The following is a 67,368-nucleotide window of genomic DNA, read 5'->3' as shown; positions in this document are numbered from 1 at the left end:
CTTTTACACTGTAAGTTCAACAGCTTGACAATAAATTAATAATCACAATAATTAAATATGAATTGTTATTGTGTGTCTTCTCTGAGGTTTCTCAGGATATAAAATAGTAAATATTCTCATTCCAACAGCAATGACTTGGGTTTGTGATAGAAGATGGAGAGTGAGTGAGTTTTGTTTAATGACAATTGGAAGGTTATTCCAGTTATATCCTGGCGTGTCATGTTATTGTGGCAGGAACGCCCTAACTGATGCAGGTCTCTAATGTTCACTACTTAGGTGATGGTGGCAGGAACGCCCTAACTGATGCAGGTCTCTAATGTTCACTACTTAGGTGATGGTGGCAGGACCGCCCTAACTGATGCAGGTCTCTAATGTTCACTACTTAGGTGATGGTGGCAGGACCACCTAACTGATGCAGGTCTCAATGTTCACTACTTAGGTGATGGTGGCAGGACCGCCCTAACTGATGCAGGTCTCTAATGTTCACTACTTAGGTGATGGTGGCAGGACCGCCCTAACTGATGCAGGTCTCTAATGTTCACTACTTAGGTGATGGTGGCAGGACCGCCTACTTAACTGATGCAGGTCTCTAATGTTCACTACTTAGGTGATGGTGGCAGGACCGCCCCTGACTGATGCAGGTCTCTACACTACTTATGGTGGCAGGGGCCGCCCTAACTGATGATGGGTGATGGTGGCAGGACCGCCCTAACTGATGCAGGTCTCTAATGTTCACTACTTAGGTGATGGTGGCAGGACTGCCCTAACTGATGCAGGTCTCTAATGTTCACTACTTAGGTGATGGTGGCAGGACCGCCCTAACTGATGGAGGTCTCTAATGTTCACTACTTAGGTGATGGTGGCAGGGCCGCCCTAACTGATGCAGGTCTCTAATGTTCACTACTTAGGTGATGGTGGCAGGGCCGCCCTAAGTGATGCAGGTCTCTAATGTTCACTACTTAGGTGATGGTGGCAGGACCGCCCTGACTGATGCAGGTCTCTAATGTTGCAGGTCTCTAATGTTCACTACTTAGGTGATGGTGGCAGGACCGCCCTAACCTGATGCAGGTCTCTAATGTTCACTACTTAGGTGATGGTGGCAGGATCGCCCTAACTGATGCAGGTCTCCAATGTTCACTACTAAGGTGATGGTGTGTGACAAACCTAGAAACCTAATCAATGAAAACACGGATTTGAGCGAGTGAGTGAGTATAGTTTTACGCCGCTTTCGGCAATATTTCAGCAATATCACAGTGGGTGACACCAGAAATGCGCTTCACACATTGTACCCATGTGGGGAATCAAACCTAGTTCTTTTGTATGACAAGGGAGCGCTTTAACCACAAGGCTACCCCGCAGTGTTTGCAATACTTTAAATTGCCAGTTGGCCGTCAGGGCCTGCTGCGCCTGCAGGCTTTAATAGCTACAGGCCCTGAATGAAATCTGCAGGCCCATTTTGTTAAAGTCAAACCAATGAAAACAAAATAGACTACACTGTACACTTTCACACTGTTTCTACAAAATCAATTAGCTAATCCTATGGCCCAGAGAGACCATTTTTATTTGTTAACGACTGGTGTTGACATTCCTATGCGCAAAGCGCTGAAATACCAAGAAGTGAAACTGTAACTGTTATCGTAACATGAAAGATCATGGATGATTCCCAAACGTTAATAAAGAAAAAACATAACGAAAAATTCCAGTTGAAAAATAAGACCGTTAATTTGTTGAAGGCCACAAGGACCTGCAAATACTAGTATTTGAAACTGCTGGCCCAAAACAATAACAACCGGCGCTGTGCCTCCGGGCCGGCGGGTATTTCGAACGCTGCTACCCTGCTGCCCCTAACACTGATTTGAACCCACCATTACAGGTTTCTGGTATTTTGACATGTCTTCCTCAATCACCGATATAGTTTAGACACATAATGGATAATTATCAGGGAAAATCGAGGATTTGAACCCTGACTTTCACCAATACTGATGAGATGACTTTATATTTGAATTTTAACTTAAAACCATATACATGCGTTAACATAATTATGTCAGATCTGCAGGTGTTTTCTTTAACACCATATCACCAGCTAACTATCAACATTGACACTGACGTTAAAATTCTTTGACAAGTTGAGAATTGGAAAATAATGATGTTTACAAGTTCATGACAAATAAACAGGTAAAAATCACTTTTCATGGACATAATGTATCAGTATGTATTTACATGAAGGAACCTTATGTATTCCCAGCATAATAATTGTACAATCAAAAATTAAAGAGGGCTCTCTGTATAGCATAACAAAGTTCGTGGGAGACCGGCTTCCGTTGTCAGCGTGGTCGGATCTGTTGACAGCTGCTCTCGCTGTTTGGACATGTATGGCTACCTACGGTTTCATTTCTATCTTTCAAAATTAAATATACCAATAATATTATGAAGGTAAGTTTTGAACACAGTTAGTTAAAAATATTGGCTTATTTTACCATATTTTCTGTATTCTGTTTGGCTAAGTGGAATTTCACGGACTTCACCCCCTCGTGGCAAGTCTCAGTTTTGTGTTTTGGCGAATACTTCGTTGGTCGTTAATATGGATACATGTAGTGATATGAGGGGCATGGGGATGATGATTTCCTAAATACTTTGAGGAAATATCTGCTGATGCATAATTTGCCGTAAGATATAACGGGTGAGTGAGTTGAGTTTTACGCCGCACTCAGCAATATTCCAGCTATATGGTGGCGGAAAGATATAACACAATGGTGTCAAAAAAACGTAGACACCATGACATGTCTCAGAATGACTGTCTGCTTGATATCCCAGTCAAGCCTGTAGCTTTATTTTCGCCAGTTGATCCTAGACTTACTCTTAAAAAAAATGAGTCCACCCTCTTTGGCTCGTGACTTTCAGAAGACATTAGGAGATGCCGAGTTTGTGTCAAAACTAAAAAAAGGGGGGCTTAATGATCCACTGCAAATCAACTGATCAGCTGAAGGGTGCAATGGCCTTATCATCCATTTGTGACATTCGCGTCAGGGGCAGTGTCCCGAAAAGTCAAAGCCAAAGCAAGGAGTCATTTATAATGTTGACTTTGATGTGAGCATTGAGGAAATTATTGAAAAACGTAAGGATCAAAAGGTCGAAGAAGCTTAGCGTTTACTGCTGGGAAGGAAAAAGAATTACCACTTCTATTTTGCTTACATTTGCAACCCCTCATCTTCCTGAACGGGTCAAAATGTACTTTCAGTATTTCCGGTTACGTCTTTTTGTTTCCCCAGCTGTGAGATGCTACAATTGTCACCAATTTGGCCATGTTTCATCTCAATGTAGAAGTAAGAATCCTGTTTGCACCAAATGTAGTGAAGATGATAAGGTTGACGATTGTAAGGCTGATGGTGTTTCAAAATGTCGTAATTGCGGAGGTAATCACAGTGCTGCCTGTAAAGGTTGTCAGGAATATAAGGAAAGCCGTATATGTCCAAAGAATTAGAGTTGAAAAGAAGGTGTCTTATGCCGAGGCCGCTAGAATAGTCAAGGTTAATCCTTCACCCACCTATGCATCCTAGTGTTGGTTAAAATCTCATAATTGATGATTGGTCCATTACAACCGATCAATCATCTAAAATAACTGGTTAGCGTTATTTATCAAATGTTCCTGTTGTCTTTGTAAAAAATAAAGAAAACACATGTAGTAATTTATTTTTTTTGCAAATTAAACGAAATCCATTTGCAACTTTTGCATATTTAAAAGTATTAGTATGTTAGGAACACAGATTTCCTGGATTCTTTAAGATAAATTCAATCAGGACTTGGAACGAGCTTGTTGTGCTTATGAAATGTAAATTTAATGACACAGACAAAAGCAACCTTGTGAAAAATATTGTTGATGCAAACAAGTGTTCCAAGATTGGTTGCGTTCGATTATGAAAAATCATGTTCGATTGCTTGGTCGTTTAGTCACTGCGACCAATTTCGATTATTACAATTTATCGGACCACCACTACTGCATCCGCTGTGACAAGCCATGTTTCCCCTTCAGTAAACAAGACGTTCGTCGATGTGTCTACAAATACCCTGAATCCACATTTTGTACCAAATTCACTTGTTCTTGCAAGTGTTTTGCTCATAGTTCAAATGTAGAGCTCAATCAAGCTTTTCGGCACCTACTGAAACTATTCCTGTGGCTCCAGCTGCTATTCTTGGTAGTTCCTCTGAAAAGTCCCTGACTTTTTTGTTCAAAGTCATTGTCGGTTGTTTCAATACAACTATCAAAGAAGAGCAAACAAAACGGATGGTTTCTGATGCAAGAACCCATTTGTTTCTCGATGTGTCAAGAGATATCTTGCATGATTTGCATGATGACAACGAATAATGGATAGAGCTCGCGTTTTCCTCAGTATCTTGCATTGGAACTCTTAAAAGTCTTGTTGCACAAGGAGACAATCTAAAACACTTTTTATCAAACATTTCACAAATGCCAGACATTATTTGCTTTCAGGAAACATTTCTGTCGCCTGAAAGCAATTTTAAACTCAATGGTTATACCAGTTTGCGAAAGGATAGAATAACAAGTTATCCTAATGTAAACAATGCTCGAAGGATAGGATGCGTTATTTTATCAAATCTGGTGTATATGTTAAATAACACATATTACCGAGAAAAGCCATTGAAACTTATGCCGTAGAATATATTATGGTGACAAAAGAAAAATCATAGTAATTAATATATACAACACTGGAAAAACTAGTGTCAGTGATTATTTGAAAATTGTTGAGTTATCAAATGGTCCCTATTTAATTTGTGGTGATTTCAACAGTCATAGTGAATTGTGGGGCAGTGATAAATCAGATTTAAACGGATCAATTGTTGAAGCATTTTTGGATGGTGCTGATCTGGTTATCATTATTAACGGTAAAAATACTAGAATGGATCATAGAAGACGGACATTTTCTCCTTTAGATCTATCTATGGTTTCCTCTTCATTGGCAAATATGTGCAGCTGGGATGTTCCAAGAAAATGCACTTGGTAACGATCATTTCCCTGTGTTTGTAGAAATCCAGGTGAGTCCAATGCGGCCATTGACAAAATCATATACCCAGGTGGAATTTTGAAAAGGCCAACTAAACTGAATTTCCTCTCTGTTTGACCCGGCATCGATTCCCCACATCGGTACAATGTGTTAAGCCTATTTCTGGTGTCCCCCGCCGTGATATTGCTGGAATATTGCTAAAAGCGGCGTAAAACCAAACTCACTCACTCACTCACTCACTCTGTGTAATGAGCATATCTTGACTTGATCAATAATGATATGGATATCTCCAATGATAATATCACTTAACAGATTGTTGAAATTACACAGGCATCTATTGGGATGTCTTCTGCAAATGGGGCGGTGGGGTAGCCTAGTGGTTAAAGCGTTCGCTCGTCACGCCGAAGACCCGGGTTCGATTCCCCACATGGGTACAATTTGTGAAGCCCATTTCTGGTGTCCCCCGCCGTGATATTGCTGGAATATTGCTAAAAACGGCGTAAAACCATACTCAGTCAGTCAGTCAGTCTTCTGCAAATAAACATCCAGCTTTAGCCCCCAACCCCTGGTGGAATCAGGAATGTGAAAAGGCCAACAGAACTAGAAAAAAGGCTTACAATAAAGTATGTCACACATCACTTCCTTGTTATTTGGCTGATTTTCGAAAGAAGCGTGCAGAGTTCCATCGCATTGTTAGGAATACCAAACGCTCAAGTTGGAGTTCGTTCATCTCTACAATGAATAGGTTTACTCCATTAAAGTCCATTTGGTCTAGGATGAAAATGATGAGTGGCACAAATCACAGGTCTCCTATTCCTGCTATGGGCAGATCTGGTAACATAGTGACGAATAGTGAAAAGCCCACCGGCTGGTAGAACAGTTTAAGAGTGAAAGTCGTTCTGAAAACTTCCTTTAAAGGTCACATGCAACCAAAACATCAAACATAATTAAAACACAATTATCACTTATTCATGACATATAATATACATTGCTGGTTATGAAAAAACATATAAACATTATAAGCGTACAATAGCAAATCAAAAGTGCAATATTGTGTACTTGGGTTTACTTCCCAAAAAACGAAGCAGGCGGGATACCGAACCCAGTCAGAGCGGGTGGGTGTGCACTCAAGTGTAACGGCTGGTTCATTTGCAGATGCCCTCACGGCTCATTGTGTGTGTATATATAGAGATGTTGGGTTTTGTAAATACATGCTTATTTTTTGTGTATAACATTTTGCAATCAACAGACATCATAACATGTCATGTGTACAAGTATCACACCTGCCTGTCTGTGTAATTACATAATGTGACAGAGACCGAACTCGGGCCATAAATCAATACGTTTTGTTTATGGTGTATAGCCTGATTTGTGTTAAGTTCAAATTGCATGTGGTCAGTGATCGCAGTTGTGTATTGAATATGGTCATTAGCAGACAGGCAGGCAGACACATAGGTGTCAATAAAACAGACATTGAGTTTTGTCTGTGACAACGACATATGTATATCACAGTTAGAAATTCTGTCAACGCTAAATAATGACATTGCTTTTAAGTATCGAACTGAGAAAGTGACTCGGTAAGAAGAACGTGTGGTGAAATAGACAAATGAAATTATATAAACAGTTTATTTACTGTCATAACATATAAAAAAGCTCGCGCCTGTGAGATATCAACAAAACATTAGGAAAATAGCTCACACCAAAGCCTTCACCGAGGATTCACCAGACAGCCCGCTTCCAAGTTGCGCGAACCTATTTCACTGCGCACGTGCTATGAGCGCAGCCCAGCTGTTGAAACCAGTTTTCCCCCGAAAAGTCTGGGGAAAATTAGTGAATCGTTTGAACTCCGATTTCGCGCGTTTTTTTTCATCGCTTTATTTTTCAACTTTATAAGTTGAATTTGCATTTTTGATGATTTGTTTCGGTAAGTCCATACCGAAAGGTATCAGAATCTGCAAAGTTGTGTTTTACGTTGCATGTGACCTTTAAGGATTTCAAGATGTGAAGGAAACCTACGAAGCTGAGTTTATGCCAGATATTTCTCTGGCATCGGCTGATGTTTCTTCAGATTTGAATACACCAATTACACATGATTAGCTCTAAGGGACAATCTCTAAAGCCCACAATTCTTCTCCCGGAGCAGATCATTTGTGCAATGAGTTGTTTAAGCACATGCCTGATTCTGCTCTTGAAATTATTCGTGAGCTGTTTGAATAAGTGCTGGCATGCTGGATCTGCTCCCAAGGTTTGGAGACATGTCATAATCATACCCGTACTAAAGCCAAGTAAAGACCTCTCTTTACCGGCATCGTATAGGCCAATTTCTCCTACGTCTAATTTTTGCAAACTTATGGAAAGAATAGACTTATTATCTTGAGAAAAACAAGGTTTTATCCAGAATTCAAGCAGGGTTTTGAAAATGTCGGTCATCCACTGACCAGAATGTAAGATTACAAACAGAAGCTCAAAAAGCAATTGGCAACCAGGGGTATATGTTGTGTGTATTTACTGATATTAAACAGGCATATGATATGATATGATCTGGCGAAGGGTTTGCTTTTTTAAATTGCAAAAGATTGGAATAAAAGGTAACATGTTTTGATGGATTAAATCATTTCTCTCTGAAAGGATCATTCAGGTTCTGGTATGCACATCATAGAAAATGGTACTCCACAAGGAAGTGTAATTAGTCCAGGTTTGTTTAATATCACGATAAACAACTTTTTCATCGACCTACGTGTTAATGTTGATGCTGCTCAGTTTACAGATGACGGTTCGTTGGGGAGACGATTTGGTAACTTTCAGTTTGTTACAGAATCAATTAACAATGTTTAGAGTTGATGAATATTTCGTGTTCAAAATGGGGTTTCAAAATATCTCATTCTAAATCAGTAGCTATGATGATCACTGGCCGGAAAATTCCTTCAAAGATTGAACTATCCATTGAGAACCATAAGGTAGATGTTGTATCAGAATTCAAATTCCTGGGAGTGTATATTGATCAGAGACTTACATGGTCAAAAAATATATCATGTCTTTGTAGCCGTTGTTACAATGTCCTTAAGCTTTTGAAGTAAGTGTCCAAAACACAATGGGGAGCTGATAAATCTACCATCTTATTGCTGTATATCTTGTCGAGAATTGACTATGGCTGCCAAGTCTACATGTCTGCTTCTAAAAGTCACCTCATCAAACTGGATCGCATTCAATCTAGAGCTCTTAGAATTTGCACTGGAGCTTTTGTAACTACTGCAGCCTCGGCTCTTCAGGTTGAGTGTTCTGCCCTTGTTTCTCAGACGCCAAAATATATCCCTGAAATACTTTGTGAAAATGAAGACTATGGATAGCTATCACATCGGTGACGGATATACTTAATGACTGTGTGGAGTATGTCATGTGTGACTGGTCTCACGGCAAGATTGCGTTTGGTTTAAACATTCTGAAATTAGCAGCTCAACATGGAGTTGTGCACTTGAATCCAGTAAATCCATCTTCTCCTTCTAAAACTGCTCCCTGGCTTCTTAAGCCAGAACTATGCTATGAACTCAGTTCCATCGTTCAGAAGGATATGAACCCAAATGTGGTGAGAGCGATTTCTGAGGATTTTATTCGGGAACGATATGCAGATTTTACTGCATCAGGCAAATATGAAACAAACTAAGCATATATCGTCCAAATATATGTATTGGTTCTAAATCTTTTTAACGTTTCTTTTTCAGTTTGATTTTCTGCTTTTTATTGAACGAGCTTTTTATTCCAAAACAAAAATTGCTTGCGTGATGTTTTAATACATATCATAAAGCAGAAGATCCTGTCATTTCATCAAAATATTTCAGATAGCGAATAAATGTTTGTTGCATGGTAAACGTAAACATTTGTAGTAGGCCTACTTATATGTATGGTAGTTCAACTTCAATTAATGTGTTGGGCGCAAATAGACCTTACTTCTCGTCAAACAAGTCAAAACATTGATTACACACAACAGTCTCGTTTCCTGCTGAATCATTTTGCGACCTCATCAAACAGGGGCAGCCTGTGACGTCTTAGTTAAGGTCATGCTGCCTACACCTCGCCATAAAATATAGAAATACGATCGTATTAAAGTTTAAAATTAAAATTAACTTGTAAATATCATTTTCTTATGAAACAAGGAATTGGAATTCAGTGTAACCATAGTATGTGGTGTCTCTTGTTACTTTCACACGAGAGATTCGGATCGGCTGAAAAATAGGTCATTGTCTAAATAGGTTAATGAGACTCATTTTTCGGTTTGTCCACCCAGGGTTGTTTGGTTTGTTGTTTAACGCCGCACTCAGCAATATTCCGGGTATGTGGCCTCTGTCTTTAAATAATGGAACCTGCGACGGACAATCCAGTGATCAACAGCATGAGCATCAATCTACACAACTGGGATACGATGGCATGTGTCAACCAAGTCAGCGAGCCTGACCACTGCGTTTTACAACAAGCATGAGTTTACGAAGACCAATTCTATGAGAAGTGTCCCAAACGTCTTCGGTCTCCCGAACTAATATGCGATCTATATAAACATTGTTGTACATATTTTTCAACAGAATCCCCCTTCACTTCCCCTTGTTCCACCGTCTCCCCTGCATATTTAACCCGTCTGAAAACCATTGTTTGTCACGTGAGACTAAAAACTCCTCCACAGCAGTGATGACCTGGGGAAGAGGCTGGATGAGGGAGGATCTTGAAGCCACAGTCCTGTGCAGCACTCACTGCCACTTTGGCCGTGTGAACTGGAGCATTGTCGTGTAGGAGCCAGACACCTCGGCGTTTTTCTCTGATCTGGTCACGCAACCTACGCAATTCATCAGCGTAATATGTAGCATTTATAACCCTTCTTTAAACAGTCTATCATGATAACGCCTTGAGAGTCACAGAAAACGGAGGCCATGACTTTGCCACTGGAAGACGTTCTATTAAACACCTCTCGTAACCCGGATCGTCACGGGTCCGAATAGCAGGGTAATGTTTCGAACTAACAATTGAGTCACAGAACGGCAATACGTTAGGCATCTGTTGAAGGTTCCCTTAACGCCCCAGTTAGCATTTAATCCATGAAGGGGGTTGGGCCCTATAACTCAGTTACGACACACCTAGCGTTTAAGGCTGCTATATCAGGGAGTCTACATGTCAACGATCTCATCATGACCATAGTCACGGAGTACCCAGTTATCGATGGAGTTGTCTCCCGTAGCTTATGACAGGAGCATAGGTTCCTGAGTGACAAAAGACTATAAAATATTACTATAAATACTCCAATTTGTGTAGGGGCGGTGGGGTAACCTAGTGGTTAAAGCGTTCGCCCGTCACGCCAAAGGCCCTGGTTCGATTCCCCACATGGGTACAATGTGTGAAGCCCTTCTGTGGTGCCCCCTGCCGTGATGTTGCTGGAATATTGCTAAAAGTGGCGTAAAACCATACTCACTCGCCCACTCACTCCAGGTTGTGTAGGTGCTATGCTTTTAATGCGTTCAAATGTACAGCTAGCAAGCATGCTGGTGTGCGACCTTGACCGTGGTAGTTTCCTCGGCCCTGTGTGAAAACAAATAATTATTATTGTTACAGACATTATTTCAAGTCGACGAGGGTGACCCCGGGTAGCTTTGTACACGGACTACGGAGAGCTTCACTAGGACATGTAAGCCATGATGTAGGGCCGGGGTACTGCCCCATGTGACGAGGAGCAAAAAACGCCATTGAAAAAATGACATATGTGTTCATCCTTGACTTCTAACACTGTTGACGTCGGTATTTACTCTTGTAGTACAGACTTACATGCCTAACGCTCACTACAGTGCTGTAGTACAGACTTACATGCCTAACGCTCACTGCAGTGCTGTAGTCCAGACTTACATGCATAACGCTCACTGCAGTGCTGTAGTACAGACTTACATGATTAACGCTCACTGCAGTGCTGTATTACAGACTTACATGCATAACGCTCACTGCAGTGCTGTAGTACAGACTTACATGTCTAACGCTCACTGCAGTGCTGTAGTACAGACTTACATGTCTAACGCTCACTGCAGTGCTGTAGTACAGACTTACATGATTAACGCTCACTGCAGTGCTGTATTACAGACTTACATGATTAACGCTCACTGCAGTGCTGTAGTACAGACTTACATGCCTAACGCTCACTGCAGTGCTGTAGTACAGACTTACATGATTAACGCTCACTGCAGTGCTGTAGTACAGACTTACATGATTAACGCTCACTGCAGTGCTGTAGTACAGACTTACATGATTAACGCTCACTGCAGTGCTGTAGTCCAGACTTACATGATTAACGCTCACTGCAGTGCTGTAGTACAGACTTACATGCCTAACGCTCACTGCAGTGCTGTAGTACAGACTTACATGATTAACGCTCACTGCAGTGCTGTAGTACAGACTTACATGATTAACGCTCACTGCAGTGCTGTAGTACAGACTTACATGATTAACGCTCACTGCAGTGCTGTAGTACAGACTTACATGCCTAACGCTCACTGCAGTGCTGTAGTACACGCTTACATGTCCAACGCTCACTGCAGTGTTGTAGTACAGTCTGACATGATTAACGCTCACTGTAGTGCTGTAGTACAGACTTACATGTCTAACGCTCACTGCAATACTGTAGTACAGTCTGACATGTCTAACGCTCACTGCAGTGCTGTATTACAGAATTACATGTCTAACGCTCACTGCAGTGCTGTAGTACAGTCTGACATGTCTAACGCTCACTGCAGTGCTGTATTACAGAATTACATGTCTAACGCTCACTGCAATACTGTAGTACAGTCTGACATGTCTAACGCTCACTGCAGTGCTGTATTACAGAATTACATGTCTAACGCTCACTGCAGTGCTGTAGTACAGTCTGACATGTCTAACGCTCACTGCAGTGCTGTATTACAGACGTACATGTCTAACGCTCACTGCAGTGCTGTAGTACTGACTTACATGACCAACACTCACTGCAGTGCTGTGGCACATACTTACATGACCAACGCTCACTGCAGTGCAGTAGTACAGACTTAAATGCCTAAAGCACACTGATGGCGTCATTCTATACCCAAGTTTAGTAGTTAAGACTTACGCGCACAACCTAACACTCATTTCACAAGAATTGGCGTATGTCATCCCGTTAGTTTCACAGTCCGGTGCGTAGTGCAATGGACAAATTCTCTGACACATGTCAACAGCGCCAACCGCTGAAAAATAACGGAATTAGTTCATAAAGGATTTTGTTAAAGGCTGACCAATAGTTTCCATTTGCATCTGGGCTCATCTCGCTTTTGTGACTAATATATTGATATTGTTTTCAGCATTGAAAACTCGGGGTGAGCAAGTTTTACAGACACACAGAGAGACAGGCACTGTTCGTAAGGTTGATATCAGACTTGTACTTTCGGATTTCATTGGTTGGAACAAAAGAACAAAATTGACACAAAACTACAAATTATACAGTAAAATTACGAGAAAGCACAATATAATGTACTCACTTGCGAAAGCAGAGCACAGATCACAAAGGTTCGTAACATCATGCCACTTGTGTGTGAAATGAACAACTGGCGTTAAGTATATCTGTTGTCACCTGTTTATCTACAACAGGACTGACAAGTTTATCATATTTGCATTCCTTAAGGGGCGGCAACCAATTGCATCATATTCCAGACAATTGTAGTAGTGTGAGTGAGTGAGTGAGTGAGTTATTATTAAACGTCACATCGGCAATATTTCAGCCATATCGTGACGAGAACATTTGACATTGAAATAGAATATACATGTATATAGATATTATAAAAACCTGCCGACGAAGGACAGTAAAACAACTAGAATATCAGATATATATATGTAAAACTAGTAATTAAATCTAAAACATGTTAACTATAGGGGACAACACAATATAAAAATAGGCAATAGATCACCAACAACTGAAGGTATATCACCATACTAGGGTCCATGGGGACTTACAGTACCTTTGCTACCTGCATGGACCCTAGCTGGATTTACATCATCCCTTCAGCAGCAGCAAAAGGAGCATCTACGTTGTTTAACCGCAGTGAGTTCCACGGGAGACCAAATAAGCTGTGCAGGGCCGTGTAGGTCCAATCAGAGGTTCGACCTGATTTCTAGCTTTGCCAGCATCACTCCTGTGCTCGTCGGCAGGGGCAGCAGTAGTAGTTGCGGTGGTAGTAGTACGGCGTAACGAGCAAACACTGTAACAAGACTGACTGACTGAATTTGGTTTTACGCCGCTTTTAGCAATATTCCAGCAACATCCCGGCGGGGCACACCGGAAATGGGCTTCACAAATTGTACCCATGTGGGGATTCGAACCCGGGTCTTCGGCGTGACGAGCCAACGCTTTAACCACTGGGCTACCCCACCGCCCCTGTAACCACAAGACTATCCCACTGTCCCAGTTATATCCGTCTTAGTTATATCAGGGAGTCCATAATGTGAACGGGCACGATGCGACCAGAGATACCCATATGTACAGAGTTGTCTCCCGTAACTGTGACAGGATCCTCCTTGTGATACGTTTTACCTTACATGGATCAGGGCTTGGCTGAGAAGAATGACTATAAACACGACGATTGCTGTACATACTATGCTTTAATGCGTTCAAATGTACAGCTAACAAGCACCCTGGTGTGCGACCTTGACCGTGGCAGTTTCATCGGATCCGTGTGAAAACAAACAATCGTTTTTTTGTGATCGTAAGCATATTTGATGCAGCAGTATTGGGCGTTGACCAATGATTGGCATCCCTTAGGCCTTTTCAAAAAAAATGTGATTGTGGGTTCGGATCCTGTAGGTTCGGATCACAGATTCGATCTGGTGTCTAGGTTTGTCAGCACCAAACCTGAACTCGTGAGTTTGACCAAAGCTGTAAACGTCTAGGACCCGTTAACAAATTTTTAAAGGTCTTTCTTCCCACATCAAGTTCACACGCGTGCGCCGTGATGTTTTGATAGTACTGTTCCAAACAAACATATTGTGTAAAGCGTCCCATGATGTGGAGCTCGACTGTTGCTCAAAGTGGAGTAAAACAAGCAAAAAGAACATTGCAAGATTATCTGGGTGTTCTTGTTCAAATTGAAACACTGTTGACCTATAGGCCTATAAACAGAGGTTAAATTCATAGCAATAATAATATATAACATATATATGTTAACTTTTTTAAAATATACATTGTGCGTAGTTAACATCATAGTATTGATTTGATGATGAGTGCTCTCTGAACCCTGTGTTGTGTGTGGCAACGTGTAGGGTCACTGTAAAAACAGACTGGCCCCCGGCCTCTGTTATGTTGTCAGCCTGGTTTACTGGGTATTCTGCGCTGGCGCTACACTGCCTCCTCTGCTAGGAGGGAGCCGCCAGGAGACCAGGCCCCGATTTCTCGAAACAAACTTAAGTCTGTTTTCAGACTTAAGTCTGAGTTTTTTACTCAAATTTGAGAAAACTCAGCAAAATGCATTTCTCAAACAAAACTGAGTTCGATTTTGGACTCAAACTGAGTTGACAATTTGAGTTTGGTAGGGAGGTGACTTAAGTTTTTTTGGTGATCACAAAATGGCGCTGATAAATAGACGTAGACGCCGTAGCGTGAAACGTAAATCCACTTTGAGTAGATCATTAGTTGACAGACAGAACCCTCTCGAGGTTATGTCACAAGAGGAGCTCTTTCTGCGGTTCCGTTTCCGTGCTGAGAGTATTTTATTTATTGTTTCACTTGTTTGCGGGAAACTCGAACGGTGTTCAAACCGAAGCAACCCACTACCTGTCTTAACGCAAGTTCTAGTCACTCTGCGTTTCTTGGCCACTGGGTCTTTTTATTCATTAATCGCCGATACGTATGCGACCATCTCCACCTCATCTGTATTTCGGTCAGTCAGGGATGTATGCTCTTGTCTCATTGAACATCTCCGGCATTTCATACGTATGCCAAGCGGACAAGATGCCGACATGACCAAGAAACAGTTCTTTCAAATTGCAGGTGAGTGTATTTGATTGCTTTTACCTTCCTTTCGTAGCAAAGCTCATTCTAGGTCAAATAAAGGGGGGCTACTCTCAATCTTGTCATTTCTAGTTTCGATGAACCGATATGTAATCATGCATAAATGAAGAGACTCGTATTAAAAATTCCCGTAAGACCCACTGACATAACGATATTGCCAATGTCGGAAAAAATAAACTTTAGAGACATATCCCATACGATATGATAAAAATATATTTTTATAAACTTGAAAAGAACCAGAAATATTCCTTGATGTACTTTTAAAAAAACACCCAAAACTTAATGATACAATAATGTCTATATAATAATTGTATAATATATGAATTTATCAAAAAAATGTGAATTATGGAAAATGTACTTTTCAGGATTCCCCAATGTTCTGGGATGTGTGGATGGAACATTCATCCGTTTAATGGCACCATCTGAGAATGAAGCAGACTATTTGAACAGGAAAGGCTTTCATTCACTCAATGTTCAGGTAATATGTTTATGTTTACTAATCACCACTTTTCTCATGTACAATGCATGAAATTACTTTCAGCATTAAAAAAACCATATTTCATTAGCTATGCTGTTACCACCAAAATGTAGATTATCACCATATCACCATATCAATTCTTCTTAAGTCAAATTTGAATTTTGCCCTATTCCTCACCACATTGGTAGAATGTGTGAAGCTCAATTCTGTTGTCCCCTGCCATGATATTGCTCGAATATTGCTAAAAAGCGCTGGCATAAAACTAAACTCCGTCACTTTTATGCTCAAATGTAAATCCAAAACAGTCAAGACCAATGACCTACTGATTTCAAATAATAATTTGTTATATTAAGCTGACATAGTATTTCAATCACTTTTCAGATGATATGTGATGCGAGATACAAATTCATCAACTGTGTTGCAAAGTGGCCAGGGAGTGTCCATGATAGTCGCATCTTCAGAGACAGCAGAATCAGCATTATGTTTGAAAATGGTATAACTTCATAGAGCAACTGTAATAACATAACTTCCACTGTATAAACAAACAAAATACCAAATGACACTGTTTGAAGAACACAGTTTATTTAATAATTCTTGAAGAGTTTTTTTCAAACAAAATATTAATTGTGGTTCTGTTCTTCTTAATTAATAGTAGGTACATTTTATATATGAACATAGCTTTTTACTGAAGATGAGGTACAATATTAGGTACATCATATGAAGTAGTAAGGTGTCTGACTTGGGATGCCATGACACATTGATACATCAATGCATCGATACTTTTTCTAAGGCAATACAATTATCGATACATTGACAATTGTATTGATATTTATGTTTAAAAATATTGGTTTAAATATTATAAATATTTACATTTATCAATTGTATCATGTTTCTTGATGTTATGAGGGTTATAAAAGATTATATTTCATGCACATAGATGGGAAATTAGAACTTTTTATCTCTAAGAATCAAACATGTTGATCTTTTCATGGACAATTTTTCAACATTAATGTTCAAAATGTTACTAAATTTAAGCAATATTGCCGCGAAAATGGGTATTGTATTGTGTATTGAATCATGACATGGGTATCAGGTTACATATCGATTCATGAAACTTATGTATCATGACATCCCTATGTAAGACATCGTTTCCATTTACTTACTATATTTAACAAAAAGAAGACCTGTCAGACACTTGGTATGTTTTATATGATAAAATGGTAGAAGCTTAGTTATGTTTCCTAATAGTGTTGGGCATTGGTTAGAATCTCTTAACTGATGATTGGTTCATTACAACCAATCAATCATCGAAAATTTTTTGGTTAGCATCATTATTCAAATTTTCCTGGATACGTTTGTTGATGCACAAAAAATAGAGTAGAAAACGTGTAGTTCTTATACATTTTTTAACTAATTGCACAAAATGCATTTGCAAATGTCACATCTTAAAAGTATGACTTGTATGTTAGGAACATAATTTTTCTTGAGCTTTTATAATAAATTCAGTCATGACTTGAAACGAGCTGGAAGTGCTTATGAAATGTAACAGACACAACCAACCTTGTAAAAAAAATAATGTTAATGCAAACAAATGTTCCAAAATTGTTAATGTTCGATTATGAGAAAACATCGATTGCTTGGTCATTTAGTCATTGCGACCAATATTTGATTATTTCAATTACTCGGACCACCACTATTTTTACTTAATTTTATTCTTCCAGCTCTAAATACTAAGCTTTACTCTCAGTCTTACCTACAGTAATAATAACACTGCATGCTCACAACACTCTTTGCTCCAGCCCTCGGCCATTTCAATTTTTACACTGATAGGCTAAGCTGGCCACAGTTTAACTACAATGTTAAAGATTGTAAACTCACTTGCTCTCTCTTACTTCAGAAGGAAATATTAATAGCCGTAGAATATCTTTTTTTTATTTTCATATATTTCATGTTTGCAAATTTACATAGGAATGTCAACAGAACCATCCACACAGATTGTGATTTGTTATATGTTATAGGTACCTACAAGGGATTACTGTTGGGAGACTCAGGATATCCATGCAAGTCCTACTTGATGACACCATTCCTAACCACATCATCCCATGCTGAAGAGAAATATAACAGAAGTCACAGTAGAACCAGAGTTTTGATTGAGCAGAGTTTTGGAATTTTGAAAAGGAGATTTTCTTGTTTACATAGTGGATTAAGGACAACACCTCAAAATGCCTGCAAAATAGTAACTGCTTGTGTCATTCTACATAATATTGGCATTGATAGAAAAGATATAATAGATGTTGAACAGGTTGATATTGAGACCAATCAAAATGTCAGTGTCCATATAGCTGATGACTGGACTGGTAACAATGTTCGAAAACACTTGTGTCAGCAGTGTTTTAGTTAGATATTCCATTACAGCTTAAACAATATATCTCATGAGAACATTCTGTGTTTAACATATTTTGTCAAGTAATGAATAGAAATGTACATTATCAGAAAATAACTTAAGACAGATTATCTCCCTTGCTTAACAATTACGTGTCTGAATATTAGTCATTTTTTAGCAAGATAACTACATCAAAACATCATTCTATGCAGTAAAGAGAAAATTTCATCCATAAAGTTGTATGTTTCATTTTTGGCACCCCTAACAATTATTCTTCACTAATACGGTTCTGTTTTCTTAGTATTTCCATTTCTAATTTCAGCTTTTCCCGTTCTAATTTAATCAATGCTACCTTTGCCCTGAAAAATTCTGCTTCTTCTTTTAATTTAACAATTTCACATTTAAATTTGGATTCCTCTGCCTGTAGGGTTAGTATTTCCTGCTGTTGCAGCTTTAGCTTCTTTTTTGGCGGAAGATTGGAATTGTTAGTGGCATTTGCTGTTGCAGTTGTAGTTGTAGCTGTAGCTGTAGATGTAGTTGCAATAGGAGTAGCAGTAGTAGTAGTGGTAACAGTGGTTGATTTTGGAGTACCAGCGGTGATAGTTGGGATCTGCAGTATTCCGTCCTCCATGACAAGGAAATTTATTGCACTTTGAAGAACTGTAATATAAATAATTGTCAACAGTTATTATTGTAAAGAATTGCTATAGAATAACATATCAGTTATGCCAGATTATAATCATATAAATCACAATATAAATTTAGAAATGAGACAATAAGTCAAATATATATTTTTTTATGTAAATAGTCATCTGTTTCTCAGATAATACAGTAGTTATTGGGAGATGAATAGTCCCATTTTATTATTATTGCAATGTCTGATTGGTCAGTATGTCATGGTTAAAGAGACAATTATCTTTTAGTACATTAACATGTAATGGTACGATAAAAATGTGTCCCACATTTGACAGTTTATTTTAATGGATAAAGTATAAGAATGGTATATAAGTGTGGACAAACCATGCTCATTAGTATCAGTGAAGTCCATGGACACACTTGGTTCTTCCTCCGAAACACAAGGAATTACATCAAAATCTGAAAATACATTCATGAGGAAAGTGAAACAGTATTTTTGAATGCACTTATCTGAGGTGTGCTGTGCTATTCATTGTCAGCGTTATGGGCATACCTTATGTGGAGTTTGGAGCTACATATAAATGAACATTATTATTACTACTATTAATATTATGATTAAATGACATTTGCAGTAGGAAAATGTGATGAAGCTAAATTGCTAAATAAAGCATTGTTAATGTTTTATGTTTCCAAATAACACCTTGTTAATATACAAACTGGCTTATATTTTTACAGTTTTTTGTGCTGCTAAAGTATGAAAAAAACTTTGGTCAAGAAAGTGTTCTGTTCCAATAGTAACATTGCCTGGTCACATATATTCATATTTGAGGGAAAATTGCAGTTTTTAACTGTTGAATAATGTGAAATTAGGAACAATGTTTCTTCATGTAATATGTAGATTTAGTGATGTTTTTGTGTTATTTTCATACACTCTTTATGAATATTTTATGTGAATCAATGCAATTAAGAAATACAAATTATTGCTCTATTTTGATTTATGTGTTTATGTGTTGTTAAAACTACACAAAATGCAGCAAATACCACTTTCATAGCCCAAAGTCAGTTGAAATAAGTTATACCTTCAGTGTCTATGCCTCCTGCTAGACCACTCAGAGTTGCCCTTCCCCCCATAGTCTCCAGGATGGCAGCTTCTGGCATTGTTGGGGAAGCTGGTTTGGGCCCTCCTCCTGTTTTGGGTCGACGGATGGCATCATTCTTTTCTTTTGCTGAAAATATTTTGCAAGGTATTGATAAAGATATTAAATTTTAATCAGTTCGGTTTACATTACATATATAAAAAATATTTCTTACAGAATTAATTTGTGACATTAATGTCATTATAATCATCAAATAGGCTTGAAAATGTTTATTTAAATATCTAAGCAACTTCATAAAGAAAATGTATAATGATATACCTCTTTGCTTCAAGTTCGCATACTGTTTCTTCCCTTCCTCTACCGTCCGTTTAATTTGACTCGATTTCCTATTGTAAAAACAAACGTGAGACTGATTATACATGTATACACAGGGGCTTGTAACGCTAAAAACTGCCATCAAGGCATATACTATCACTGACGGGGTCTTAGTACTATATCACTGACGGGGTCTTAGTACTATATAAATAGTACTAAGACCCCGTCAGTGATAGTATATGCCTTGATGGCAGTTTTTAGCGTTACAAGCCCCTGTGGAGTGTGCATGTATATACATGTATTGTTGGCACGGTACTGCATGGTCACACCCACTCGTCGATTATCCGATACAACAGTCTGGATTCGTAAAAAAATATTTCATGCTTATGAATTTGGTACAACTACTTTTCACAGTAGATTTTTTACAAATCTATACTGTGGTATTATTTACCAGACAAAAAAAACACATTAGGAATAAGCACAAATCTGCAAAACTTTGAGTAACGTGACCCAATATTAACGTGGGCCAAAAGCTTGCAGTCATAATGTACGGGGCAGGTAACTCTAATTCGGCACTCTGCTGACCTAGTTTTTCACATTCAGTTTTTGCACAGGTGTCAGATACATCCATGCACGATTAAGTTTTTTATGGTTATATTTATCATATTCTTTTCATGGGAATTTAGTTACGGGTGCATTCAACGAAAAGTAACTTACGCATTTAGCGCCGCCATTGCCTCTTCCCATGCCTCTTCCTTCATCGCCGCCCCCCTCTTCCCTCCACACCCCCTAAATTTGCCGAACAACCGTTCCTCCCTCCTCCGCACCTCATCAACTAACGTAAGCCGCTCCTCCTCGGTCCAGTTCGGCCTACGTTTCGGTTCCATCCCGCTGGTAGTCATTCTCAACATTATTTGCCGTTTTCCTATCGGTAGACAACTTCGCTAGCAGACGACTTCTACCGTGTTTACATTAGAAACGGAAGTTGATTTCCGCGCCATGGCCGCTTCGACCACGTATAAAAAATAATCTCAGATCGATCTCAAATTCTGAGTTATAAACTCAGCTGAGTTTTGACTGAGTTTGTTTTGAGAAACGCAACTGAGTAAGAAACTCAGCTGAGTCAAAATCTCAAACTCAGTTTGTAATTTGAGTAAAAACTTAAGTTTGTTTAGAGAAATCGGGGCCAGGTCGTCGAGGAGAGCGACAGAAAACCAGTCTTTTCTAAAAATAGCTAAAGCCGTGCTCGGAACCCCCGAGCGGAAAGTCTCATGAATCTGGTCGTAAAATTGTTTACCTTCAACCCGAAGCAGAGAGGCCGTACATAGTAGTGGCACTCAAACGTAAGTAAATGCAGTATATGACAATTCGAAGGTAGGGTATTCAGTAACATCTACTTTTGGAGTTGTGTCTCGTTTGTTCGTGATCGTCGGTATCTAGATATGTTACCGTCCTCTGTCTCCACTGTCGGATGCGCTTCTCTGACCAAGCAATGTTCCCCACTTTAACGATGTTGTCACAAGGCTTGTATTGCTGATCCGACACTCGGCCTCTGACAGCCACCTACATATAAAAGTCATTCTCAAAAGATGCAGCTTTTCCCCGTATCAGGATTAAAACCTCAATAAAACCGTCAAATTTTATCAGTGTGTTAAAAATCTGATTTCTCCTTCATTGCCAATATCTAATCTTACTTGGGGATTTTTCTTTTCACAAACAAAAGGACCAAATAATATTTATTTTTCCCTTTTTTTGTAACAAGGGACATGCATTTTGTCATGTATCCAGGTGCAAAAACCTAACATCATGTGTCTGTTGTGCACTAAATTTCATTCAAGAAGGTATTGTTTCTGGAGTGGTTGAAAACAATAGACCTTTTTCCCATTCCTGGTAGATGTTCATGATTTTCAAGCTGAATTTTGATATTAAAAACAACATTTTTCTCTTGTATACAAGAAAATTGTCTTTCCTGTAACAGTTCCATAGAATTATGAAATAATTAATGATCCCTCATCATGTGAAAGTGGAACTACATGTTATACTTATTAACAACTGGTTGAGAGTGATGAGCATGTGGTGTTGTGTTCAAGACAAACTTTTCAAAGAAAATCAAGTTTAAAAGGCCAGCATTTGCGAGTATTTTTATCGGTGTCTTTTAGATAACATCAATTATAAAAAAATACCCAATTTTTCCACAAGTATGTTTTTCTCTTTGCATTTGGAACCATAATTATAACATAAGAATGTTGCCTGAAGTGGGGAAGGGACTGGTCATTATTTTTCTCTTAATTTACTCTTACAATTTGTCTTTCATATAACCAGTCTTTTCTGTAACAGCTATTTTGTAATTGGCAAGACCTTCAGTGTTACTTCAAAGAAACATAAATATTGATTGGTCACATATTCTTTTTTGTTATGTTAATGTCATTAACAGTTGACTTGTTGTAATGATCTAAGGTCTATGTATGCTGAGGCTGAAACATGTTTTACACTTTCTTGTCTCAATGCAATCATACTAATTTTTGTCAAAGGTGGTTATTGGAAAGACAAATTCTGTAACTGCAAAGACAATTCAATACAAATTTGAAAATAAACATTATCTCTGGTAGGTCCTTGTTCATCTAGATTTGCTATGTGCTCATATTAGGACCTTTAAGATTATATTTTGAGTAACAAGTCATATTTTCCTTAAAACGTTGTATGCTATATGTCTTTCAAAAATAGCTGTTACTTAAAAGACTTATGTTGTAACTGCAAAGACAGTTTAATACTAATTATCTTTTATTTTTGTCTTTCTTTCCTTATTTATTTAGATGAGCATCAAATATATGAAATAAGATTACCTTATGCTTCACAAAGAAGTCTGTTCTAGAAACTTTGAATGCTTTTATGCACTTTTGAAAGACTGTTATTTGAAAGACAGTGTGTGACTGTGACTATAATATGACATCGTAATGATCAGTCTGCAAAACCATCAAAGTGTTAACATCTAGTTTCCTATATAAAGTTAATGTGTCATAATCTGAAACAAAATTTGAATGATATATTCACTTCTGTATGTTTCTCAGAACTGGCAAGATGGGTATGACAAATGCGGAGATTAATTTTAGTGATTGATTTGTTTCTTTGACAGCTTGAGGGAGATGATCAAAACTTGGATAATTTTGTTGGTTGCAAACCTGTTTGACAGTTTGAGGAATGTGATCCAAACTTGGATACTTTTGCTAGTTGCCAACCTGTTTGACAGTTTGATAAATTCATGGCAATTACAGTCAAACTTGTTGTGAAATGAGTTTCTGAGTTCCTAGAAAACAAATTTCAAAATGGTAACTGCTACCGGTAATTTTATTGTTGTTTATTCAAAGCACACTGTCTAAAGGTTTTATTGAACACCAGAATTTAATTCTTCTTTGTCTTCCATCAACTTGATCTGAAATGTCTTTCCAGTAACACTGACAGACTATATATTTTGCACTTCAATACTTTTATAAACTGAAATCTTCACTGCCAAAGATGTATTCTTATCCTAACTCAAATATACGATTGTATTGTCTTCTCTGTAACAAACATGTCATTGTTTGTTCTTGGGGGGTAGGGGTGGGTGGGTAGCTTGGAGGTGAGGTGTGGGGTGGAGGGTCATCAATTTTGTACCTGATATGAAGGGGGGTCATTTACTTGGTACATGTACATAAAATTTAGTGGGGATAATTCACATTGTACATGCTCTGCCAATGGAGAAGGTTCCGCCTCCACAGCCTCCACGATAAACAGCCAGGACATGTGCAATCAAGTCCAAACACTTTATTGTCGGAGCCAAGGCGACACACAGACAACCCGAGCAACGGAACATAAAACTGGGAAAGCGAGTTTATGTTTAGGGCGATAACTCTTAAGAGTCATTGTGTTAACTCGTTAATAACTAACTGTCAACTGGCGTAACTTCTCCTTCTTTTCGTCTAATAAAAATTTATGGATGGGATCCACACATGTATCCATATGAAAGGGGAATACCAAATACAACGGGCCTATGCGGTAGAATATGATCACTAAAGTTAATAACAGTAAACAAATGGTAAATCGTTCTCCAGTCTCATGGATTATTCTGCCCCATCACATTGCATACAAGCTACTGATATATGTAACACAGTATCACCATAGGATGCTCACACACATCTAGTCTAGTCCAGGATATAGTCTGAGAGGTGGCACGGCATCTGACGAGTGCGACTGGACCGACGCAACTTTGGAGACATAGAAGGTTCTGATTGATCGATAGGGGAGTCTGTTGAAGTATCTTCTGGATAGTCAGTGTTGCCAGTAGTGCGATACCGGTGTGAATTCACGTCAGCATAATAGGGGTCAGCTCTCTCTGCAGGTGTAGGGGGGATCCATGATGACATCTGGTATAGGAGGAGATTGAGGAGGAGGAGGTAGAGACTTTGGGAATCTGTCATGTTCATCTCCCACTGACAGATATTGGAGATCAGCTGACAAAGTGGATGCTTGTTGCAGTGAAGGTTTTGTAACAGAGTAACACTCCGACTTTTTCACTCTATAGGAAGTGTTTGGAAGTTGTGATCCGGTGAATTTACGAACGTTGCACACCGCTGCAACGATCACGGACACGGGACTTGGAGCCATCGCTGTGAATGTAGACTATACTTCCCACATCAATGTCAGGTGTCGGACCTTGCTTGAGGGTGGGAGTCTTAGACTTCTCACTTGGTAAATGATTGGACACATGTTGGCCATGTTGACTAAGAATTAGATCCGTGTCATGCATAGGCAACTGAGAGTTTGTGTGCTGGTCACGTTGTGCCCACATTTCCCTGGCGGGGGAAGCCTCTGGTTCTGATCCGTGAGTTCAGACGTGCAGTGGCAAGAGATAGGTTGAGGGGCGAGACGTAACTGCACTGAGGGTCTTGACGCAGTAACTCAGTTATGAGTTCTTGAACAGCACTTTCTGCAACTGGGTTCTTATTTTTGTTCTTGACTCGACCGATTTCAATAACTACACCATTTTGTTTCATAAACCTGTCATTAACAAGGGCTACAAAACTGGGAGCTGGATCAGATCGAATGACAGCAGGCGGTCCATCCATTGGGTGATCTTCACTGCACAAAGCAATAATAAAGTGCTTCTATTTCACATGGTAACCACTTCCCTTGATGACCTCGGAGCTTGGAGCTGAAGAAACCAGCAAGGAGAGGCTTGTTGTTTCGAGTAACATAGAGGGTAGCACCAACACCCTGTCTCTTAACTGAACCATCGGTCACAACCCATAACTGGTCACCAGTATGTGGAAGAGTGAGTACACTACAAGTTGAGAGAGCCCTCTGAGAATTGGATGAGATGAGATCTTCAGTCCAATGTATTCGATCAGTTGACTGCTTTCCGGCAATAGCATCATCAAGGGGTGCCAGGATAGATGAACAGTTGGGAATAACTCGCGCCAGCACTTTGTATGTCCCTACATAGGACCGGGAGTCCTTTCACTTTCTCAGGAGCACAAGCAGACAATGTCCGGAGATCCGGTGAGGGCTTGCAGAGATCGTACCGTTTCTCCAGATCCAACCGAGGATGGTTGTGGATGTTGGTGCAATAATGGTCTTCGATGCAAAGAGATTGAGACTGTTATTGTGAAGTCTCAGTAGACGTTTCAATTGTTGTATAGATCATCGTTTAATTACCACCACAATACAGGTCATCAGCAAGTTTTACTACCACCCCTTCTTCAAGTAGGTCGCCAAGTACACGGCACATCAACTCCTCCAATGCAGTTTCGGATCCAGGCATGCCCATTGCAGATCATTCGCACATCCGTACACCTCTGAAAGGGGTTGCTACACCACAGAACTTCATGGAGTCACGAGCTAAAGGCGTCTGGTAGAAGGCATTGGTGAGATCCGTGGAAATGAGGAATCGCCACTGGGCAATCTGTCGGAGAGTGGAATCAACATCCGGGAGAAGTGATGGTTGGGGCTTTGAATATCGACCGACATCTGTGAAAACTGTAACTAAGCGAAAGCCGCCCTGAGGTTTCTTCACAAGAAAGGATGGGTTTAGGTACTCAGCAGTTACCCCAACATCTTCGGGTCGAACAAACAATCCTTTAGCTTCAAGATCGTTGAACTTGGATTGTAACTCTTCAAGTTTATCTCTGGCATACTGGGGTACTCTACCTTTCCTTTGAGGAGGCAACACAGGACCCATGTTGACTGCAGCATATACAGGACCAGAAGCTCCATTATAACCTTTGAAGTTGGGATCAAAGACATTGTCATACTCATCAAGTAAGGTTCTGAACCTCTGCAATAATCTAGGGGTAGGGCATGATCCAGATCCAACTTAACAGCTTGAGAGAAACCACTTTGCTGCTTCTTCTGGAGCGACACATTTTGGCTAGTGATGAAGAAGTCTGTGGGTGGTACTTTGTCAGGGGCATCTACAACATGTCTCACCTGGCAGAAGTGTGCATGTTTCAATGACAAAGGCTCATCCGTCAGGTTCGGGATGCGTATCCGTCCGGAGACACTGGTAACAATGTCAACCTCTCGCCAGTTTTGTTTCCCGATGGGAAAGTTCTCAACCCTAGGGTCCAGGGCGAAATGGTCATCATGTGTAGTGAACTCTGGAGGAACTTCCAGCTCGACGTAGTCTCCTGGCCAAATAGTGGTGGGACTGTGCGCAGCTCTGAGGACTTGAGCGCGTCTAACGTTGTGTTGATCAAGCTTTGACTCCTTCCCCGAATGGCTGTAATCAACAATGACACGATCACCTTGAACGATTTATCGCCTAGCGGGTCTGGCATAAACATCATTCAACTCCATAAAGGGAATGCCTGCTAAAAATGTCAACATCTAAATCCTCAACAACAAGACCCTCGAATGTGAATTCATCCTGGCCTCGAACGAAGACACCACTGTCCAAGGTAATGCGTGCCAAGTGATGTTGGTAAAAGGTATTGAGGCAGGGGGACTGAGATACTTGGACTCTCATCACACCGACTGGTTCCTCATACGCTTAAACGTCAGTCATCATCAGGGGTTTGGTCATGACTATCGTGGGAATTGTCCTCAAGGGCAAGTACGATCTGTCGAGCCTTAGCTAGATAACGTTTATCACTAGCCGGAAGGTAACTGCACTCACTCAGAAAATGGCGATCAGGTCTGTCAGCCAACTTGCACAAAGGACAAGACTTGTCAGTTTTCTTGTGAGGGAAACGGCTTGAGCGAGAGTGTTGTCGTTTGTCCTGAGTAGGGAATGACGTTGCAGTTCTCATAACTTTCATGTCCTGATTAGTCATAATTTCATCCTGAAGAGAGGACATAGCTTGAGAGATTTCAGGCTTTATGGATGCAAGGGTACGAGAACGTAATTCAGTGCCATAGCGTTGCTTAAAGGTCACATGCAACCAAAAAATCAAACATAATTAAAACACAATTATCACTTCTTCATGACATATAATATGCATTGTTGATTATGAAAAAACAAATAAACAAAATTATAAGCGTATAATCGCAAATCAAAAGTGCAATATTTTGTACTTGGGTTTACCTCCCTCGAAACGAAGCAGCCGGGATACCGAACCCAGTCAGAGCGGGTGGGTGTGCACTCAAGTGTAACGGCTGGTTCATTAGCAGATGCGGCCTTCACGGCTCATTGTGTGTGTATATATAGAGATGTTGGGTTTTGTAAATACATGCTCATTTTTTGTGTATAACATGCTGCAATCAACAGACATCATAACATGTCATGTGTTCAAGTATCACACCTGCCTGTCTGTGTAATTACATACTGTGACAGAGACCGAACTCGGGCCATAAATCAATGCGCTTTTGTTTATGGTGTATAGCCTGATTGGTGTTAAGTTCAAATTGCATGTAGTCAGTGATCGCAGTTGTGTATTGAATATTGTCATTAGCAGACAGGCAGGCAGACACACAGGTGTCAATAAAACAAGACATTGAGTTTTGTCTGTGACAACGACATATCTATATCACAGTTAGAAATTCTGTCAACGCTAAATAATGACATTGCTTTTAAGTATCGAACTGAGAAAGTGACTCGTAAGAAGAACGCGTGTGGTGAAATAGACAAATGAAATTATATAAACAGTTTATTTACTGTCATAACATATAAAAGCTCGCGCCTGTGAGATATCAACAAAACATTATGAAAATAGCTCACACCAAGCCTTCACCGAGTATTCACCAGACAGCCCGCTTCCAAGTTGTGCGAACCTATTTCACTGCGCACGTGCTATGAGCGCAGCCCAGCTGTTGAAACCCGTATTCCCCAGAAAAGTCTGGGGAAAATTAGTGAAACGTTTGAACTCCGAATTCGCGCGTTTTTTTTCATCGCGTTATTTTTCAACTTTATAAGTTGAATTTGCATTTTTGACGCTTTGTTTCGGTAAGTCCATACCGAAAGGTATCAGAATCTGCAAAGTTGTGTTTTACGTTGCATGTGACCTTTAACCAATTTGAGTAAGTCCTTCTGTATGAGGCTAAGCCACGTGAGCACAATAAAGTTTTAAAGCGATGGGGATAATTCTTCATCCTCAGTGATTTCTTCCCCATGGTGTGTGATATTACCCCCAGTCTTCATCAAGTTATCTTCAACGAAGGCAACCAGACGCTAGTAAAGGTCTTCAGGACGCTCATCTGGTAACAAAGAAATGTTGGCAAAGTCCAGAAAATGAGATCCAGTTGACTGAAACCCGTAATGTAAACGCATTTCCTGCCAAATGTTGAGAGAGGTTGACTTCTTGACAATGGTGCTTCTAGCAATAACAGGGCAATAATTGGCAATCTGGCAAAGCATAAGTTCAAGCATTGTCACTTTCTGTTCAGCAGTACGACGAATGGCTATATCAACATCATCTCCATCATTTACAAAACCACGTCGAGGGTTATCACGAGTTTTCTTCGTCCAGGTCACACCATCCACCAAAAAGTGTGCAAAATTCTGGTCTAGTGACAGAGTGTAATGGAGGTTTTGTTTCCAGTTCTCAAAGGAATTAACTGTCTCAGATTTTGTAAGACACCATTGCTTCGGGGCTCTATGTGTATGCGCCATTTTGGACAGTTACAACGATCACACATGCTATCCAACCAATATGCTGACCGTTTTCACGCTTCTAGTAGTTACCGGGAAGCGTAGGTCATGTAGTTAATCCATATCGCTGCTGATTTCTAGGTTTGGCAGCAACACGCCTGTGCTCGTCGGCAGCAGTAGCAGTAGTAGTGGCAGTGGTAGCAAACACTGTAACCACAAGACTGTCCCACTATCCCAGTTATATCCGTCTTAGTTGTTATATCAGGGAGTCCATAATGTGAACGGGGCACGATGCGACCAGAGATACCCATATGTACAGAGTTGTCTCCCGTAACTGTGACGGGATCCTCCTTGTGATACGTTTTACCTTACATGGATCAGGGCTTGGCTGAAAAGAATGACTATAAACACGACGATTGCTGTACATACAACTCTTTAATGCATTCAAATGTACAGCTGGCCAGCACCCTGGTGTGCGACCTTGACCGTAGCAGTTCCATCGGATCTGTGTGAAAACAAACAATCGTTTTTTCTATTGTTTTTTTGTGATTGTAAGCATATTTGATGCAGCAGTATTGGGCGTTGACCAATGAGTTGCATCCCTTAGGCTTAGAAAAAAATGTTATTGTGGGTTCGGATCCTGTAGGTTCGGATCACAGATTCGATCTGGTATCTAGGTTTGTCAGCACCAAACCTGAACTCGTGAGTTTGACCAAAGCTGTAAACGTCTAGGACCCGTCAACAAATTGCGCCGTGATGTTTTGATAGTACTGTTCCAGCTCAACTGTTGCTCAAAGTGGAGTAAAACAAGCAAAAAGAACATTGCAAGATTTATCTGGGTGTTCTGGTACAAATTGAAACACTGTTGACCTATAGGCCTATAAACAGAGGTTAAATTCAAAACAATAATAATATATAAAATGTATATGTTAACATTTTTTAAATATACATTGTGCGTAGTTAACATCATAGTATTGATTTGATGATGAGGACTCAGGACTCTGTTTTTTCACTTGAAGACCATATCAGCCAAATCTGCAAACAGGCATACTTCCATATCAGGAACATTGCTCTAATAAGGAAGTATATAAACACACGTGTGGCTGCATCACTCATCCAGGCATACGTGTTATCCCGTCTGGATTATTGCAATGCTCTCTTGGTTGGGTTACCAAAACAACGAATTGCAAAGTTACAGCGGGTACAAAATTTAGCTGCTAGAGTTATCTCTCGAACCGGCAAATATGAGCACATAACTCCAATTCTGATGCATCTGCATTGGCTCCCAATAGTCAAACGGATAGAATTTAAGATTCTTGTGCTTGTATACAAAGCTTTTCACGGTATTGGCCCATCATACATCAATGAACTGATCCAGTGCCATCAACCCTCCCGTTCCCTACGTTCTAGTAGTGCCCAGTTACTAGTTGTGCCACGTACGAGGACAAAGACATTTGGAGACAGATGTTTCTCAAAAGCAGGTCCTATGCTTTGGAACAACATCCCATTGGGCATTAAAAGTGCAGAGAAAATCTGTGCATTTAAGAGAATGTTGAAAACATTCTTTTTCAAATCATGTTACAGTTCCGAGTGACTCTTTCCTTGTCAGACTCATACGAAAACGCCTTTGAGCAGGACTCATCTGGATATTGGCGCTATATAAATCTCTATATATTATTATTATTATTATTATGAGTGCTCTCTGAACCCTGTGTTGTGGCAACGCGTAGGGTTACTGTAAAAACAGACTGGCCCCCGGCCTCTGTTATGTTGTCAGCCTGGTTTACTGGGTATTCTGCGCTGGCGCTACACTGCCTCCTCTGCTAGGAGGGAGACGCCAGGGGACCAGGTCGTTGAGGAGAGAGACAGAAAACCAGTCTTTTCTAAAAATAGCTAAAGCCGTCCTCGGAACGGAAAGTCTCATGAATCTGGTCGTAAAAGATTTTACCTTCACCCCGAAGCGGAGAGGTCATACATAGTAGTGGCACTCAAACGTAAGTAAATGCAGTATATTACAATTAGAAGGAAGAGCATTCAGTAACATCTACTCTTGGAGAAGTGTCTCATTGTTCGTGATCGTCGGTATCTAGATTTGTTACCGTTCGCTCCACTATTGATGATGGGATCGGATGCGCTTCTCTGACCAAGCAATGCTCCCCACTTTAAACGATGTTGTCACAGGGCTTGTATTGCTGATCCGACACTCGTCTACTGACAGCCACCTACATATTTATAAATAAGCATGTATGTAGATGGCTATCAGTGAACGAGTGTTGGACCACGTGTGTGTGTGTGTGTTTTGAATCACCAGTTTGTTCTTGGGAGGTAGGGGTGTATTTTTCCCTTATCCTGACTCATGCTCTTTTGCTTGTCTTCTTCTTCTTGCGAACATAGTGGAACACTTGTATCTCCCTAATTGAAGTTCCCTTCAATAAAGAAATCACTAATTAGTACTCACGAGTTACCTGCCCTCCACAAGCTCGGGAAGGAGGGCGCCACCTCCACCCATGTGCCTCACTCTCTCCTTCTTCGCCCAGTGAGCAGGATGTGAGAGCGCCTGTGTCTCCCTACACACTATATCCTTTGATTATATTTAGTTAGTTACCTCGTATAGGCATCTATAGAGGTTTAGCTAGTATCCTTCAACAATTATGTATTGATATTTAGTCGTGTTTCTACTGTTTATTCACGGGAAGCCGTGTTTGTTCAGTGGATTACGTTGATGAAAATCTGTACTGTTTGCAGATTATGTTTTTTTTTCTGCTGCTGATCCGCATTTAATATGCCCTAGCTGTACTGCGCCATGTTCATTTTATTCACGTTGCAGTTGCTGTACTAATTTATCCAATTCTGCCTTTAATAAATATTTACTTTGCGTTTGAGACGCGCAGCAGATAGGTCGCGTAAGCAGAGTCTAGCCATGACTGATACACCTGAACCCTCGCCAGTCTACTGCTGTTGGTGCTGTTGGTGGACCCCCACCCCCGTCTGGTGTTCCGCTAGAGTGGTGGAGAGGCGTGGGACGTAGTCCGCCGTCTCCAAGAAGCGTCCTGTTTTCCCAGACATCCCGTCGTCGCAGCCGAAGACTAGAGGGCTTCTACTTCATCTCAACGCAGACTTCGCACCCCCAGGGCAGCGTCGACCTCTGAGGGGAAATCAACGAAGTCTACTAGGACTTTCTCAACCGAGATTGTTCCAGCCGCTGAACTGGGCCTCTCACGATGATCAGCCGATCATCATCCCCGATCTACGCCACAAGAGACGACCCGGTGTCGGCAACAGTGGCGATCAGCACAGATCGCCATGCAGCCTGATGTGTCTACACCGATGTCGGACGATCTTCCTGAGGGCCCCGTCCGCTAACATCGCAGAGAGGGCACCGACTACATCGTCGCGAGACCGTCCCCAGGCGACCTGATCAAATCAAATCATGAAGATCAGCCCAGGACCTGAGCCTTCGCGAAGGCTCCAACGTAGACGACACCCCAGAGGGACCCCCCGTCAACGTAGCGGCCACGACGAAGCCACCTTCGCGAAGGAAGTCACAGACCACCTCGACGAAGGACCCAGATGTACAGCCTTCGCGAAGGCTTGATAGATCATCACCTACCTCGGCTTCATCCTTAGATTCGGACTCGGACCACCAGACTTCACGAAAGCCTTCGCGAAGGTCAAGTCGTCGTTCCCCAGGACCGGACGCAGAGGAAGCTTCGCGAAGGCCTTCGCGAAGGGCACCATTAACAGGCTCTAAATCATCTTCGTCCAGAAGGACATCGAGGGATTCCACAAGAGCTTCGCGAAGCTATCAACATTCACCTCACAGATCTCCGCGAAGGTCAACCTTTAGACGCAGCTCGTCAGGCCGTTCACCAAGATGATCCCCTCGCCATTCTCCATGCCGATCACCTCGCCGTTCACCGCGCCGATCTCCTCGTACATCACCACGTCGATCTCCTCGCAGGTCACCACACAAGTCTTCACAGAAGTCCACAGTCAGGTCTCCTTTAACGTCACCCTGTACAGTGGTAGAAGCACATAGTCCACCATCAGAAGAGCATCAACCTGTTATCAGCGATCCCGTGGTAGAAGATGATGGAGGCATCATTTTCTCAGACGCTGAGATACGTTATTGGATGGTTAACAACCTAGACCTTTCTTCACCTTCCAAGAGTGGTAACTCGGCGCATACTTACCTGATGAAGGAGGACGATGCAGACGCCATCACCTTACCTCCGATCGACCCGATTGCTGCGGTGCCACAGAATTTGGACACAGCCTTCCATAAAGCCACGAAAGTTCAAACGCCACACCATGACGAGGCGTATGTTCTTTGGCCTTAATAGATCTAGAACGATCAATGAGACTCTTATCACCAGATTTCGTGACACGACTTCTGAAGATGATAGGATGATCTACTCGGCCCTACTTATGCAAAAGAAGGACCAGCAAGAACCACACCCTGTAGAACACAGAGGTCGCTCAAGCTCATATATTGATCGGACTCTAGACGCCGCTAAGGAAGTCCCAGGCGCCTCAGCGAAGAGCTAGAGCCTCACCAGTTGCAAGGGGCGTCGGCGGAGGAGTAAGCGCCACGAGCCCACACCCTGTTGAACACAGAGGTGGATTCGCGAAGCAAAGCTCATATATATATATTGATCGGGCTCTGACTCGATACCTTCGAAGAAGTCGCGAAGGCTAAGTGGCTCCAAGTCTACTTCACCCAGAAGATCTAGAAGGGATACTTGAGAGCTTCAGCGAAGTCTCGGCGTTCACCCGAGGAAGTCTCCTCCAAGGTCTCCATATACTAGCCACTTTCGTCATATATAGCCACTTTCGTCAGTCCGTTCAAGACATCGCATGAGTTGTCTATCAACTGTATGCCATATGCCGTCTACAAACCTACGCGAAGACAATTGCACAGGCTATTTACAACACAGAACGTCGCTGTATTAATTAGTCAACGACGTTTCATAGATCTTCACAGGAGTCAACTTTTCCGTATAGATTGCTAGATATGCAATCCCGGACTACGATATACGATTATCTACATGCGTGACCATTACGCAGATCTGCAGACAATTCAATATCGAAATTGAACAGCAGCCTTGTTACAGCGAGTATAACTCATAATCGTCAACGTTTTCTGAGAAGAAATATGTACAACAAGTTCAGCTTTAATTCTACAATTATGACAATACATTCATGTATACAGTCTACAAGCTGACAACTTGCAAGTTTATTGTACCTTTATATAAGGAAGTCGGAATTATATTCAAGACTGAAGTTACTTTCAGACAGCCAGGAAAATAACCTACCCAGCATTAATATTACAGAGCGAGGTATTTCGCGCCGGAGGTTTCGTGCGTTTACCATTAACCCTCGAAACACGTGGTCACTCGGGTAACTTCGGGAAGCTACGGTGAAGACCGACGATTGTTCTAATATCAACGACGGCACGATATTATACAAGGTTCTTTTCCTGCTACACCCGGTGACATCACAGCGCGGGTATTCTACAGAATCAAAATGCCTTGTTCTGATTGGACCGCGATGGACAACGACCTACGCAGAGGTCAATCTTAGTTCACAGTTCAAGACTTAGGTTGCAAGTGACAACAATATATCAGTGAACGAGCAAGCCTCCTTACAGTCCAGCTAATCTGAACCTTCATGATTGGGCTGCCTTCTTGAGGTTAGAGACCTCCCCTGTCAAGATAAGGACGAGGGCACGGCAGTCAGGCGATTTTTTACATAAAGTTCAACGATGACAGTCACACCTGGTTGTGCACCTACATCGTCAAGGACTTCGCAGCGAATTTACGTAGACGACGGGATACAAGTGGATCCAAATCCACAGCGTCTCAGACTACAGCTGAATTTCATCATCAAGCTACTAACACAACTAGATGGTTAGTAAACCTACTTAAGCTTTCTGATTGGAGGATTAAAACGGAAGTTTCACGCTCCAACTTGGGGATCTGAATATAGTGCTCCAACACCTCACAAGTGAGGTTTATGAACACGCTTTGATGATATACTTGGACTCCATGATACGATGAATCTATCACGATGGCCAGTAAGAGCACTGTAAATATATCTCCACCGAGCCAAACAGGAGGGAAAAATGCAACAGATTATTTCCTCTATCATCAAGCTACGCAGACTGAAGTCTCACGTACTACTGTCTCCTTTTGGATCAGAACTGTCATACTACGTGCCTACAAGACCACAGGACTCGACCCTCCATGAGCTTCTAATACTCATGATATTAGAGCGCTAACTTCTACAATTGATCTACACAAGTGCTATTGAAATAATGGAGGGTTATTTCTGGAGATCCGATATGGTGGTTGCCAACCATTATCTGAGAGATATCACCACCGAGGACGTCTCAGGTATCCACCAATTCGGTCCCATGGTCCTCGCACAACAGTTGACAGTTCCTCGGGAGAAGATAAGTCAATCTTACAGATTTCTACTTATCTTATAACAGTACTAAATAGCTACATGCTATATATATTTTGCTTAAGTTCTTTTATCATCTTAAGCTCAGTACTATGGTTATTATATCATACAATATATAAGTTAACAACTCTACAGAGTTTGTTATTATATATTTACCTTAAGTTAATCATATCTTAAGCTCAGTACTATGGTTACATTATAAATGTATTAGCTAACAAACTCTACGGAGTTTTTGCTATTATATATGTAGCTTAAGCTTATTCATATCTTAAGCTCAGTACTATGTTTATATCATATAAGTATATTAGCTAACAAACTCTAAAGAGTTTTTGCTATTATATATTTGGCTTAAGTTTCATCATATCTTAAGCATTATGGTTACATTATAACATGTATTAGCTAACAAACTCTACGGAGTTTTTGCTATTATATATGTAGCTTAAGCTTATTCATATCTTAAGCTCAGTACTATGTTTATATCATATAGGTATATTAGCTAACAAACTCTAAAGAGTTTTTGCTATTATATATTTGGCTTAAGTTTCATCATATCTTAAGCTTTATGGTTACATTATAACATGTATTAGCTAACAAACTCTACGGAGTTTTTGCTATTATATATGTAGCTTAAGTTTTCTTTCATATCTTAAGCTCAATACTATGTTTATATCATATAAGTATATTAGCTAACAAACTCTAAAGGGTTTTTTGCTATTATATATTTAGCTTAAGTTTCATCATATCTTAAGCATTATGGTTACATTATAAAATGTATTAGCTAACAAACTCTACAGAGTTTTGCTATTATATATATAGCTTAAGTTTAATCATATCTTAAGCTCAGTACTATGTTTATATCATAAAAGTATATTAGTTAATAAACTCTAAGGAGTTTTTTGCTATTATATATTTAGCTTAAGTTTAATCATATCTTAAGCTCAGTACTATGGTTACATTATAAATGTATTAGCTAACAAACTCTACAGAGTTTTGACTATTATATATATGTAGCTTAAGTTAATTATATCTTAAGCACAGTACTATACTCATATCGTAAAATATATTAGCTAACAAACTCTACGGAGTTTTTGCTATTATATATATAGCTTAAGCTTTATTCATATCTTAAGCTCAGTACTATGTTTATATCATATAAGTATATTAGCTAACAAACTCTAAAGAGTTTTTGCTATTATATATTTGGCTTAAGTTTCATCATATCTTAAGCATTATGGTTACATTATAACATGTATTAGCTAACAAACTCTACTGGAGTTTTTTGCTATTATATATGTAGCTTAAGTTTTCTTTCATATCTTAAGCTCAATACTATGTTTATATCATATAAGTATATTAGCTAACAAACTCTAAAGGGTTTTTTGCTATTATATATTTAGCTTAAGTTTCATCATATCTTAAGCATTATGGTTACATTATAAAGTATATTAGCTAATAAACTCTAAGGAGTTTTGCTATTATATATTTAGCTTAAGTTTAATCATATCTTAAGCTCAGTACTATGTTTATATCATAAAGTATTTTAGCTAACAAACTCTAAGGAGTTTATACTATCATATTAACAAGCTTAAGTCTATTAGTCTTAAGCATTGTATTAATGTTATATATACTTTATCATAATAAGTAAATTGTAATAACCTTTATATGGCAGCTGATAAGTTAGCAGCAGGAATTCATCAGTTCAGTGCCTTTATGAAGTTCCCATAGGGTTATTACAATCATCACAGTTCAAATCACTAATTATTAAAATCCAAAGTATTATATATTCCCACCTCCTTTTCCGTAGGATTCTACAAGCAAAAGAGCATGAGTCAGGATAAGGAAAAATATGTAATTTTTAGAGTAAAATTGATATTTTATACTTATCCTGACTCATGAGGTAAGCCCTCCCATCCTCCCCACATAACACTTTGGATTTCCCTGAAAATTCAAATGTTGGGCTCAGTATATGAGGAGAGAGTGAGGCACATGGGTGGAGGTGGCGCCCTCGTTCCCGCGCTTGTGGAGGGCAGGTAACTCGTGAGTACTAATTAGTGATTTCTTTATTGAAGGGAACTTCAATTAGGGAGATACAAGTGTTCCACTATGTTCGCAAGAAGAAGAAGACAAGCAAAAGAGCATGAGTCAGGATAAGTATAAAATATCAATTTTACTCTAAAAATTACATTTATGCAACCACCCATACGCTGACCACGGGGCAATAAAATGCATTCCTACCTGAGGGGTAGGGACCTAATCCAGTGAGGTGTAGAGTGTAATGCATGTGTACCATCACTTCAACAGGAAGTACACATGCTGGTACACGTCTACAGTGATACAATAACATTCATAGCACAACGTCTTTCCATATCCATGAGGAACCCTAAATATTAATTGTGTATATTGATTTTCCCGATCATGGCGATATGACCCTGATATTTCATTACAAAGACAACCATACATGCTGTTGAAAAACATATGTTTAAAACTTGTCTCCCCGCGAAAGGTTCAGTTGCTTGATCTAAAGGTGCTCCTGGTGTTTAATGATAGGTAGTCTCTCGTACAGACCCTGAAGCAAATATATCCAAGAAAGCCCACAGAAGTCTAGAAATTGTGGCAAGTCTAGATTTCCTCAGCTTCTGAAAATGAAGAAAGTCTCAGGGCTCCTTTTCATTATATATATATTTTTTTTACTATGAACTTTTTTCAGTAAAATATGTTCATTTCAGAGACTAGTTGTTAGTCTAAATGATAGGGTATGTCACTTCTTATGATATCTGCCATCTAAATGATATTTATATGCAAAGGCATTAATTCTGAATATGCAATATTATCATGTCTTTCAGTAGCATTTAGAAGTTGTACATTGATGTCCAAGTTATTTTTATATCGACGACGTTTCAAGACCATTCCAGGTCCCTTAGGTGATGAAGCGACCTGGAATGGTCTAGAAACGTCGTGAGAGAAATTAAAAAAGAAGTTTAATCCATAAAAATCTCTTGAATATTATCATGTAATTAAACTGATCAAAGATAGATCTTATTATGTTCACATGAAGACATATTTGAATTATTTCAGTGCTGTGCTTTTTTAAACTATGGGTTTGCTGATGACAATATTAGGGCTAAATGGAACAGTAGTGGAATATATTCATCGCTTTGAACCAATTTTACACAAAGGAGTTCATCCCCTGTACACCCTTTCAAAAGGCATCCATTTAGTTTTTGACAGGATGATGAATAAATCATAGCCAGTAAAAGTGTAGATATTAAACAGCTGAATACAATTCATTGTGAGCCTATAGAAAGAATATAATTATACATCTCGTCATTGAGAGTTTGAATGGTCCCTACCCTAGTTGTTATAAGAGTGTGGCAATGCTTCTTATGTTTTCAGTAAACATCATAACCTTAACAGCTAAATGATGGAAGTTGAAAGCAATCTGCAGACACACATGAGGATTCACAGTGGGAATCAAGCCTTATAAATGTGTTGAATGTGGGGAAACATTTACACATTCAAGTAGTCTGCAGACACACATGAGGATTCACAGTGGAATTAAACCTCATCAGTGCATTGTGTGTGAGAAAACATTTGCATACGTAAGTGCCGTTCAGACACACATGAGAATTCACACTGGAATCAAGCCTTATGAATGTGTTGAATGTGGGAACAAATTTACACGTTCAAGTAGTCTGCAGGAACACATGAGGATTCACAGTGGAATCAAGCCTTATGAATGTGTTGAATGTGGGAAGCAATTTACACAATCAGGTCAACTGCAGCAACACATGAGGATTCACAGTGGAATCAAGCATTATGAATGTGTTGAATGTGGGAAGCAATTTACACTATCAGGTCAACTGCAGAGACACATTAGGATTCACAGTGGAATCAAGCCTTATGAATGTCTTGAATGTGGGAAGAAATTTACACGATCAAGTTGTCTGCAGATACACATGAGGATTCACAGAGGAATCAAGCCTTATGAGTGTGTTGAATGTGGGAAAACATTTACCAAATCAGGTAATCTACAGCAACACTTGACGATTCACAGTGGAATCAAACCTCATCAGTGCATTGTGTGTGAGAAAACATTTGCATACGTAAGTGCCGTTCAGACACACATGAGAATTCACACTGGAATCAAGCCTTATGAATGTGTTGAATGTGGGAACAAATTTACACGTTCAAGTAGTCTGCAGGAACACATGAGGATTCACAGTGGAATCAAGCCTTATGAATGTGTTGAATGTGGGAAGCAATTTACACAATCAGGTCAACTGCAGCAACACATGAGGATTCACAGTGGAATCAAGCCTTATGAATGTGTTGAATGTGGGAAGCAATTTACACTATCAGGTCAACTGCAGAGACACATTAGGATTCACAGTGGAATCAAGCCTTATGAATGTCTTGAATGTGGGAAGAAATTTACACGATCAAGTTGTCTGCAGATACACATGAGGATTCACAGTGGAATCAAGCCTTATGAGTGTGTTGAATGTGGGAAGCAATTTACACTATCAGGTCAACTGCAGCAACACATGAGGATTCACAGTGGAATCAAGCCTTATGAATGTGTTGAATGTGGGAAAGAATTTACACATTCAAGTAACCTTCAGACACACATGAGGATTCACAGTGGAATCAAACCTCATCAGTGCATTGTCTGTGAGAAAACATTTACACAATCAGGTACTCTGCAGGGACACATGATGATTCACACAGGAATGAAGCCTGATGAATGTGTTGTATGTAGGAAAAAATTTACAAAATCAAGTACTCTGCAGAGACACATGAAGATTCACAGTGGAATCAAGCCTTAAGAATGTTTTGAATGTGGGAAAACATTTTTACATTCAAGTATTCTGCAGACACACATGAGGATTCACATTGGAATCAAGCAGCGAAGACTTATCGCTGTGTTTGGTTTGGGATAATACATCTGCAGGCAAGATATGAAGTGGAACTGTGTGTGGTGAATGTGTTGAATGTGGGAAAACATTTGCACTGTCAGATACTCTTAGACAGTAAACAATACGCTGATTGTTGTTTTAGTATTATGTATACATATTAAGGTGTATGACTGATAATAGTTCTGTGTTAATCTGGGGTAGCTTGTGGCAATTCAATGCATACAGTCCAAACTTACACAACTTGGAGAAGGTGAAACACAACAAATATATGTTAAGACACACATCTAAAATGAGTATTTCACTGCTTCAAAAAGACTGCAATTGTACCCCTCCGTTTGTTGAGTGAGTGAGTTCAGTGTTTTGCAATATTCCTGTAATATCAGGGCAGGGGACACCAGAAATGTGCTTGTCACATCGTATCTATGTGGGGAATTGAACCCGGGTCTTCTGCATGACACGCATGTATGAGCAAGAATATACTATGCATACCAGGTTAAGAATAATAATAGTCCTCATGAAAATGCACTTATTCCTGACTGAGTCAATTAAAGTTAAACAGCTTTTCATGACATCACTTTGAGGCTGCCAACTGGAGTATGTCACAGCGGGGGGCTGCCAACTTAGGTCAACCCAAGTCAGAATGAGCTGACTTTTGTAAACGGTTGATTAGGATTATACCCTAGTCAGCATGGTTTCAAACAGGTCAGTCAGGGGTTCCAAACAACAAACAAACATCGCATCATCCGAATAAAGAAGTTGTTCATCTGTAAACTTTGTCCTTCTCTGATTCACCAACTTCTAAACATGGCACTCAAAGAAGTTAAAGTTATAGATAAAATCATCACTCATACACATTCTTGCATATGAGCATTCATACCTTTGCTATTTACACTGTCATACATACTTTACTGATAATGCTTACTTATGATGTTTATTTATATTATTTATGCATTAATAAAAGTATATAGCAATAATTTACTATAGTTACTAACGTTAGAAGTCAGTTATTGATTCTCTTGATTTGCTGAGCACATCAGGTGAGGGTGACAAGTGCTGTGTAAGTGAAAATGACTGATGACCTTAAGGTTTGAAATTGGCCAATCCCAATCATCCAGGCGATCATATCAAATTGCATAACTGACAGAAAGACAGAATGACCTAATTCCCCTATGACCTTGTAATGGAATGATCCAAAACAACCAGGGACCTGCATAAGTCTTTAAAATACTACTTTCCGACAACTGATCATTTTGTACACAATGAACTTCTGGTGAATGCTTATATTTCACACTATTACACGATCGGTGAACGAGTGTTGGACCTAAAGTACTGTCGGAAATAGGAAAAACCCTGTTTTGCGCATTTATATCTACAGTTTAAGTAGTTAGCATGTGAAATATCTGTTAAATTAAGTTCGGCCTAACTACAGTCTCAATGGTAGGGAGATAGGAAATGTAGAAAAAGGACTTTACTGAGGAGAGATTAGTGCAGAAATGAGAAATGCGGGTTATTTTTTTAAGTCCAAAGCGACTTATTTGGAACAGACCATGGCTTTATGCAAAGTAGTGTGCGGTGATATTGTATTACAAACGACACTTTTTAAATTCCAATTTTGAAATTAAACTTAGATTCATTATACATGATAGCTGACGTACAAAATAATGACTTTAATACCGAAACTATTAAGGATGTAGCTACCATGGAGTGTCACTATCACTATAAAAAGAGACAGGTAGGAGGGGTCGTCTCAAAAGCAAAACCAGGACGGGTGTCGCAGACGGTGGTTGGGGTCGGGGTCGGGGATAAAGATATGATAATCCTTTAGGGTAATTAAACTGTGGAAGAAAACGGCATGCCATAATAATTTGCAAACAATATCTAGTCCTGTCGATCTTCGGGTGGTCATTTCACCTATATATTTGGCTGATTTAAGCTTTGTTATGGGTATCATCCTCTTTTACATATCTCAACATAAACTTTATGAAAGAAACACACGTAAAATGTTAATCAGTAGACATGTTCAACACACATGAAAAGGCATTAAATAATATTGAGATGACCCCTTGTTCCTGTATGCAGCACATGCATTTCATGCCAGGTGAGTCGACGGCCCGTCGTCATACCTGGCTGAGCGACCTAATTGCCATCTATAGTCTGATCTATTGTTTTCAGCAGGTGTTCTTAATTTTTCTAAGTTTTGCCCGATTTTACGAGTAAACATGATTTTCTATTACACTTCCCAAGGAACGCCCAGTTAGGCCGAAGTGGGTTATTTCGATATGTGCTATTTGCAATAGTGTAAATTTTAGGGATGCAGAGTAACAGCCATTTTGTCTATTTCCGACAGTACTTTAGGACGTATTACTTTCAGCAATACAAGTCCCCGTGGATGTTTTGTCAGCCGTATGTTTACTGTAGAAAAGAACGAAGAAAAGAACTATAGACACACACACACACAGGCGGTTATACACTACGAGAATAACGCCGATTGTTACCTTCAGTGAAGAAAAACATCATTTTACTGTTTCGACGGATGGAAGTAATTACATAGACGAAATGTAAACAGAGATAAGCACTTGGGTAGGAATGCATAACACTGGCCCCTTCTGACATATTCTATTATTCGCAGCTTCTGTCAATTTGTTATTTTAAGATTATTCTGAGGGGTGAAACATACATGACGCCAGACACCTACATACCATACTGGATTAGGTCCCAAGCCCTAAACCCCTAAAATAATCCTAATATATTATTGCTGGGGTGGTAGGGGAGTCATCAATTTTGTACACATGTTCTGGAGAGAGGTCATCAATTTTGTACTCATGTACTGGGGAGGGTCATCAATTTTGTACACATGTACTGGGGAGGGTCATCAATTTTGTACACATACTGGGTAGGGTCATCAATTTTGTACACATACTGGGGAGAGGTCATCAATTTTGTACACATACTGGGGAGGGTCATCAATTTTGTACACATGTACTGGGGAGGGTCATCAATTTTGTACACATGTACTGGGGAGGGTCATCAATTTTGTACACATACTGGGGAGAGGTCATCAATTTTGTACATATGTGCAAGGGGGAGAGGTCAGCAATTTTGTACACATAATAGTAGGGAGAGGTCAGCAATTTTGTACATGACATGCAGGGAGGTCGCTTACTTGGTACATAAATTTAGGGGGCGTTATTCACATTGTACACGCTTCCCCATAAAAATCGTCATAACCAATTGTGTATGCATTGTTTTTTCCCGATCATAACCCGAAAAAGATGTCTAAACTTGTTTCCCCACGAAAGGTTCTGTTGCTGCATCTAAAGGTGCTCCAAGTGTTTTTATGACAGGATGTGTCACTCTTTATGATATCTGTCATTTATGATATTATTTTGCAATATCATTGTGTAATTATATTGATCAAAGATAGATGTATCTAAGTTCACATGAAGATATATTTGAATTATTTCAATGCATCGTTTTAAACTATAGGTATGCCGAATATATTCATTGCTTTTAACCAATTTTACACAATTGTGTACATCATCTATAATTTGTGTTTTGTTTTGTTTTGACAGAATAATGAACTAATCATAGCCCGTAAATATGTAACGTCAGAAAAAGTTTGGATATTTAACAGCTGAATGCAATTCATTGTGAGACTATAGGGAGGATGATTGTACATCCCGTCATTGGCATTTTCCATACTGACTATTGAAAATCACCCAAGTCTGTTGTGTGTGGGAAGACATGTTTAAAGTATCGGGTTTGTTATCATGCTACGTGTCATACAATCATATTGTGTATGGTCCCTACCCGAGATGATTTAAGAGTGTGACAATGATTCTTATGTTTTCATCAAACATGCTCATGATGGAAGTTGAAATCCACATAATCCGTTCCTTGTCACTGAAACAAATGGAATCGGATGAAGCGGTTTGCTGAAAACAGGATATCTCAAGAAACATTTTTTATTGACACCTGGGAAATAGGTGATCTCAAGAGAGAACTTGTACTTGGAACCTTGGAAACAGGGGATCTTATGAAAGAACTCGTTACTGGAGCCCTGGAAATAGGTGATCTCATGAAAGAACCCATTAATAGAACCCTGGAAACAGATGGTTTGGAGTGATCCAACAAAGCAGTCTCATATACATGTTGTGATAGTTTGGAAACCAGTTTTAAATCGCATGGAGGGTGGTGGGATAGACATGTAGTGGGATAAACATGCGTTCATCTGTTCCGGTTTGTTAATAAACTACGACATGCCTTTTCAGTGAGTGAGTATGTAAGTTTAGTCAAGTACTCAGCTTTTAGCAATATTTCAACAATGTCACGACTGGGGACACCAGAAATGGGCTTCACACATTGTATCCATGTGGGGAATCGAACACGGGTCTTCGGCGTGACGAACAAACACTTTAACCACAAGCCTACCCCCACCGTCCCGGTCTTAACCGTCTCAGCTGTTATATCAGGGAGTATATAATGTGGACGAGCACACTGCGACCAGAGATCAAGGTGTTCCCAATAATCGATGAAGTTGTCTCCCGTACCTAATGACAGGATCCCTTTGTGAAACGTTTTACATGACATTATTTGGGCTTGACTGAAAATGATGAAGCTTGTTGCACTCTTCATATTCAACTAACTGAAAATCCTTCCTCACACAACGTCACTTCCGGTTAGCTGCAGTGCTCAGGCGATATTTAAGAATAAGAAGAATAGTTTATTAACGTGTCCCGTGGTATACAAATGACATGTTAAAATCTCGTAAAATTCACAATAAAAAATGTAGACCACCCGGCCCTACGGCCATTGAGACACGATAACTACTTAAAATCCAGATAAATATATGGGACTTATTAACATAAGACCAAAACATTAAAATATTAATACACATACTGACAATTATTGTCCGGGACTAAAGAGCGTGTTTTCTGAAAACGGAGGATTAATACGGGAGATATCCTGACATATTGTTTCTGAATAAAAGTCGTACTCGGCGAGAAAGTGTACCTCATCTTCAACAGAATTGCTGCAACAGAATTTACAAATCCTCTCTTCTAAAGACGTTTTCGGGCGGGTATACCTGCCTAGTTGTATCTCAAACGGCAAAGGGCAACAACGAAGCTTACTCATCACATTACGTTGGGATCTTGTTAACAGTGAGGTGACATACTGTTCTGGCTTTAAGAATTTCTAAATAATCGATAATTACGTAGTTTATTTCCGTTTAGTTGAAATATTGTTATACCAGGATTGACTATCAAGAGAATAACACTGCCGCTGTTACAGGTCATTGGCTCCCTCCCTCTTCAAGCCGTCTGCGTTCTGCTGTATATTTTGTTGACAGTTACATAGACAGATTCTTTAATACAAATGCATAAAATCGGTGATTTACAGTGTGATTAGGTTGTCTGGCAAAACATCCACTTGCACAGTTTGAGATCGATTGGGTCATTGGATGAAGAGATCTTTACAAGAAAACGGGTCCACATGCATTTCATGCCAAACTATAAGCCAGATTTTAATATGGCGAAAATCAGCTTTGGAGATATCATTTAGATGGAATGGTAAATTCAGATTATCAACAGTCTAGCATACGTTGTAATGACAGCTCGTCGGGGGCAATCAGGGCAATATCATCAGCGTATAGTAGCGGAGTGAGTTAGTGAGTTGAGTTTTTCGCCGCACTCGGCAATATTCCAGCTATATGGCGGCGGTCTGGAAATAATCGAGTCTGGACCAGACAATACAGTGATCAACAGCATGAGCATCGATTTGCGCAATTGGGAACCGATGACATGTGTCAACCAAGTCAGCGAGCCTGACCACCCGATCCCGTTAGTCGCCTTTTACGACAAGCATAGTCGCCTTTTATAGCAAGCATGGGTTGCTGAAGGGCTATTCTACCCCGGACCTTCACGGGTCGTAAAGTAGCGGACTTAACATGGTACCATCTATATCTAGGCCACAACGTAGGTTATCAATTTCTCTAGCAAGATCATTGATATAAATGGAAACAATGTCGGAGACATCACGCAGCCCTGTCGAACACCGGAGTGGACACCGACGGTGTCTGTACAACTGTTAGTAATACGGACACGAGCGAAGGGACTTATTCTCATACATGGATTTCTCTGAACGAATAAAATTACCCCTAATTCCCAACTGTCCTAACTATTGCCAGCGGCAATGGCGATTAACTTTCTCAAATGCTTTCAGTGCATCAATAAAACATACATAGGTAGATCGTTTTTGTGATTTCCGGTTGTTAATGACAGAATTTAATGTTTAAATGTGATCCTGGGTGCTACTTGGCACGGAAACCGTTTGTTACTCCACTAAAACATTATTTACTTCTAACCACTGACAGAGCCTATAGCTAAGGATATCCGAGTAAATCTTACAGGGCACTGAAAGCAATGAAATTCCGCGATATCCAAGATATCAGGGTCGCGTGTTGTACACAGGGGGGTTGAGTCCCCAAAAGTCGGCCATTTTCTTTTTAATCACACATAGGTGTGACCTTTGTGTGACCTAATCGAATGTTGAACCCCACCCTCCCCTTTCCGGTCCAGGTGTGTGTGTGTGTGTGTGTGTGTGTGTGTGTGTGTGTGTGTGTGTGTGACTGACTGACCTTTAGGTTCACCTTAGTGGTCTGTGATTATTATTTTATGAGTTTGCCGACTCGAGTGTTCACACAGCAAACCTTAGACTTATGATTAGTCTCTGAATATATATACAATTTTGATAGTAACAAACAAGCCCGTTTAAATTGAAAAGGAGCCCTAAGGACACCAGAGATTCAGAACCTGAGGAAATCTAGATTTGCTTTATTTAGGGTTTTAGCACTGCAGAGAGGGCATGGCAGTAGGGGAAATAATGTGGTTCAGGGACTGTGAGACAGGCTAAGCAAATGTGTTCAACGTAGAATAATATCACACAATGAGGGGGAATTTAGCAGTTATTTATTAGGTCAAAATATCAGAGAGCATTTTGTTAAATCACCAACCAGTTTAATATACGCTGTCACACAAGGAACAAGTCTTAATGTTTCGATATCTGTCAACAATAAACGATTGTAGCTGTTAAAATCCATGTGAGCCTGCATATGCGTGAATAGGGGTGAATAGTCTTTGCACTGCTGTCAGTACTACTGCTAACAGCAGAATCGCTTGCTCCCTGAGCCGTAACTGAAGAGACATGTGACAGCTGTGATTGGATGAAATAGTGTAACGTGTTATGTTTGTTAAAAGCACCTCCATCCAGTCATTAAAACTGACAACCATTTTAACTATTTAATACTGTCATTTGTATCACTTATGCTTATGCGATTACAGATATGTTAAAGTAGGTGACAGTGTGTGGCTTCCTGTGCTCGCAAAGTTAGCCGGTTCAAGTTGACCAGAAATTGTCTTATTTAATTAAAGGTCAGACTGTAATCATGTGTACATGGTTGGTGATAATTTTCAGCGTGGTGTAGTGTCACAAATGGTCAGCTTCCGTTGTTTAAAGGTCAGACTGTAATCATGAGTACATGGCATGGATAATTTTCAATGTGATGTTGAATGTATGCTGACAAATGGTCAGCTTCCGTTATGTGGAAAGTGTCTGACCGGAATTAAAGACAGGAAATAGTAAGCAGTTGACGACTGATAGTCACTGAATATCTCAAGTAGGGTGTCAAGTGGTTGTACAGTGATGAAATGATTTAGCATTTGTCATATATATTACTGAATAAGAAAACAAACTTGTTCTCCTATAAACTTGCCAGTGCTTTTACTCAACATTTTAAAACTTTACTCTCAAATTGCAAACATAAAAAACCCATCTTATGCCCATGTTTATAACACTTATTTGACATCATGTGACACATAGGTTACTCACATGCCGTTAGCCGCTCTTATTCCACAGACAGTACAATGAAATACTGGTGTAGGCTTCTTGTGACTGTATTGTGTGGGGTATGAAGAGGCTAGGACCTGTCTGGTGTTATGAATTGTATTGTAGGTTAAATGTATTCAGTGACATAGGGAGGATTATTTATCAGTTGTAAAACAAAGATTTGTACAACGAACAGTTGTCTCATGTTAATCCTCCAGCAATGCATTAAGTGAGTGAGTAAGTTTAGTTTTATCTGGCACTCAGAAATATCCCAGCTATATGGTCTGTAAATAATCGAGTCTGGACCAGACAATCCAGAGATCAACAGCATGAACATCGATCTACCCAATTGGGATACGATGATGAGATGTGTCAATCATGCCAGCGAGCCTCACCTCCCGATCCCGCACCTTCACGGGTACAATACATTAAGAAACAAGAAAGATATACAGATTTGTTAATGCGCCACAAATCTGGACACGAATTATTATTAAAACAAAATGTAAACAGTTTAAACAAGAGCTGAATGCAAGTTTTGTTCTTAGGGCCTCGGCTGGTAAACAGTCGGGACCGGCAGCTTTACCGCGCCGTGCACGTGCAACAGTCCTATCGACCTCTGCTAAGGTGATTGGCGCGTCTAGGGCACTTGTGTCAATCGCATCACATGTCACGTGGTTGTCAATATCACTTGGCCCAGACAGCGGATGATCATAACCCCCATGACACTGGTTCCTCACCAAAAAGACCACTGTAGCCACGCTTCCATCTGTCCAAGACTGCTGACTTATCACTAGTAACGATACCATCATTTACCATCTCCCAGGGTATAGTGCCAACGCGTTCGTTTGTTATTCCGAGTCTACCGATTGTTTTCCAAAACTATACTTATCATCACTGCCGTGTTTATTTAAAAGTCGTTGTTGCTCAGACAATTGATATGACCGTTTATATTTACGTAGTAACTTATCGAACGATTTTCTTTCAATTGTACAGATATGTTTCAACATCTTATGCCGGACAGATGAATTTGCATTGCAACCACTGCCGTTCTGCTCGACAAGCACTGTCCCACTGCAACTGTAGCTCAGGACACCAATGACGGTTTGTACAGTCCGTTTGAGTCAGAAACGGACTGATGAATTGCAAATTTTATCATTGTACAAAATTGCCACATAAATATAAATAGTACACATGTTTATCATTTACTACAACTACCACCCAACAGCTTTCTTTATAGTTTGAGAATTTTTCTGACTCCACCAAAAAGTTCTTCAAGAAACTATCATTAACGTGCAAGGTGTGCGAGAAAGGATGGAGACGGCACAACACAGGCTAATGAATAAATAACTTGGTGGGCACGTGCTTCTCTAACACCTGGCTGTCCCTTTCTCTGCACTCCTCCCTCGTGACAAATAGTGAACTGTGTCAAAATTTTAATGATAGTTTCTTGAAGAACTTTTTTGGTGGAGTCCGGAAAACTGTCTCATCGGTCCGTTTCTGACTCAAACGGACTGTACATAGACTTACTGGTTTTATACAGCTTCTTCGTTACTTTAGGTAAAGCGATAGTGTCTAATTCAGAGTACATGAAATTAATAAATTCGGCATATGCCCCATTAATATCATACTGGCAGACAAACTAGAATCAATGGCTTGTATCAGAGTAAGTATCTTATCACTGCAATCGCTATTAAACAGAAAGATGTCAGGAACTTTGTTTTGGATATAGCGTTTCTGAGTAAAGCTGCCACTGTCAACAATATCAGCATGAACAGAGTAGCCCTCGTCGTGTACTTGTACAGGTATACGAATATCTGGGATACAGTCTGGAACAATGCTGCCATCAATAATAGAAGACATCGTAGTTACATTAAAATCTACAAAGTGGCCTAACTGTTCATGTGTAGTGACGACATAGTCAACAACATGTGCCCCATTCTTTACATCAGTAAAATCCTGGGTACCCAAACGGCCATTTAACATGCACAGACTGCCACTAATCAAAAAAGTTTGTAAATGATTTAAACAAATTTTTATTCATGAAGATGAATTAGAACTGGTGAACAAGCATTACTGCTTATGTTAACACCGCTCCCTAGCAACGTATAATACAACATGAAATGGAGGAATTGACGTCATCGATACTAACCATTGCATAAATATAATATTTTAATATATATATAAATATATACAGATTACATGAAATACAACTATTCTCTAAGTAGTCATAAGTTAGAGAGTTACACAGTTGTGTGTGTCTAACAAGCCATTGTAGAAATATAAATCAATCATGAGAATGTTGTTGAGTAAATTTAATTATTTTCCTGAGAAAATGTGAAGCGTTGTGTCTTGGTTATATAATCGTGGACGGATTCAACTATTTTCTGGTTTACACAGGGAGTAAGTTCTTTGTTTCCCTTAAGAATGGTATCCAGGTTATAACCGGTAGTGTAAAAATATATATTAAGTCTTATCCGAGTATAGTTACGGCAAGTGAGGAAATGTGTAAGGTGTTTCCACTCTGATGTCCACAAGAACAACAAGGGCTGTTATACTTATCGGCGTTTAGGTCGCTACATCCGAGCCTGAGCAGTGAACGATTTGCCAAAAACGATTGCCATAATTAAGGTCAAAGTAAATATTATTTTCAGTTTTTTTAATTAGGTCTTTAAATTTTGTGAGACTACATGACGCTTTGGAATTTGGTAGGGCATTCCATAAATTTATAGTGGCAGGTAAAAAAGGATTTGGCATAAGAGGCAGTGCGACTGTAAATTCCTTGTATTTCAGAGTTATTCCTCAAGCTGTAGTTTGTAGTTCCGGAGACGGAGTTTGGGATCAAGTCACAAAGATATTTTGGCAATTGGTTGTTGTACATCTAATAGAAAAAAGTTAACTTCTGGCAATACCTTCTATCTTGCAAGGACTGAGATTTGGTTTCATTATAAAGTTTGTTATGACTTGTGCCACGAACGGCACCACATATAGTTCTCAGAGCATCAAGATGTAAATTTTCTAATGTACGCGATTGCTAAGAAGTACAGTTATCCCAAATATGCGAACAATAGTCAAATATTGGCAAGATATAGGACTTATACATGATATCCAACGTTTTGCGTGATAATCGGTATTTAAAACTCCTCAGACAACTGATCATAGGGCGAACTTTTCGTACAATATCATTAGTGTGATCATTCCACGTACACTCGCTTTGAAGTGTTAATCCTAGATGTTTATGACTTTTGACTTCTTTTATGATTGTTCCGTCCATGAAAAGGTTCGGTTTTAGAGACGGTTTCGTTTTACGTGAGAACTGAGTAGTTTCGGTTTTATTTGGATGAAATGTAACCTGCCACTTACGGGCCCATCGTGAAATTCTATCAAGATCATTGTTAAGACAGGTAGCAACAACTGTTTGTAACTATGTCCCGATGCGCATTTTCTTTAATATCTAAAACTTCACGTTCAGGAATTTGGTCAACCCCCTGGATAAAATCAATATTGTTGCCAATACGTACATTTAAGTCGCCACACAAACAAAAGATGCCATCATTTTGATACAAATATAGTTTTTCCATTAGACTCTCAAAAACGTGCTCAGCATCATTAACCCTGGTTGAACACGACGGGGGCAAGTAACAAACACACAATAAAATAGCAAAAGACTCGTCATGGAGTGAATTCAACTTGAACCACATAACATCCTCAAGGCGTTTATCTAAAACTGTCACATTAAAATCCTGTAGAACACTGTTCTTAAAAAAGCGCCGATCCTTCCGGATCCTCGTATGTGAAGATTACGGCGGTTGTTAGAATAGAATAGAATAGAATACAATAGAATAGAATAGAATAGAATAGAATACAATACAATACAATACAATACAATACAATACAATACAATACAATACAATACAATACAATACAATACAATACAATAATACTTTAATGCCTTTTCAGGAATTTGTGTTACATCAGCAGAGCTACTGACACATTAGAGAGATACCAAACATATTTACATAAATTCTTTGATTTAGGTAACTTCACATTTGTTTAAGAGATATAAGGTACTTGGAATAAAGGATGTACGGGCTCTCTTAGTTTTCACAATTGGAACTTTGTAGCGGTGGCCTGAAGGGAAGAGGTTGTATTCCGAATTTAAGTAGTGAGTACGGTCAGATATGATTTTGACAGTTTGATTCACGGTTTGCCGCTCATATATTGATGATAAAAATCTGACTCCAGTGATTTTACTTGCAGTGTTAACAATTTTGTCTATTTTAGATTTGAGATGAAGTGAGAGAGACCCGTACCAACAATGGAAGGAAAATGTTAAAATACTCTGAATAAATGCTACATAAAAAGATGACATCACAGATGGGTTAACATTTAAAGATCACAGTTTACGCTTGAGATGAAGACGTTGTTGACACTTTTTGTATAGGGCTTCAGTATTAGAGTTCCAGTTCAGCTTAGAAAGTCAATGAAGGTTCCCAAATACTCCGACACTGTCTCAACACATTCATTGTTGATTATCACTGGAAGCATTTCTGTGGGTTTACTCCGAAAGTCAATTATCAGTTCCATATTACCATACGAGGTATACCCCTCAACCGAGAGTGTAGAGTTGCCCCTAAAAAATGTCTCGCATACACCCAAAGTGTCAAAATCAGAGTCGATAACAACCGACTGCCTAAACACAGAGTTGCTACATACGTTCTCAGCCCACCCACCCGTATTCCAGAAGCCGAGCCACTGTCTGTCCTAGGCCTTACTGTTACACGTTAACAGACGTTTTCCATGAAAGCGATAAGAACGAGCCTTTATAATCTTCTTTAATAAAGTCTGCATATTCGATCTCTCGATCAGCCCGTCCTTGGAGAGCGCGGCGTCGATGTAAACTTTTGTGAAGTCTTTACTCTTCTTTACTCTCACGTAACTTGTATGGTTTGGATGACGGGTGAGAGTGAAGCAGACGACTTTTTGGCATAAACTAACCAGCCAAAATGGAGTCAACAAACCTTCACAACTTATTTATACTTACTTCATGGTGGTAACTGAAAGCAAAGAACTACGAGAAAACCCATGGCTGGTAAAAGTTAAGGATATTTTACGTAGTATCGCATTACCGATAGTATGTATTCAAAAACCCGTCCTCCTGTACAACTCTGTGGCTAGCCGCGTCACAGGTAGAACACATACTTAAAGACTAATTTATTCAAAAGTGGAGAAATGACGTTGTTTCAAGCCCCAATACCTTAAACAGCATCCACTATTTGACACATACCTATCTCTCCCTAAGCGAATATCAATTCCATTGCTAAGATATGTTACATCAAATCACAAATCTACCAATAGAAACGGGATGCGGGGAGAACATAACTATGCTGTGATAGAACTTGTAAACTCTGCCCATCAACATCTATTGCTGATGAATTTCATTATATTTTTGAATGGTCAAATCTTTGGGACGCTAGGAATATGTATTTATCAACCCCCATAATGAAATATCCAAGTCTGCCAATTTTCGGGTTAAATTATTCTCGACAAATGATACTTAAAAATTATCAATTTATCCAAATTTGTGTAAAAAGTAAACCCAAGTACAAAATATTGAATTTTTGATTTGCTTATAATGTTGTTTATGTTTTTTCATAATCAGCAATGTATTTTATATGTCATGAATAAGTGATAATTGTGTTTTAATTATGTTTGATTTTTTGGTTGCATGTGACCTTTAATTTATAAATCTACATAGTGCGTGGTTGACATCATAGTATTGATTAGGTGATGAATGATCTCTGAACCCTAGGTTGTGGCAACGTGAAGGATCACAGTAAAAACAGACTGGCCCCCGGCCTCTGTTGAAGTGTCTGCCTGGTTCCCAGGGTATTCTGCGCTGGCGCTACACTGCCTTCGCTACTATGAGGGAACCGCCAGGGGACCAGGTCGTTGAGGAGAAAGCAGAAATCCAGACCTTTCTAAAAATAGCTACAGACGCGCTTGCAACGGATGTAGTAAAATATTTCAGCTTCACACCGAAGCCGGGAAGCTGTACACAGTGGTGGCACTCGAACGTAAGTAAATGCTGCAGCAGATAACAATTCGAAGGTAGACCTTTGAATAACATCCAATCTTGGAATTGTGTCTCGTTTGTTTCTATACCATTGTCCGTATCGATATGGTTCACTCTCACTTAGCCAGTCTACCCAAAAATGATAAGACAACATTGCACTATGGCTATAGTTTGGCATGAAATGCATGTGGACCCGTTTTTTTTGTAAATATCTCTTCATCCAATGACCCAATCGATCTCAAACTGTGCAAGTGGATGTTTTGTCAGACAACCTAATCACAATGTAAATCACCAATTTTATGCATTTGTATGAAAGGATCTGTCTATGTAACTGTCAACAAAATATACAGCAGAACGCAGAATGCTTGCAGAGGGAGGGAGCCAATGACCTGTAACAGCAGCAGTGTTGGGTCATAAAGGTCAACGTTCGTCAATGTAGCTCAGCTATGCACGTGACAGGTATGAAGAGGTGTTCATTTCTAGCAACTAGTCGGCAAATGCCATCTCTGATGACCCTGATTTCAAAAGAATCTTAACTTTGGATACCTACCTTTGTACGTTTCATGTAATCCGACACCTTATAAATCGGTTTGCTACGTTTGCTCTCTTTTTCAAAAAAATTCAACACATTTCTATTTAAACGTGTAGCATCATCTGAATAAGCTTTCATGATGAAAGCTAGAAGTAGTCAATGTGAATGATCCAAACGGTCTATCACTGTGCAGTGCACAGGTAACTATCATGAACTGCACGTGCATTGACCTTTATGACCGTACACTGCTGCTGTTACACGTCATTGGCTCCCTCCCTCTGCAAGCATTCTGCGTTCTGCTGTTTATTTTGTTGACAGTTACATAGACAGATTCTTTCATACAAATGCATAAAATTGGTGATTTACAATGTGATTAGGTTGTCTGACAAAACATCCACTTGCACAGTTTGAGATCGATTGGGTCATTGGATGAAGAGATATTTACAAAAAAACGGGTCCACATGCATTTCATGCCAAACTATAGGTGATGATGATGATTATAAGTTTTACGGTTTTATGGTTTAATAAGGGATAAACCACCATACCCAAAAAATGTAAATGATGGGGCGTTAACCTATATAGAATTTAAGACAGAAAACGTTTAAGAAACATGGAAGGAAAATAAATGAAAAGCCGATGTTATGAAGGGAAAGAAGTAAAACAAACCCAGCAGTATTTGTTAATAAAAGAGAGATAGTGTTAAAACTAAATCATAGATGTAAATGGGGACCATGCATAAGGGCGTGGTGGGAATGGGGGAGAGGAGGGGGTGGTGGTGGGTTAAGTTACCGCGGACCACGTAGCAGATATAAAGCGCTATGGATAACTGAATTGAGTCCCAGGTCTAAATGAATACAGTATAGAACAAGTTTTATAAATGAGTAGGCTTATATTGGTGATATAATGATAGAATGGATAAGTGAAATTTTGAAGCCTGTTTTAAATGTAAGAGCTAGGAAATAGTGGTGTTGTGAAAATTTGTTTGGGGAGTTCTAAATTTTATGAAGTAAGTTAGAGATTTGTAGGAAGGTGGCTATGGCTTGAAAGATAATAGGCGGATTGTGGGGGTTGAGGGGTAGATGTATATTATTGTGGTATTTTGTGGGAATGTTGCTATGAAGTTGCTTAATATTTGTTTATTGTAGGTGGCGATATGTAAATATGTCGTTTATGTCCTATTGTGTATTGCAGTGTGTGCATCTGGGTATCTAATTTGTTTGTAAAGTGTGTAGTTTAAGTTTGTGATGCCTGTAATTAGTCTGTTTATAGCCCTGTCAATATTTTTGATGTTTGAATATGTGGGGATTTTTCTTATTGGAGATTCTATAATAGATGTGACCTAAGATGATTTGTTTGTGTTGATGTTATGTTTGTTTTAATGAGTTGTTTGATTTCTGTTTTGGATGTTTGAAAGTTTGGTGATATGTGGGATGTGGCGAGTTTGGCTGCTGTGTCATTGTGGATGAAGTCTGGGCGTGATTTGGAGTGCATGTTGTGTAGTTTGATGGAGTTGAGTGAGTCGGTTAGGATAAGGAAGTTTGTTTTGGGGAGAGAGGGTATTAAGTGCAGTGCAGTGAGGATGGCTCTTAGTTCTGCAGTGTTTATTGTTGTGTGGTTGGTACAGTGGAAGTTGGTTGTAATGGGGTGTGTGTGTGTGTGCGCGTGCACGCACGCGTGTGTGTGTGTGTTGTTGCACATGTATGCCTAGGCCTGTGAGTTTGTTTGGGTTGATTGATGCATCTGTGTATAAGTGGGTGTGGGTGGGGTAGTTTGTGTTTATGTAGTTGTTTGTAATGTTAGTTATGGTAGATCTGTGGGTGTCTTTAGGTAGATGTTTGAGGGTTGTGTCTAGGGTTGTGTCTGTGATGGGTGGAGGTTTGCCGTGAATGTAGCTTGTAATGGGAGGCGAGTGTTGTATGGTGTTTAGCTGTTGTGCATGTAGCAGACTGTATAGGTAGGGCAGCCATGAAGCTTTAGATGGGTTAGATTTGAACTGTTTGAGTGGTGATTTTTTAATGTTGTTGCATTTGTTTGAGATTAGCTTAAATATAGGGGTGTGTTGGGCCCCAGCCCAGTAGGTGAGTGTGGTTTGGTTTATTCTTTGTGTGATTGAAGGGGTGCCTGTGAGTAGAAGTAATGTATTAAGAGAGGTACCTCTTCTCGCGCCGTGGGGTAATTTGAGGGCTTTAAATTGCACTCAATTGAGTTTTTGTAGGTTACCGGGGGAGAGGTTGTGGAGGACCAGGGCGGCATAGTCCAGTCTCGACAGCATAAGAGTTTTGTATATGTTGGTAAGTGTGTGTTTGTCGGCACCCCAGGTTGTGCTGCTGATGGTTCGCATTAAGTTTAAATCCTTTTGACATGAATTAACTAAGCTTCTTTTTTTAATAATGTGTAGTTTGGGGTGTAATTTTGCATATACTATGTCATAATATGGTGGTCAAAGGTTACCATTTTGGGCCTAGGATGAAATTTAGCTTTTTGGATGCCTGTTTGAAAGTGGAAGAGGTCCAAAAGAAAAGCAAATTTGCTGAAATCGATGAAAATGGCCATGGTGCATTGTTTCTTTGTAGTAGCCTGTGCTACTTTAATATCTTGTTACAAATGTAAAATGGCCATGGTGCATTGTTTCTGTGCCTCTATAGTATGTCGGTTTCTGTAGTATGTCGGTTTGGAGTAAAGCCGCTCTGGTCCTCTTTGATTAGTTTATTGGTTTGAATGAGGTGTTTGAGCCTGTTATTTATAATAGTTTTGAGAGTTTTGCAGAGGTGGGAGGTGAGAGATATGGGACGGTATGGGTGGTGTTTTGGAAGGAGGGTGGGTAGTTGGTGGAGCTGCTTGTGGCCGAGAAGTGGGTAGCAAATGCATTAGTTTTGTCTTTGTTTGTGGCTAAGGCTGGAGTTGGGTGAGATAGGTTTTTCTTAAATGCCCTTTATGGCTTTAGATTTATTCCACATAGTCCTGGAGTTTCGATGAGATTGCTTTAGGGTAAAACAGAAATTTCTCCAATTTTTTATTTTTGCTGCCTTGATAATTCTTTTAGTTTTATTTCGTAGTTGTTTAGCCAAACATAATTGTGAACGGTCCCCTTTTGATTGATTAAGGGCCTTTGTTTCTAGCCTTTCTGGCATTGATGATTTCTGTGCTCCACCATGGGACTGTTTTTTGTGCAGGGTTGAACCGAAAAGTGGGAATGCATTTATCTGTGATGTCTAGGACTGACTGACTGAGTTTAGTTTCACGCCACTTTTAGCAATATTCCAGCAATATCACGGCGGGGGACACCAGAAATGGGCTTAACACATTGTGCACATGTGGGGAATCGAACCCGGGCCTTCGGCGTGACGAGCCAACGCTTGAACTACTAGGCTACCCCACAGCCCCGTGATGTCTAGGATGGTGTTTGTAAGGTTGCTGTTGAATGTGTTAATATCTAAGCTGTAGATGTTTTAGGGGTCTACTTGTTTACATAGTGTAGTGAATTTGTACCAGTCTGCTTTCTTGATATTGTATCTGGTTTCTGTGGGTGTGGGAGGGGGTGTGGGTGTGGTGGGTGGAGGTGTGTGGGTGAAGTTGGGGTGGGGATGTGTGAGGTGATAGTGATTTTGATGGGGCAGTGGTTGCTGCCCCAAGTGTCATTGTGTACCTCCCAGATACGAGCTTGTGTGAGATTGGGTGTGGTGAGTGTGATGTCAATGGCTGTGGATGAATGGTGGCGAGAGAGGGGGTAACGGGTGGGTTGGTTATCATTTAGGGATGTGAGCTTGTGTTGGTGTAGCCAGTCGGCGAAGCGGGTTCCATTGATATCAGTGTTAGGTCTTGTGCCCCACAGTGGGTGGTGTGCATTAAAGTCTTCGAGTAAAATAGTGCCGGGGCCTATGAATTTAGAAATTATGTCCAAATCTTGGTGAGTGATTTTAATGCTGGGTCTTCTGTAGACGTTGATAATGGTAATTTCTTTGTTGTTAAGTTTAGTGTTAATAGCCAGGACTTCTAAATCTGTAACGGAAATTGCAAAATGTTGTAATTTAATTTCTCTGTGATGAAAATGCCCACGACCCCATCAAGGGGGCCTGGGTAATTAGGTGGCCGAGGTCTGTCTTTCCAAATGTAATTATAGCCTGGTAATTTGAAGGTGTTTTGGGGGGATAATCTTGTTTCTTGCAGAGCTATAATATTGGGGGGAAATTTTGTTTTGGGCGATGAGTGCCTTAAGCTCATGCCCGTGTGCCCGGAGACCGTTGCAATTCCACTGTATTAACGCCATGGTTACAGTAATTACGAAGAGAGATTAATAAGTACCATGGGATGGGGCATGAATTTTGAAATAAGGGAATTAAGTGCTAGTGTAGCTCAGTTGTGTTTGGTTTAGAAAGGGTTTTTAAGGGCTATTAGGAGGCTTGCTAGACTTTTGAGATACAGTTTGGATGCTCATACCATTAGAAGTACACACACAAAATATGTTTTCTTACAAACGTGTTTACCAGATTCTAATATATCATCATGTAATCAAATACATGACACAAGGCAATAATGCAAAAAAAACCAATAAGCAAATACATCACTCATTCATACCCGACAGGAGAGTGTACTTGTTACAGGATTGTGATACCTGAGGCAAGCAAATATAACTCATTTAAATATATACATATGTCACGTGACGGAGAATTGTTCAGACACAGCAATTAACTTGTACAATGCAAGGAAAGGTTTACTTCATTGTGTGATATATAGAGAATACTACACGAGGTCTCATTACATATGAATTATACGAAACGAGTGTCCTTCCTATGGTATCTGACCGAGCGAAATGACGTCACTGCCTTGGTAACCGACGTCACGATTCATGTCAGTTGTCATCGCCTCGTACAGCTTCCTACAGTAAACTACTCCGTAGCACCTCTTTTCTGGGTTTCCAGTTGCTTCATTCGGCTAACAATACTAACATCACTAGTGGAAACATTGCGTTTATGTTTTTTCGGCGGATATAATGTCTCAGTTGTACTCACAATTAAACAGCGACACGGCAACGTTCGCAATGTTTACATTCCCACAATGCATTTAAGTTGCAGAATGAATGAAATCACGTGTTTGTTATGAATGAAAAAATAGTTACGTCAGAATGTGACCTAATTGAGAGGTCATCGGTTATCCAGTCAAATCGTTATAATCTCAGGTCAAGTCGTTACGTTACGACACAGGTCAAAGCGATACGACACTCGTGTGACGTACGAGATTAGTATGCAACTACCCATACGTTGACCATGTGGGTAATAAATATAAATATGCATAATCCAAGCACACTTGTAGTATAAAGTTATATAGGAAAGGACAAACTTCGTGGATGAACAACTTCTTTATTCGGATGATGCGACGTTTTGATACAAATTATTGTATCGTTGTCAACTGGACATAATATAATACACAATACAGGCAACCAACCAACCTGACTTCACCAAACAGAAGTTAATTGAAGCCATCCACATCAAACGACACCGACCCCTGATCAACAGAGATCATTGTTATTTTATCTCCTCTATAAACCATGAACTCATCAACCACCCCTGACTGCTTATATACTTGTATAAACATGTCCAATCTCTCCTGCTCTGTACATCCCACTGGAGAAAAAAAAATGACAACGATACAATAATCTGATTCAAAACATCGCATCATCCAAATAAAGAAGTTCATCTGTAAACTTTGTCCATATCTGATTCACCAACTTCTAAACATGCCACTCAAAGAAGTTAAAGTTATAAATAAAATCATCACTCATACACACATTCTTGCATATGAGCATTCATACCTTTGCTAATTACACTGTCATACATACTTTACTGATAATGCTTACTTATGATATTTATTTATGTTATTTATGCATTAATAAAAGTATATAGCAATAATGTACTACATTTACTATATCAAATGGCATAAATGACAAAAAGATGGAATGACCTAATTTCCCTATGACCTTGTAATGGAATGATCCATAACAATCAGAGACCTGCATTAAGCCTTTAAGATACAACTTACTGACAACTGTTTATTGTGAACTATCAGTGAAAGAGTGTTGGGCCTAGGAGGTATTATTTTCAGCAATGCAAGCAGGTGTGGATGTTGTATCAGCCGTGTGTTTACTGTAGAAAAGAATGAAGAAAAGAACTATAGACACAAACATGGGCGGTTTTACACAACGGTGAATAACGTTGATTGTTACATTCAGTGAAGGAAAACATCATCTTGAGAGAGAGAGAGAGAGAGAGAGAGAGAGAGAGAGAGAGAGAGAGAGAGAGAGAGAGAGAGAGAGAGAGAGAGAGAGAGAGAGAGAGAGAGAGAGAGAGAGAGAGAGAGAGAGATTTTCATGAATTCATTCAAACATACAACACAATAGTATTTACAAACAGGACAATGTTTTTCATAGTTCACAATTGATATGTATATAATGAAACATTCACAAAGGGATGGCGTCACTTGTGCCTCCATTAAAATACAAACTCAAGATATTGTTTCAAATGATGGACATAGTTTGCAAAGTTTTTAATGACAGCATGGTATGTGTCCCGCACTAGGGGTCGTGTGAACTGTGTATCTGCACCTTGGAGAGTTGACAGCATTTCGTCGTCTTCCAACATTTCAAACTTTACATAGGTTTCAACATCAAGTAGATCAATCAGAGATGAGAAAAAGTTATTTCGAGACCTAATAATTTTTCAGTATGTAGTATGACATGGTTGTCATAGTCATAAGCGTGCTTGTTACAAAGCAAACATTCTTTTGAGATTTTATTTCGTGATGAAAGTTTCAAACATAATTGCAAGGCTGTTCTGTGTTCAGTGTATAAAAAATGCTAAGTTCAAAAGTATGTGATATGTCAGTGATGTATGAGCTCGCATGTAACGAGACACTCCTGCATTAAGTGATACTTTGTTACGCCACATGTGCTCTTCATATTCTTGGTACGTGTTTGTTTATAATTCGTCTCCACTGGTGTTTGGGGAAATGAACCACTGTATAAGTAAGTATGAAGTAGTTTCTAAGGTTGTATTTGCACAAAACAGACTGAAGATCTCCACAAATAGTTGATTTTCGGGGTGTATTAGCCATGGAAGCACAGAATATGTGTTTTATGAGATTGTTACAACTAGTGTTGCATAAAGAGCCAAAGAACTGGAGTTTACTTCTATCAATGTAGCCAATCATGGTCCACAATCCTCAGTTTGCAATAGTGGATTCAGACGGAGATCTCTTATCTAGTCCCAGCAATATTCCAGCCACATCATGGCCCGCGGGGACACCAGAAATGGGTCACACAATGTACCCATGTGGGGATTCGAACCCGGGTCTTCGGCGTGACAAGCCCACATTCTTTAACCACTAGGCTACCCCACCGCCCCTCACCACTATAAATCTGGTGACTTGAAAAGGACATGCTCTGTCATCATGGAATCAAGAGTATCAGTGTGCTGAATGTCAGAAAACATTCACACCATCAGCTAATCTTCAGTCACACATGAATATTCACAGTGGCATCAAGCCTCATAATTGCATCGTATTTGATAAAAAAAGTTACACAATCTGTTCATTTACAGGTACACATGAAGATTTACAGTGGAATCAAGCCTTATAAATGTTGAATGTGGGAAAGAATTTACACCATCAAGTAGTCTGCAAACACTCATGTGGATTCATATTGAATCGCTTCCAAGGAATGTGCTCAATGTGGGGATGTGTTCAATGTGGAGAACAATTACACATTCAACAAGTATGGAGAGAGAGATGAGGATTCACAGTGAATCAAGCCTTATGAATGTGCTTGAATGTGGGAAGCAATTTACACACTCAGGTAATCTGCAGACACACATGAGGATTCACAGTGGAATCAAGCCTTATGAATGTGTTGTGGGAAGCAATTTACACACTCAGGTAATCTGCAGACACACATGAGGATTCACAGTGGAATCAAGCCTTATGAATGTGTTGAATGTGGGAAGCAATTTTGGCACAATTAGGTACTCTGCAGACACACATGAGGATTCACAGTGGAATCAAGCCTTTATGAATGTGTTGAATGTACTTGGAAGCAATTTACCCACCTACAGGTACTCTGCAGACACACATGAGGATTCACAGTGGAATCAAGCCTTATGAATGTGTTGAATGTGGCAAGCAATTTACCCACTCAGGTACTCTGCAGACACACATGGGGATTCACAGTGAATCAAGCCTTATGAATGTGTAGAATGTGGCAAGCAATTTACACAATCAGGTACTCTGCAGACACACATGAGGATTCACAGTGGAATCAAGCCTTATGAATGTGTAGAATGTGGGAAACAATTTACATACTCAACTAAACTGCAGAGACACATGTGGATTCACAGTGGCATCAAACGTTATGAATGTGTTGAATGTGGGAAAGAATTTGCACACTTTATAGTCTGCAGAGACACAAGAGGATTCACAGTGGAATCAAACCTTTTGAATGTGTTGAATGTTGGGAAAATTTTACACAATCAACTAAACTGAAGAGACATATGAATGTTCACAGGAATCAAACCTCATCAGTGCATTGTATGTGAGAAAACATTTACACTACCATCTGAACTTCAGAGGCACATGAGGGTTCACACGGGAATCAAGCCTTATAAATGTATTGAATGTGGGAAAACATTTACACAATCAAGCAGTCTGCAGACACACATGAGGATTCACAGTGGAATCAAACCTTATGAATGTGTTGAATGTGGGAAAAAGTTCACACAATCAGGTCATATGCAGACACACCTTAAGATTCACAGTGGAATCAAGCCTTAAGAATGTATTGGATGTGGGAAACACTTTACACAAGTACTCTTCAGAAATACATGAAGATTCACAGTGGAATCAAACTTCATCAGTGCATTGTGTGTCAGAAAACATTTAGACTATCAGGTTCAGGGACACCTGAGGATTTTACAGTGAATCAAGCCTGGTGAATGTGTTAAATGTGGGGAAAAATTACACAATCTGGTAATCTGCAGGCATTCATGGGGATTCACTGTGGAATCAAGCAGTAAAGATTTATTACTGTGTTGGAGTTTGGGGAAAGGATGTACCCTGCAAGCACCCTCTTCAGAAATACATAAGAATTCAAGGTGGAATTTTTTGTCTTATCAATGTGTTGAAAGTGGAAACATTTGCACTGTCATATACTCGTAGACTCAACTGATTGTTGAGATGAAATGTTATGTATATATTACAGTGCATATATACTGAACAGCAAAGAAACGCAAGTCTGGCTTTTTGTTAATAGAAGATAACCAAAATCATGTCTAATCATTTATTCTATAGAAAACACTGTCAATTTATCAGCTGAAAAGTTGCTGCTGACATTGAATTGCAATAAGTTCAAATTGATCACAGTCCGTCAAATGGAGATACCCTGAACGCGAAAAGTGACAGTCTCATTAGTAGCACGTATCGCCACCTTGAGCTTGCACACAGGCCGTGCAACATGGCCTCATTGAGTCTCACTAGAGTCTGAAAGAATGCCTGAGGTAATTGGTTCCACACAAACACCAATCTCTATTCCAATTGTGCAAGTGTGAGTGGCTGTCGACCTGCCCCAATCCTCCATCCAATTTTGTCCCAGAATGTTCAATGGGAGCCATATCCGGGAAAGAGATGGCCTTGGAAAAATATTAATGTTGTTCTGAGCCAGATAATCCATTGACACCCATGCTGCGTGAGGGCTGCAAACGTCGTGGCGTTGTTGACGTGGCAAAATTGGCCCAACATATGGCCTTCGGTGCAGTGGATTCCAGCAGCCCGAAGACGACGCCTAATCGTATTGCTGGACACTGCTCCCCTTGACCCAGGAACTAAGGCTGCTGTTACTGTTGCTGCTTGAGTTCGGTTCCTTAGATGAGTGACCAGGATGAGCCGATCTTCCGTTTAAGATGTCACTCGTTGTCGGCACGGGGACGATCAGCAGCAACCCCGGTTTGCTGATGACATTGAGCAAGTCGTGTAATGGTGGTAAGATGACAGCCCAATTGTCTAGCTACAGCGGTTGCAGAGCGACCTCCTTGCAACTTTCCAATGGCTATTCCCCTGCTCAGTCGTTAGTCTAGGCATCGTTTGTTTGGCGTGTACACCTCCTGGCGTCAATACTGAACTGTTTTCTGACACAAACCTTTATAAAGGATACCTCAGAATAATGCATGCATTCCACCCAGAACCGTTGATGCACATGCTAAAATTATAGTTTTGCTGCATTGTTGGTGTTTGTGGGAATGGTTCGTATGGACGTACAATTGCATGACATCATCTCATCTGGAATCATTAGGTCCCTTTACCATGAACGTTCCATAAACATGAACGCTTACCTTCATGGAATTTCATTTTTTCGAAACTTGTGTTTCTTTTGCTGTTCAGTATATTTCCTTATACACTTTTATATATTTCACAAATTATTCTTTACAAAATGAAATTTGTATATGTGCAAATCGCTGTGCATAGTGTTTCTTGTTTATAGCCCTACGGCAAGGGCAGCAGTAGTCAATTAGGAACACGTCCACCCAACCATTCACTAATTAATGGAGGATAAAGTCAAACATTCAGGTCATGTGCGGGCACACCTGAGGATTCACAGTTGAATCAAGCCTTATGAATGAGGGAAATACAATTACACATTCATGTTCTCTTCAGACACACATGTCAGCATATGGTACACAATGCATCTGGAACTTTAAACTTTAAAGAAATTTGATAGGATACACAAGTAGAGCTGTGAGGTATAAAATCTTGAGTTTCCAACTCAGGCACACTTTGCTTGAATAAACCCAAGGAATTCACAGCTCTCCCTTCTTGTTTCAAGGTAAGAAACATTTAAACTCTATTCTTGTTTATGTCTGACTTGTTATTTTCTTTGTAAATATCGTTTAGAAAATGTCAGAGATAAGTTTGATACATTCCTACGATATTGAAGCATTCTTCGAAATACCTGCCATTGTAAATGCTAGTTCAAAATTACTTTCTGTAAGCAGTTACCGTACATATTTTGTTATACCATACATTGCTAATATTTCCTGACTTAGATTGAAATTGTAATAGGATATCAATGATTACTTTTGTATGTCATTATTATGTATGAATTGATGCATTTGGAATGGCATGTTAGACACTTGCTTGAATAAACCCAAGGAACCCACAGCTCTCCCTTTCTTGTTTCAAGGCTTGCTTCTAACAGCTTCTTGCTTCTAATTCCCAAATCGGGGCCTGACAGCACCTTTAGGGAGGTCATCTTAACCCGCGCAAAAACTCTTTAATTGCTTAGCAAGGTGTAAGACTGATTAAAGTTCTCCAGTGTTTCTCCAGTGTTAGACCGCCTCCGTGGTGTAGTGGTTAGAGCGTCCGCCCGGAGAGCGGAAGGTCGCGGGTTCGATCCCCGACCGCGTCATACCAAAAGACGTTAAAATATGGTACTTGTTGGTCCCTGCCTGGCGCTCGGCATTAATGGGTACAACAAGGACTGGTCGGCTCGGAGTCAGTATAATGTGTCTGAGTGGGGTATTCATGCTTCACTGCGGCATGGTATCTCAGTGGGCTAGCACTATAAAACCAGCTTAAGTCTGGGCTAGTACAAGCAGCCGCACATACACATACACACGCATGCACGTCGTCATATGAGCGAAATATTCTCAAGCACGACGTTAAACCCAATTTCACCTCACCTCACCTCATCTCCAGTGTTAATCTGGGGTAACTTGTGGCAATTCAGTGCATACAGTCCAAACGTACATAACTTGGACAAGGTGAAACACCAGAACTATGTGCTGAAACACACATCTTGTTGAGCATCCCACTGCCAATGTACCTTTCCGCTTTATTAAGTGAGTTTTGTTTTACACCACTTTTGGCAGTATTCCAGCTATATCATGGCGTTGGACACCAGCCATATGCTTGTCACATCGCAACCATGTAGGGAATTGAACCCGGTCTTTCTATTTCACTGCTACTGTTGCATGATGAAAATGCACTTATTCCTAACTGAAACGGTTAAACAAACTTTCATGACATCACTTTGAGACTGCCAACTGGAGTATGCCACACCGGGGAAACAGTCAGTATATAGAACTTAGTTCAACCAAAATAAGTCATGTCAGAATGAGCCATCTTTGGTTAATGGTTGATTAGGATTACTCCTTGGTCAGCATGGGTTCAAACTTGTCAGTCAAGGGTTTAGATCACAGTCGAGTGTCCTGTTACCTTTCTCCACTACAGTGCTTTGTGTATTTCCACGGACTCACCATGGATTAAAACGGATGTGTGTGTGACAAATGACGTGTGTGTAATAAATGATATATGTGACAAATGACTTGATATATATACAAGCTATTATCGTCTCATAAATTTTACATTGAGAAAAATGGAGTTCTCCACACTGTCGATCATCACACAGCAGGTCCTCTAACCGTCGATCATTGA

General features: G+C 39.8%; 3 protein-coding genes and 2 long non-coding RNA genes across 5 annotated transcripts; 4 read left to right on the top strand and 1 right to left on the bottom strand.

Annotated features, from left to right (window-relative positions):
- Positions 1-14,684: 14,684 nt before the first annotated feature.
- Positions 14,685-17,936, top strand: LOC124262999 (putative nuclease HARBI1). Its single transcript, XM_046697614.1, has 4 exons — positions 14,685-15,036; positions 15,423-15,535; positions 15,917-16,028; positions 17,554-17,936. Exons 1-4 carry the CDS (start codon positions 14,706-14,708, stop codon positions 17,934-17,936), a joined length of 939 nt encoding a protein of 312 aa, XP_046553570.1. The 5' UTR covers positions 14,685-14,705.
- Positions 17,837-20,073, bottom strand: LOC124262994. Its single transcript, XM_046697613.1, has 4 exons — positions 19,970-20,073; positions 19,634-19,780; positions 18,939-19,013; positions 17,837-18,578 (listed from the first exon to the last, which is right to left on the bottom strand). The coding sequence occupies exons 1-4, from the start codon at positions 20,070-20,072 to the stop codon at positions 18,187-18,189; spliced, it is 717 nt and encodes a 238-aa protein (XP_046553569.1). The 5' UTR covers position 20,073; the 3' UTR covers positions 17,837-18,186.
- Positions 20,074-21,176: 1,103 nt separating this feature from the next.
- LOC124262996 lies at positions 21,177-38,936 on the top strand. Its single transcript, XR_006894745.1, has 2 exons — positions 21,177-21,309; positions 38,886-38,936. It is a non-coding gene; the product is annotated as an uncharacterized LOC124262996 (long non-coding RNA).
- A 72-nt stretch (positions 38,937-39,008) lies between these two features.
- On the top strand, positions 39,009-41,179 carry LOC124262990 (zinc finger protein 420-like). The gene has a single exon (XM_046697607.1). It carries the CDS (start codon positions 39,029-39,031, stop codon positions 40,316-40,318), a length of 1,290 nt encoding a protein of 429 aa, XP_046553563.1. The 5' UTR covers positions 39,009-39,028; the 3' UTR covers positions 40,319-41,179.
- A 12,929-nt stretch (positions 41,180-54,108) lies between these two features.
- LOC124262995 lies at positions 54,109-63,563 on the top strand. The gene is made up of 3 exons (XR_006894744.1): positions 54,109-54,366; positions 62,490-62,743; positions 63,000-63,563. It is a non-coding gene; the product is annotated as an uncharacterized LOC124262995 (long non-coding RNA).
- Positions 63,564-67,368: the final 3,805 nt, after the last annotated feature.

The sequence above is a fragment of the Haliotis rubra genome, unplaced genomic scaffold, assembly GCF_003918875.1.
Source record: "Haliotis rubra isolate DU_JTF1 unplaced genomic scaffold, ASM391887v1 Scf863, whole genome shotgun sequence".
Classification (NCBI taxonomy): Eukaryota; Metazoa; Mollusca; class Gastropoda; order Lepetellida; family Haliotidae; genus Haliotis; species Haliotis rubra.
Note: the sequence above shows the minus strand (reverse complement) of the source record. Positions and strands in the feature narration are given on the sequence as shown.

Excerpts from the sequence above, each read along its gene's own strand:
- LOC124262999 (XM_046697614.1), top strand. The coding sequence starts at position 14,706 with ATGTCACAAGAGGAGCTCTTTCTGCGGTTCCGTTTCCGTGCTGAGAGT. Across the intron at positions 15,037-15,422 it reads ACAGTTCTTTCAAATTGCAG|GATTCCCCAATGTTCTGGGA; the intron begins GTGAGTGTATTT and ends TGTACTTTTCAG. Across the intron at positions 16,029-17,553 it reads CAGCATTATGTTTGAAAATG|GTACCTACAAGGGATTACTG; the intron begins GTATAACTTCAT and ends TATATGTTATAG.
- LOC124262994 (XM_046697613.1), bottom strand. The coding sequence starts at position 20,072 with ATGTATAATCAGTCTCACGTTTGTTTTTACAATAGGAAATCGAGTCAA. Across the intron at positions 19,014-19,633 it reads AGGAGGCATAGACACTGAAG|ATTTTGATGTAATTCCTTGT; the intron begins GTATAACTTATT and ends ATGTATTTTCAG. Across the intron at positions 18,579-18,938 it reads CACTGATACTAATGAGCATG|TTCTTCAAAGTGCAATAAAT; the intron begins GTTTGTCCACAC and ends TTTATATTACAG.
- LOC124262990 (XM_046697607.1), top strand. The coding sequence starts at position 39,029 with ATGAGGATTCACAGTGGAATTAAACCTCATCAGTGCATTGTGTGTGAG.